At 41.6% G+C, this 71,900-nt stretch overlaps 1 protein-coding gene across 6 annotated transcripts; it reads left to right on the top strand.

Annotated features, from left to right (window-relative positions):
- The first annotated feature begins 2,393 nt into the window (after nucleotides 1–2,393).
- Nucleotides 2,394–41,023, top strand: CRY1 (cryptochrome circadian regulator 1). 6 transcript variants are annotated; one of them, XM_062602741.1, is made up of 14 exons: nucleotides 2,394–2,551; nucleotides 25,244–25,352; nucleotides 26,892–27,034; nucleotides 28,416–28,600; nucleotides 30,654–30,742; nucleotides 31,328–31,468; nucleotides 31,564–31,875; nucleotides 34,286–34,437; nucleotides 34,544–34,746; nucleotides 35,512–35,613; nucleotides 36,813–36,926; nucleotides 38,110–38,181; nucleotides 38,278–38,385; nucleotides 40,358–41,023. In XM_062602741.1, the coding sequence occupies exons 1-13, from the start codon at nucleotides 2,394–2,396 to the stop codon at nucleotides 38,379–38,381; spliced, it is 1,884 nt and encodes a 627-aa protein (XP_062458725.1). In that variant the 3' UTR covers nucleotides 38,382–38,385; nucleotides 40,358–41,023. The 6 variants fall into 6 exon arrangements, with proteins under 6 accessions (XP_062458725.1, XP_062458726.1, XP_062458729.1 ...); XM_062602742.1 differs by having other exon boundaries at nucleotides 36,831–36,926; XM_062602745.1 differs by lacking the exon at nucleotides 38,110–38,181.
- Nucleotides 41,024–71,900: the final 30,877 nt, after the last annotated feature.

Genomic DNA, 71,900 nt, shown 5'->3' on the forward strand with positions numbered 1-71,900 from the left:
CTGATTGATTGCAATCTGATCTATGATCTGTCACGTCTTGTGAGGGAGGGTTGCTTCCATCTCAGTATTCCCAAGAAGGCACATCCGTTGATATTGGACTTTATTCAGGGCCATCTTCAGTGTTGCAGCCTCATCAGGAGCTAGTAGAGAACATAAGGAGCTCGAAAAAGCAGTTTTTAAGTTTGAAATAGAAACTATATTGTGAGGTGACTTTCCTTGAAAGTGAGGAATCTGTCTTCTTCAATGTGCTGAGAAATTATAGAATTAATAGGAATTTGATGGGAAGTGGTCAGTAGCTACCAAGATTTCATTTCTGTTTTATCTCCTTGAAAATGATTCACCAAATATTCAGCATTTCTTAAGACTAAGACCAAAACAGGCAAGGAAGAATGCACTTTGTATTAATTGAGACAATTATGCTTAACTTCACAATGACCCAAATACTCCAGGTTTGAGTTACAGCAAGAGTGTATGAAAGGATCCTGTATATTATTCTTGGACCTGTGGAATATGATGATCCACGTATGACAAAGTAGTAACTGAAAAGCTTATAGTAATTTATGTTATTGTTAAAGTCGGGGCTTAAGAACAGTTTGGCCTTCACACTTTTTAGAAAGAAATTTTGTATGAAACCAAGTAGAAAGGGATTCTGAATCATGGCTGGGACCTTTGCTGCATTGATCATGCATGACTTTTTGTAAGTCATTCAAAGTGAGGAAAGAACAGTATAAAGGGAAACACGTGATTTCTCTTTTTGTTCACTTTACTTTTACTTTACGAGCATCCCAGCAGAAACAAATAATGCAGTAGAAAGAGTAACTACAGTTCTTAAAGTACTGTCCTACTCTGGAATTCTGGAAGTCTACCAGACTTCCAGACAAGACAAAGGTCAGACCCACTGATTTGTCCTCTGCCTTTTACTTGAGAGATGTTATTTCTAATGAGACGCCTCTCGCTGTTGCTACCCATCTGTGAACATTCTGGAGGTTGTAATTTGCACTGTAACCCGGAGGCAGAGGTTTACTTTCAGATCCGCATCTAGAGCTGCCCTGTTAGGACTCGAAATTGCTCTACTGAGTCCTGTCAGTGAGACGCCTCCTTCAGCTAACATGGGAGAAGGCATAGAGAAACCTACTGTTTTGTGTTTGAGCTCTGCAATTACGAGATGTTGAATGTACACCATTTACTAATGACTCTAGTAACGGTGCTAGAGGGACCATTTTAATTTATTCTACTGCTCAGAACCCGCTGTAAAGCATCTTTGCCTCCCGCAGCACTGCATGGCCGAGCTGCCCTCCCCTGCTTGGCAGCTCTTGCTCAGCTCTTAGCGGCACCTGAAGACTACAGCGGCAAACCCACAGCCCGTTTCGTAACCACCAGCGCGCATCTTAAACTAACACTGAAAGGGCGGGAGCGGCGAGCCCCACCTGACCCAGACGAGCCTCTGGGTTTACATAAGCTCCCCGAGGGCAGGGATGGGGAGAGACGGGATCAACCGTGCCACCGTTTCACCGCCCACCCGCCGGGCGCTGAGGGGAGCCCTGCTGCCACTGCCACCGCGCATGTGCAGCCCCCACGCACACCACGGGAGCGCGCAGGGCGCTATACATAACAGGTCAGCGGCCGCGCGCCCGCAGGATTTGCGCGTGCGCGTCCTGCTAGGACGCGGCGCCTCTGGGAGCCTCCTCGAAGCCCCGTGCTCATCCGGGCTCCTCCGACACGGGCGAGGGGAGGGGGCTACGTCTCCGCCCCCAGCGCCGCGTACCCGCCGCCTTGCACCGCCCCGGCAAGTGCGATTCTAGCCGACATCGCGGCCTGCCCCGGCTGCCCTCCGCCCCGCCGCGGGAGCGGGTCCGGTCGGGCCCCTCGGCTTCCCCGTGCCTGCGCCTCCTACCCCTTCACTCCTCAACGCCGGTAGTAAACACACTTCAGAAACGTGAGGGTCGGCGGTCACGTGGGGGTGAGCCTGGCCAATCGGCGGCGCGGGGCGGGGCGCGCGGCGGAGCCCCGGCGCCCGGCGCAGAGTCACAGGGCGAGCGGCGAGGCGGCGGTAGCCGGCTGGTACGAGGGTGTGCGGCCGCACTTACGGCCGCTTCTCGCGGGCAGGGGTGGAGGGGGGGGCTCGGAGCCGCCACCGGATCCCGCTCTCCGTCTCCGCTCTCCCCGGCGCGGGGGCTCCGCGGGGGTGATGCGTCCCCGCTGGGCGGCCGCCCCTGCTGTCTCCGCTGGGTCCTAGAGCCGCCTGAGGTGAGGGCCCGCGGGCCACCCGCCGTTGCTCGCCCGGGCGCCGAGCGGCGGCGCCGCGCCATGAGCGGCCCCGCGGGCGGCGGCGGTGGTGGTTCCCGCTGAGCGCCCGCGGCCCCGGCCCCGGCCCGGCCCGGTCCGGCGGCGACATGGGGGTGAACGCCGTGCACTGGTTCCGCAAGGGGCTGCGGCTCCACGACAACCCGGCGCTGCGGGAGTGCATCCACGGCGCTGATACGGTCCGCTGTGTCTACATTCTGGACCCCTGGTTCGCCGGCTCCTCCAACGTGGGCATCAACAGGTGGCGGTGAGTGTGGGGCGCCGGGAACGGGGGGATTCGATCCCCGCGTTACGTATGCGGTCACACCGCCTCCTCACCATCCGCCCCTCCGACCGGCTGGGCCGCCGCCAGCGCCGGCTTCCCTCGCCCGCTTGCCAGCTCTCCCCGCCTCTCGGGGGGCCGTGCTGCACACTCAGCCCCTGCACCGGCTCGGGTGAGAAAGGGGAAGAAGCTGGGAAGCTGGAGAAGGGGGGGATTGTTCCTGTTCCCCAGGGCGGCGAGTCGGTGCCCGAGCGCACCCCCGGAGCCGCCCGCGCTGGAGCTGAGAGTGGGGCTGCTGCGGGGTGGGAGCTCTGGGAGAGCAGCCCGAGGGGTGGCTTCCTTCCTTCATCTCAGGACTTCAAGGCAGGCAGAAACCCCCTTCTGTTCCAGGGTGATTCCATTTCTGGAAAAACCGGGAACCTGCTAGGTTAGTTGGGCAGGATTTTCTCAGCATAGCATTGCTATAGGGTATGTAGTGTCCTTTTCTGAAGCATGCACGTCTATTACTTACACCTTCAAGCCCGATGTGGTCTTACCTAGTATAAGAGTGAACTTTACTGTGGAGTTGTGGCTTGACACCTTCCATGATGAACGTGTGCTAGAGGTTAATGGGACTTGTCTTGTGTGTGCTTGTCTTGCGAGATAAGACATCACTAGGAATCTGAAAGTTCTACCCTTTTAAAAGGATAATCCGGTACAGTTCTTGTATCATCTATCCATCCAGTGTCAGGAACTTGAAATGCTCATGATCTTGGTCTGCCCAGACTGTGATGCTGAGAAGAGTTGCCTAATTATGGATCAAGCACAATGAAAGTTGGCTTAACACCGTGTCATAGAAGAATGACAGTTGAGATACTTTGGGTTTCAGTTCAGTTTGCTTCTCTTTAAGGATTGTTTCTTTCAGATTCAATAATTTCTATCCCAGGTCATTAAATACTTTACCAGCCAGGTAACTCACCTTTGGAGGTTAGTTAGTTTGTTTTTCTTATGCTTAAGTTTCTGATTTTCAGAAGATAGAAATATGTTAAAAATGCTTTCAGTGAACTTTAACTTGATGGCCATTCCATTTTTCACTGACAAAAGTAATGTTCAAACCACTTAATAACTGCTAGACACCTTATTTGAGGTTTATAATGGTAGGTTTATAGAAGCTTTTAAAATTCATTTGTTTTGAAGGGGCATAAGTTTTCTTTTGAATAACAAATTCTGATTTTATAAAGAAAACTCAGATTTCAGTTTTATGGGTGAAGCATGAACAACTACTTAAGTCTTAAAAGAATGTGGACAATTGGCACAAGTCTAAGTGTTAAGGAAATCACGTGTCTCAAGAATACTTCATAGGCTTCTAGTGTGTTTTGCAATTGAAATGCTAAGCCATTTTTGGTTATATTCTTTGAGCTGATGAATGGTAGACAAATGTGAACTTTGATTCTAGCAAAGGGAGATTCATGTCTTCAGTGCTACTGCTCTTGTTCTTCAATGACTATATAATAGGATCGTTAGCAAATACAGTCATTGAGTACATTTGTGTGTGATGTATAGAATCACAGAGTGGTTTGTGTTGGAAGGGACCTTAAAGATCATTTAGATCATCCCCCCTGTGATGGGAAGGGACACCTTGCACAAAACCAGATTGCTCAAAACCCTATCCAACCTGGCCTTGAACACTGTCGGGGATGGGACAGTCACAGCTTCTCTGGGCAATCTGTGCTAGTGTCTCACCACCCTCACAGGAAAAAATTTCTTCATAATATCTAAATCTCCCCTCTTTCAGTTTAAAGCCATTCCCCATTGTCATATCACTATTTGCTCCTATTATAAGTTCCCCTCCAGCTTTCTTGTAGGCCTTATCCAAAGCACTTCAGTCTCCTGGGACTCAGACCTCAAGGTACATTCTGCCCATGGGTTTAAGTAGGAAATCTTTCTGCCTGCATAGCTTGGTTTTGTGAGATCTTCAGTCTTTTTTTCAGGTTTGAAAGTATGATGACTTTATAGAATAACTGGCTGCTAAAGCTGTGTGTTTAATAGAGTGACCTCAATAAATTTTTATTTGAATTAACAGTTACTAGTTTGGAATGAATCCATTTTAGGTTCCAGGGGTTTTAATGAGCTACTTTGAACCACTGGAACATACATTCACGGTATGCATACACAAGACTTAAAAGTGCAGTGTTTTGGTTTGCCAGTCTCAGTTGACACTTGTAATTAATGATCAAGCATTTTGTCTCCTTGGTCATTTGATGACCATAAGCAAGATCCTTGCTTACATGCCTGTGGAGTGGGGTGTTGAATTAGTCAGAAACATTTTATTTGAGATTAGGAGCAGAAGCCTTTCAGCATTTGGAACATGAGTCAAATGTAATCTGGTGTGAGTTTACAGTGGTCCTTTCTTAGTTTAAGTTTATTGACAGCAAGAGTTTATGTTCTGGTGAGTTTATGGTTCCAGTGCCCTAGGCAAAACTCTTGTCTGTTAGAGTTCAAAGTATGACTAACACAATGGATATGAGGAAAAAGGATTCAAGGATACAAGAGATCAGGAGGTTTGCTTTCTTGGTAGAAGTAATACTGTCCGTCTGCAGAGTTGCCAGATAGAGTTCATTTTTAAAAATGTGTGTTGAATCTGGCAATAGCAGCCTTTAATACATGGGTGCTTTCTGGTTAACTTTGCTCTTTAAGCAGTCATGTAACACTCATGAACTAAGATTTTTGTGTAATTGTGCTATTGAGCAAGTCTAATTACTAAGCAGTCACATGGTCTTACTGACCTCCTTTCTCCTGGCATTCAGCCTACCTGTTCTAAATTCATGAATGCTACGTAACAAATGCCAGGGCCTTCCTCAGCTCACTTTGTCTTTTCTGATTCTCTTCTGTTTCTTCCTCTTGTTCCTTCTTTCAAGCTGTCAGATCAAGAAGTGCTTCCATTGAGACCTGCTTTTTCTATGTAATGAGTTTTCCAGGGTCATTGACAGATCGAGGCTTGTGAGAGGGGGGTTATTCAGTGCAGTAAAAGGTGATGAAGAAATGGTGGAGGGAGATGCTAAATGGACAAAACTGCTTTGATGCATGTCTTGTCAATTGTCCTCAAACTTTTGGCACCAGCATTAGCATGCATCTAATTATGTCAACAGAGTAGACAAAGAATGTAACTTACGTACTACAGCAAGTAACCATTACCTACTTGTGAAAAAATGTGTTTGCATATGCTCGCAGGCTTTTCCATATTAAGGAGAATGCGATCTCATGTTTAGCAATATTACTTTGGGAAGGTTTCATTTAGCCCTGGCTTTAGCAGAGTGGCAGTTGATCTCAATACCTAAAAAGAGAAATGCAAACATTGTTAGCTGCTGCAGAAGTATTTACTTTAGGTAATAATTTACTTCTTTAGTTTGTCTTTTTGAGTGTGCATGTATGTGTTTGATATGCTAGTTAAGACTGTCATGCAGCAATTGATTTTAAAAGGATGGATAGTCTAATCTTGACAATCCCTGTGTTATTTTTTTAATCATTCCTGAAGGGAACAACTTTCACTTTTAAAATAAGAATAATAAAATTTGTGTACCTGTTAGACTTTGTGAGAATATTTATGTGTTCAGCATCCTGCAAAGTGAGCTGCTGTTACGGCAAATGGTTGTGTTGATCTAGGAGAAAGAAACGATGGGTTGTTTTATTTATTTTTTTTTTTACACTTAGACCTCAAGGTGTAATAAAAATTAATAACCTGAGGGGGAAAAAAAACATTTCCTTTCCAGGGCTGTTGGTATAATTCATGGAAATGGGAACTTGTTTAAAAAAATTAATACTTGGACATCTTTCTGCGGCATCTGTAAAATCTTGCTATTCTGTACACTGGGTTTTGAAAATACAGCTTCAGGATATGTAAGTAATGATTTGTCCTTTAAGGAGCTGTTTGTTGGATGTGGGATTGGCGAAGAAAGGTCGTCAATAGAATTATTTTATGAGTGATTGCAGTTTTAAATGCTATTATATTTGTAGCTCAGGCAGGCAAAATTTGTGTGTTGTACTTTGTGTCGTTCTTCTATGTAAAGAGGAATGTACAAAATAATGGACTTCCCAGCTAAAAACATCCCTTTGTTGTCATGGTGTAGCACATAAGCTGAAAATCTGTTTGATTTATGAAGTATTTAACATCAAACCAATTATCTAAAATATGAATAGAGGTGAATAGCGGTAATAGTCTTGGCTTTTCATATACAAAGACAATACATCAGGTTTGGGAGAAACATTAGTTTTGTAGGTATACTATAGATTCTTTGGGGTTTCTTTTACCGGGTGGGTAGCCTGTGCTCAGCTCTGCTGCTGTAGCTAGAGCGTAGCAGGTCCACAAGGGAACTTCAGTATTCCTATGCTGTGTCCTAGGCACACTTGTGTGGTGCATTGACCCTGGCTGAATGCCAGGTGCCAACGGAAGCCACTCTAACACTCCCTCACCTGGATGGGGAGAGAAAATAGAATGAAAGCCTTGTGGGTTGAGGTAAGGACAGGGAGAACAGAGATCACTCAGCCAGCACAGGCGAAACAGACATGACTTGAAAAAAATAATTTATTGCCAATCAAATTGGAGTAGGATAATGAGAAATGAAACCAATCTTAAGACACCTTCACCCCACCCCTCCCTTCTTCCCAGCCTCAGCTTCACTCCTGATTTTCTCTGCCTCCTTCCCCCCAGCAGTGCAGGGGCATGGGGATTGCAATCAGTTCATACATGTTGTCTCTGCTGTTCCTTCCTCCTCATCAGGAGGACTCCTCACACTCTGCTCCAGCATGAGGTCCTTCCCATCTAGAGTCCTCCATGAACTTCTCCAACATGAGTCCTTGCCATGGGGTATAGTTCTTCATGAACTGCTCCAGTGTGGATCCTTTTCATAGGGATCCCTTCCATAGGGTGCATCCTTCAGACTACTCCAGCATGGGTCTCCCATGGGGTCACAAGTTCTGCAGCAAACCTGCTCACATGGGGGTTTCTCTCTCCCCAGGGCCACCTTGATGTCAAACACTTGCCATAGAAATCCAATACAACCCCATCATAACTTTTAATGAGTGGCTTCAACTCTAGTGCAGTCTGCAACCTGGAGCACTTTTGTCCAACCAGCCCAGTAAATTGAAGGTGATTAATCTGTAAATTTTCAAATCTGTTATTGAAGAGCGATAACTTGTTTTCAAAAGCCGTGTGTCTGGATGGGAGTTCTGTGGTACCAGTGGCTGGATTGCAGAAACCCTCCAGTGCCACATACCTGTGCTGCCCACCTGTCCTCTTGCACAGAAAGACCAGTTTACACCAAAAGTGCCCACACAGATCAGCAATTCCCTCTCTAATTCAGCACGGTACATGGTGATTTGCAAAGTACGTCACTGAACCACACTGACGTATGTCTTCATGGTTTTAATCCTGTGGTGTTGATGACAGGGCTGGTTCCACCCTTCTGTGATAACACACAGCCCTGTGGTAAACCAGGTGAGCTCATCAACCTGTCCAAAAGAGATTAGTTCCCATTGTGTTGGGATCAGCTGTGTGGTAGATTGTGCCAACAAAAAGGTCACAGTACTAATAGCAAAGAGATGAGAGTGGGGAAGGCAGGTGCTATTTCTTTCTGTAGCGGTATGAAGTTGAGTCAAATAAAAATGGCCATATCGCTGTGGCCTGTGTTGCTTGTGTGTGTAGTAACTACTGGGTGTTTTTTGGAAGGTGATTATTGGTTTATTCCATGGTTTGTGTTTCTTGACACCTTTTGAAGTTATATTGCTAAAAGTAAGTATTGGCCGCTTTACTGTGTTAGCAGGAAGGCCTGATTTATTTTCTGTCAAACTCTCAGAATGTTAGAAATAACCCTGCCAGTTGAGAAATCATACTATGCTTGTTTGCTTATTTTGGTGAATGATTTTGTATCACCAGATTCTGTAATGTAGCAATTATGAAACTGGACAAGAAGTCTGCACTGGTTGGTCTGGAGAGAGCAGGCGGTACTACAAATCCAGCTTTATACAGTGTTCAATGTGTTTTTTTTCCAAGTAGCAGTTGTTATAGGCCAGAAAAATACCAGTGATCATTTATACAATTTGCTTTTTGACTGCAAGATTGATTTTGAAGGAGTTATAATTCCTCAGAATAAGATTTTCTTTAGGGTTTTGGAGACCTGTTTTTACATTACTGGCTTCCAGGTTTGAGGATATCAAGAGAAGATCTGGGTACAGTGTTCTTGATACGGAAGTATAGTGTGTGTACTTTTGAGTATCAAAGAACAAATGCAGTCTTGTAGCAACTCTGCAGGATTATTTCAGTCTTCCTCCTCTTGGGCCCAGAAATCTAATTTTTTTTATTCTACCTAAGCATCAATAAATCTATGCTTTATTTGAGCTGGGGAAGGTAATCTGTGTGCAACTTGTTGTGTTACCTCCTCTGGTCATAAAAAGAGAGGATGATAACTCCCAAGAAACACCATCTATGGTGAACATTAAAACAACTTTTTTTTAGGCAGTCAAGAATACAGGTTTTTCCCCAGCGATCAGTATGTGGCGGTGTCAACAAATTCTGCATCGTTCTTCAAAGCAAGTTATTTTATATGTTATCATAGAATGGTTAGAGTTGGAAAGGACCTTAAAGATCATCCAGTTCCAACCCCTTCCACTAGAGCAGGTTGCTCACAGCCCTGTCCACCCTAGCCTTGAACACTGCCAGGGATGGGGCAGCCACAGCTTCTCTGGGCAACCTGTGCCAGTGCCTCACCACCCTCACAGGGAAGGACTTCTTCTTAAGAGCTAATCTAAGTCTCCCCATTCCCCCTTGTCCTGTCACTACATGCCCATGTAAAAGAACCTCTCCAGATTTCCTGTAGGCCCCCTTTAGGTACTGGAGGGCTGCTCTAAGGTCTCCCCTGAGCCTTCTCTTCTCCAGGCTGAACAAGATGAACTCTCTCATCCCATCTTCACAGGAGAGGTGGTTTGGTGCTCCAGCCATCTGATCATCATCTTTTGTCCATTTTTATGCAATAAGGTATTTTATGAAAATGTCTTCATCCTACCAATGGGAGCTAATTTAAAAACAAATTTCATTACTCAAATATTGCAGGAAAGTCTGCTTATCATTGTACCACCTGAACTTTATGGTTTCTGGCAGTTTATCTAGAGCATGGAAGCCTTTCGTTTCAAGGAAGGTGTTTCTTTTCCATAGTCTCTCAAAGCCTGGCAGGTTTTCAGGGTAATTGTATAACCCATGGCAGGAGAAAGGTCAGGCTGCCAGCAGAGTCAGCCATTTTTCCAGTGTGGAAGTTACACTGAAGTCTGTGATGTATTAATTGGTATATTGCAAGAAACTCTTTGCTATAGAGAATTCTGTGACCTTTCCTTAGTGACCTAAAAAGAGGCAGAAGTCAGCTTGAGCATGAGTCGGTTGTGTAAGTACTGTGGGAGTACACAGCTTTCTGTTTTATAGGATTAGCAATTTGCATATCACATTTTAACAGGTTTAATAACTGTGCCTTGAGTAACCTCTAGGAAAGGGCTGGATTTCATTACTGGGACAGGAAATTCATGGTATTTTTGTGCAATACATTTTCCTTCAATCTTTCAGAACCATAAATGTGGAGCACGGTTAGTTTGTATGCTTCTGTATACTTCTGGCTTTCAATTTCTTTGCAATCTGGGTCAACAGGTGAACTGTAATTGCAATGTTCTTCTAACACCAAAACCTCCATACGTTTTTCAGGTCACCATTAAGCATTTGCTTTCACTGCTTTGGAGTTCTGTGTGCATAAAGTTTGTTTATGCAGGAATAATGCTTTAGTGGTGGTGAAGGATAGATTGGAAGGAACTGGGGAAAACAGGTCAATATTGTAATGTTCTGTTTCAGGTGTGTAGATGGAGGCAGCTGTGTCAAAAGTCTATATATATATCTATACTTTTGGACCAGTTACAAATCTGAGAGCATGCCAATTACCAGTGGAGAGATAGTGAAAAAATAACACATGAGCTTTGTTAGCATTAGTTTAGACAGTACCTGAGCTGCAGTGAATAGAGCTTCCTAAGATACACTTTTTTTTTTTCTTGAGTTCTGTACTTTGTGATTTTTTTTTTTTTGTTTGTTTGTTTGTTTTTCGTTTTTTGATTGCAGTAGTATTTGAAAGGTCTGAAAGTCTCTATTGGTAAACCTGGGTAGGAAATAAGAATTTGATAATTCTTGCTCATAATCTCTTTGAAAAGTGCTAATACAAGAAGCTTCTTGAAATACGATGGAACCTTTTCTGGTTATCAGAGATAGAAGGGATTTCTTGCAGCTGAATGTTGGTCAAGATGTACCCTGCAAGTCTGATATCTGGGTTAACAGGCATGTGATGGCATGTGCACCTGAGCTTTTGTGTAATTCATTGCTTCCTCCTGCAACTAAACTAGATAAACTTTCTGGGCCTGGTTTTGAAACTTACTTTATCTCAGTGCTTCTTCATTTGTAGGAAACCATTTCCTTTCCTGTTTAGTCGTATGTGTTCCTTTTTTAACATCTGTTAGTATGTCTGTGACTCTTGCACTGCCGTGGAAAGGAAGGGGTGCAAATTTCTTGCATAGTAAGTTTGGTCGCTTTTGGAACACAAACTCTTATCCTTTCAAAATGAAAACTAGAAACACTGGGAAAAATCTGTTGAGCTCAAATTGGGTAAGTTGTGAAGTATGGATATTATGTTGTTACTCATTCTTCAGTGAGAGATGAAATATCTACAGTGTAAGTTACTTAGGAACAATTCCTGTAAGGAAAACTTGTTTTTTTCTGTTATCTGTCCAAAGCATGGAATCCATGACCTAGGAAATGTTTTACTTTTTATAGAAAGGAACACGTGTAGTTTACTGCTTGCATTTTCTTTTTTTTTCCCTTTTTGTAATGCCAATGTCAATTCTACTTATCTTGTAGGTGAAGGGCAAATTGTGCTGCAGTTGAGAGAGGGGCAAAATAATGCTCAAAAGGACAGAAATAGGATGTCAGCTTTCATCAGAAACATGACTGAATAGGTAACTCCTTCATGTAGGTTGCTTGTTACTTGATGCCTTGTGCATAACTCATAAAGCATGATCACGATGTGCATGGTTGCAATTTTGCTATGCACTAAATATATGGAACACCATGGCAAGCTTGATCTCAGTTTTGCAATCTGTTCAATTCTGAAGTACTGGAGAAGCATATGGAGAATTGTGAGACTCCATTTTACAGAGCAATGGGTATTAAAAATAGTTAATTATTTGATTCCCGATACATGGGATTAATTGAAGAATGGAGTGAATTTTTTCTTTCCTATGTTCTCTTGTGAGTTTCCTCAGAATTGAAAATTTTCTGTCTAAATACTGAGGCATGAAGTGATTATTTTTTTCCTTAATTTTGTTTTTCCTGTTCTTATTTCACATTCTTGAGAGTAAGCAAACTCATTTTTTTCTAGGGGCTTGAAGTAGAAAAGAGAACAATGCAGCTTTTAGAAGAGATTGCTTACTATTGTTTCCCTTATTCCCCTGTTATGGGAAAGGCATGACTCTAAGTCTGTGAAACTGGTATTTGCATTTAAAATAAAATAGTCTACACAGCATGTTTTGCCATCAAGGTTTCAGAAGGGTCTTTGGCTGGGGAGGAGGTTGCATTTTGGTTTTGTTCTTTGCTTTTGTAAGTCTTGCTGTTACTGAACTCAAGAAGTTGAAACTATCCAGGTCTTAATGATGGTGAGCGAACAAAGGCTGTCATTTGAATTGGTTTATTTAGATTACTTAGGGATGATTGCTGTGACTTTGGTTATTTTTCACATGACAGGCTTCGTAATACCAAATTTGCTGTGCTTAATCTGTGTTTTAGGTAGCGTAGCTGCTGTTTACTGCTATCATGCCAAATATTCTAAATCCTGTGAATGCTTCTTTAAATGACTTGTCACAAGTGACTTTTTCACTTTTTCTCCAGCCTGCTGTTTAACTGGTATGACCTGGAAACATCTTCTGATGTGTAGTTCTGTCATTTTAGGCAGAGGATAATGTTGTAAATTGCTGTGATATTGATTGTTCAGCTTCAGGTGTATTTTCCCCTTTTATTACAAGGCTTTCATAATTTCAGAAGATATGTGTGGAGATCATACAAACATCATACAGTGATGGTGGTTTTCACTGAGCAGGGTTTTTTCATTTTACTGAAATTTTCTTTCTGTAAGGTAGTTGCCACTAAACTTGCTGGTGAGAAGTACTTTGAGTGATAGTGTTTTTGTTCTAAACCATGAAGAATGTCATGGGTTTATGGGAGAGAATGTGGATCTTCCTATTTTTGTGTTTTAGATTTTGGCTTTCTTCATTCTTTCAAATATAGGTCCACCAACCTCTCTTTTTCAGTGCCAACTCTGAAACACAGTGTTTGCTGAAGGAAAGTTCTTCAATGCTGTGTTACTGGAAGTTTTACTCCAGTTCTTTACTACTTCCACATGACAGCGCACAATGTAACTTACATTTCTGGCACTGGAGGTCATGCTTTCAAACTGGAAAGTGTTACTTTTGTGATCAGATGTTGCTTTTGCAGCAGCAGCCTTGTTTTTTTTTCACAATTCTGATTTTTCTTCTAATCCATCTTTCTTCCAGAATTTGCCCTCTGCATTTGCTGCTCTGTGGCTTGTCAAGTGCAATGGTAAAGTACAAATAAATTTTACTTTGGTGGGTTTTTTTAATTATTTTTTTCCTGTTCCATTTGAAGAGTCTGAGATTTGCAGGAGTAATTGTCTCATTATAGAGGGTTTGTGCTCAGGTGGAAGCATGGGGGAAACTTTGGAACTTTTTTAAATTGCACTATCATATTGTCATTGATTCCAGTATTTTTTCCTGCTGAACTTAAAAGTTTTAGGTAAACTAAGCTTTGGAGAGCTTTGCTGTTTGTGTTTGTTTTTCTGCTTTCATAGTATGAGTTATATCTGTGAGAATCTTTCTGTTAACTGAAATTTTAAGATGTACTATACAGTAATGTCGGAATGAGTTGTCTTCTGCTTGGAATTGTTCGTCTCTTGTGCTTGCCTCTCAAATTTTACCTTGAATGCAAGCTTTTGAACTTGGGGTTTGCATAAGAGGATCAAAAAATACCTATGCACAAGTCAGCGTGATTAGTGTTTGAAGCCTTGTAGGGTTATTTCTACAGAGATAATCTTTTTCTTCATGAAGTTAAGGTATAGTTCAATGAAAAGTCACACTAGTGATCTTTGTTATACCGTTAATGGTCATTAACAGCAGCAGTAAACAGGAAACTAAGTAATTGTCAATGTTACTTCCTGGGTTAGTGTAGTACCTTTGTATGTCCCCACTCCCCAGTTCATGCAGTGTTAAATAGGGTTTAAAACCACGCTAATTTTACCTGTCATTCATGAGGGTTTTATGCAGATGGAATGTTTATTTTATATCTGTAGTAAAGGATTATGTCCATTAGCTTGTGCTTGGATGGTAGTACTGGAGCCTGCTTGTGCTGACAGTGGCAAGGAACACGTTGTTTGTGAGCTGCTGTTCATTTTGACACCTTCCACTTCTTTTTTTTTTTTTTTTTTTTTACCAGCTCCTTCAGGTTTGAACATTGCCTTGGTACTTTTTGAACTCTGAGCACATATTGAGTTTCACTTAACCTTTAGCAGCCAATGCTTCTAAATAAGACACCCAGGAGTAGAACTGACCGTGCTGCTTCTTCTTGCTTGAAGCCTCTCTTTGTCCCGGTTAGGAATAAAGTTCGTCTGCGGTACGGGAATCCTCTTGGAGCAGCTCTGAAGGGAACGAGAAATTCGGCTGCTACTACAGCGGTTACATATAACTGGAAAAGTAGGTCATTGTGGCAGGGAGTAGTCCAAACAGCCGCCTGGTTGCTGCAGCAACGACCTACTTTAGGAAACTATTCTTGTTGATTCATATTGAAATGCTCTTCTCACAAATGGTATAAGGAAATGATCAGGTTATGAGACATTTAGCAATGCAAGCTTCAGACTTTTTGTAGATATTCTTTTCTTCTCCCCTTTCCTCCTCGCCCCTTGATCTTTGCCCCTTGATGTTGGACATGTGGGGATTAAAACAAATAGAGTTTGTTTTTCTTCAGTTTTGACCTCTAGTGAGGAACATATCTTCTTGAAGGTTCTGCATAGCAGTAATACTTACCAATGGTGATTAAGTTTCCAGAGTTCAGAGCCTACAGATGTCTCCCTATGATTTTTGTCTATAGAAATAGCTTTGGAGGGTTGTTGCTTGGTTTTGTTTTGTTTTGTTTTTAATTTTTTTAGGAGTATTTCTCTTCTGAATTGCTAACAGTTTATCTTGATATTCAACTGGTCTTACTTTAACTGCCTTGTCTCCAACAAAGTTTATCCACCTTCAGAAAGGTGGACTTGGTGCCTCCCTCCCTTTGTTCATTAAATTGTTAGTATTCCTGTCTGCATCTTCTGTGTTGCTATTAATTCTGATCCTGGCACAAGCAAACTGGAAAAAAATAAAGTGACCCTGTGTACACTGGGAACCCAGGACAGTGATGATGCTTTCCAGTTGTCTTATCTTTATGCTTTCAACAGTCCTAGTAATAAAAACATCTGTGACTGGTGTTCAGGTAGCAAGTTTTGGTAGTTCAATCGCGTCTTCTGAAAGGAATGGGTAGACAGGGAAAATGAGGAAAATATAAAAGTACAGTTGTTCTAATTAATTATGATTAATTAAACCTTTATCTAAACTGCTGTCACTTCTGTGGAAGAAGATTAAATATCACTTTTTAGTTATCAATGTTTTACTGAGCTGTACTACATAAATTTTCAAGATTAGTTACTTTACTTCAAGTGAGGTGTTTTCTGTTGGCCCTGACCTTCAGTATTGCAGTGAACTGCTGCAGTTGAGGCAGAGGAAGATAACATACTTATCTAGAGGTTATCTGTATTTTTTTCATTTATTAAGTCTTGAACTATATTTCAGTTCTGTTTACCAGGGCTTACATTACTGAGCCCTATGTACCTTTTTCATCAGCTCTAGACTTTGAGATGGAAAGCCTCTGCAGCATGAAGCATACCATTACCTCTCTTAGTCTACTCATATGCTGAGAAAGTCTGGGGCAAAGTGGAGTTTCTTTTGGATTTATGCAGCTTAATAAAGCTGTGTTTGAGTTGTTGGTTGTGTTTTGTGGTTGTTTTTTTTTAATGTTGATTCTTTCTGTATTATTCAAATAATTGAATTATTTGAATTGGTTATTACTCAAAAATCTGAACACATTTTGTCCATGTTTACTTTGCATTCAGATGTAAATGAATAATCTCAGTTTTGAAAGACCAGTTCAGAAAACTTTGGCTGCCTTGAACTGTAAGAGTAGCAGTGGCAAGTTAGGATAATGCTGACTGTCTGACCATCATAAGGTGAGCACCACAGAGATGAAATCTAGTCATTGCTAACTAAGAGTTTTTTCAGGAATAGCTTCAGTTAGTTTTTTTTCTGTTTTCCAAACTTTCTACCAATTTCTGTGCTTGCTAGTAGATTTCAGGTCTAACCTTAATTCTCAATTAGTTTAACAGATTTTTCAGGTATGGAAAGCCAGAGATGATGGAATTATACCTTAAAGACTTGCAATTTCTTAACAGTGTAGCTGAAAAAGATACTCATTTTACACAGTGTTTCATTTCTGGGAGACTTGGAACTGTGCAAAATCCCATTAGCAGTAATTATAACCTTAAAAAAGTCACTTGGATGTAAGGAAAGTAAAAGGGTTTTATTAAAATAAATGAGGGGCAGTATAAAATTTGTCCTTCAGAATCAGGTTGCAAGGCTGTATCTTGTTATAGTGCTCTTATCAAGCTTGCTCTTTTGAAATGAGCCATAGCTCTTTCTTATGGACAGTTCAGATTGCCGAAAATAAAGTGGCTGAACTATTTTATAAAGCAGGCCAGCTCTGGTTTAATTACAGCAAGCTTTATGAGCTGCTTGTTTAAATAAGAGAACTTGGAACATGAGAATAAGGAGTTTTAAATTTATTTAAATATGAGCATGTCTGTACTCTCAGCTTAGTTTTGTAACTTGCTCCTAGGTCTTATATTCCCAGCTGTCCTCACTGCAAATAAATTTGTTTGGTCTTGGGTTTTCCTTTATGCATCCAGCTAGTTTCTACCTGGGAAGAGTGTAGGCATAAGGAATTGAAGTCAAATAGTAAGGACTTTAATATATCAGATTGGAATTAGAGGATTAGAGAAAAATAAACACAGAATATATGCATTGAAGAATGGAAGACCCTGGGGTAGACATTTAGGAAATTGTGAGCCTGTTAGTATCACCAGAAGGCTGACCTTTGTAACAAGCAAGTAATTTGAGATGTTTGTTGCTAGTTATATGGGAAGAGTTTAGATTAATAGTAGGTGCCCTTTGAATGTGAAGTTAAGTTCCAGATCTTTACAGAAGCTAAATACACTATTTGCTGTGACGTATGGCTCACAAGATAGGAACCAAATACAGATTGCTGTTTGGGAGGTTATGAATGTCTTTTGAATAGGACAAAAATGTTGTGTGTTTTCTTCCTTTGAGGAATACTAACCTTGCAAAGGTAGTTCAGTTGGAAAGAAATGAACGAGGAATGATAATTAAGAAGATGCTAGCTTTGTGTCCGATGTAAACTAGGTTAGATTAAAATGATTTTGTTGTTCTAATGGAGCAGTATTGATTGCTGTAGTTGGTATTCTAGTCCCACTACGTATGTGAAATGGTCGTTACTACTTAGCTTCAAAAAAGAATCACCCAAAAGGGCTCGTCTTGGAGAGATTAAATTTTAAACTCACTTTCTTTCAGTTGTTTGCAGCTCCTTCTTTCATCCTTTCTCAAAGAGTTAAATTTGGTTTTAAGAAGATTTTTTGCAGCAATTATGAATATTTCAGCTTTTTGCAGACTTGGATGTATCTTGCGTTCTTCCTCCATCACCTTCATCAAACTTTGGCTTGAAGATTATAACGGTAGTAAGTATTAGGAGGAGAAAAAGCAAAGTAATGCACTTCATGGTCTGTGTTTGGTTTTGGTTTTGCATGTGGATCAGATATTACTGAGTTATGAAAGATGCTGGAGTCCTGAATTGCACTCTAAAGAAGCTGTTTTTTTTTTTTCCACCGACTAGAGCAACCCTGCAGGAGATTAGTTAGCTCCCACAGCCACTTCACTTAAGTATCTGGCGTTGAATAACATGGAACTTTTCCTGCTCTTTTGTATAAGCTTAAAGGATATTACTTCTATGAAATGTATTATTGTATACCTGTTTCAGATGTGGAAGTTGTATGTGCCATTTGCTGAAACAATGTAATATAGTAAGGCATGCCGCTGTGACCTTGATTTGGTAATAGGAAAATATTACTGTGGCTTGCTGCCAAAGGATGCGGTGCAGTGTACATAACACTTAAATCCTGTCTGAGCTTAATCTTCTTAGAGTTTCATAAGCATATACTGCTTGCACTAAGACACATTGGTTGGTGGGAATCAAACAGGAAAATATACTTGTAAAATATTAAATATATATAGGTACATCTAATTTGAGACACTTCTTAGTGTCTCATACTCTGTTTTGGTATTAGGTGAGTTATACCTAATGATTCCTGTAGAAACTAGTATGAGGAATGTGTTTACCTAAATGGTGCTGGGCTTTCATAATGACCTAACAGAACATACGGCAAAATAGCTGATACGAAAGAGAGGAGCTCTCACCCCACTGCCCCCCCTTCCCATGAAGAGAAATAAATGTTGTGTAATTTATTAACAGAATCGGAGTCTAATGCTGCAAACTGTACTCAAACAAAACAATGTGGTTGATGTTATACAATATTCTTTGTTTTTATTGAATCCATTATTGTGGAAGATGGAGGACTATGTGATAGCAATGTTGGAAAAAAAAATTGAATGGGAAGATAAAACTAGCAGATGTTAGGCCACTTAAGATAATTCTGATAGACAAAGTCTGGGAGGCAATCAGATATCCATGATGACACGAGTCTCTTGTTTGAAAGTTCTATTCTTTCCCTGGAGAAATTGTAATCAATGGCTTGGCTTGAGGACTAGTGGGTAGATAGAAAGTATTTCAAAGGATTGGCTAAACAGAAGTTTTGGATGGATTGCTGGAAGTTGACCAGTCATAGGTCAAAATATTAAACCTAGGAATGAAACAAATTTTAGGGCTTTTCTTTTTCACTCAACATTTTAAATGTGCTCCTCAGAATAAGGAAGCTTAGGTTCCTTTTTCTTGTGTGGAAGTGGCTATGCAGTCTTAACACTCCTGCCTTGCCTAATGGTTAAGTTCAGAATCTGGATCGGTTCAGGAAAAAGCATGGAAGTGAAGTTTCTTGATTCTTTAATGGCTTAGCACCACCATTTTCAGATGTGAATGATGCCTGAAAGAGAAGGCATTGCACTTTAAGTCCCCTCAATTCCCAGCAACTATTCTCATTTCAGACTGACAAGAAGGATGGTTGTGTGTGATTGCAGTTTCTGGGTGTTTATTACTCCTAAAAGTAACCCCAAACTAGGCTTAATGGTACCCTTGAACAGTGTGTCTGTAAGTATCCTTCTTGCAAGTCTCCTAAATAAAAGTGCTGCATATTTCATAAACTGCTCCTGACTTACTCCCTGGAGAAAGTCTTTAATCACGTTAATAGTGCAGAGCCAGGAAGGCTGCATGTTGTAGTGCTTACTTTTGTTCACTTTGTTAATGGTTAACTGTGTTAACAATTAGTTATTTAACTTCTTGAATTTCTGCCTTGATGGTATCGGTTTATTTCAGATGCATATTAGCTAAAATTGTTATCTGTATTATGCAGACCATTTTTTGGCAGTCACTTTTAAAGTGCAGGGGGGCAGAACGTTTAGTTTAGCTTTTGGACCAAAGGCAGACTTTGCATGATTGGCAGCAGGGAGGATTCTAGGGTTTCTTGGAGTAAACAGCCAAGATTTTATATTCATATCTTTTAAAGAATGTGGACCTCAGAAGCTATCAAGAAAATTCTTAATGTCATAATTGGATGATCCTGAGCAAAATGTGTGCTATGCCTTCTAAGAATGTTGCTTAAGCACAGGTGTGCTTTGCATTGGCATCTTCACTTAGACTTACAGTAAATAAGTCTTTTCTGTCTCCTGCCATCATCTCAGTCAGGCATGTGCTTGTGGCAGTTTGCTACTGTGACATTAATGGTGAACTTTTCCTTCCTTTGGTTTGTCCAAGGGAAGTTGCAGACCATATACAGAAACCTGGGCTGATGCTCTAATCTGATAAAAATATCTGTTCATCCTTTTATGTCTTTTTTTAATGATGTCATGTAGTTTTTAATAGTCATTCGAAGTCAAAAAGTGCTTTCCCATTGACTCTTAGGTTGAGAAGGAAAAGTTGGTTTATATTTCAGACTTGGAAATATGACCTGTTACTCTATGGAGAGATTTAAATAGATCCTAATTGCCACAGTTTGGTGTAAAGTATAATAGAACTCAAGCCTGGTAGCTCCTAATTTCATAGCTGCTATGAAGAAACTGCCTCAAGAGCTCATATACTGAAAAAATTCCTGTTTATGAGGTGGAGGTTTTATATTTTGTTTCAGTTTACAGACAAATTTACCAATCCCAGAATGGGTTGGAAGGGACCTTAAAGCTCACCCAGTTCCAGCCCTCTCCCATGGACAGGGACACCTTCCACTAGACCAGGTTGATCCAAGCCCTTTCCAGCCTAGCCTTGAGCACTGCCAGGGATGGAGCAGCCACAGCTTCTCTGGGCGACCTCTGCCAGTGCCTCACCACCCTCATAGTGAGGAAGTTTTTCCTAATACCTAGTCTAATTTCTCCTCTTTCAGTTTAAAGCCATTCCACCTTGTCCTGTCACTACATGCCCTTGTAAAAAGTCTCTCTCCAGATTTCTTGTAGGCCCCCTTTTAGGTACTGAAAGGCTGCTCTGAGGTCTCCCTGGAATCTCTTCCAGGCTGAACCACCCCAGCTCTCTCAGCATGTTTTCACAGGAGTGATTCTCCAGCCCCCTGACCATCCTGATGGCCCGCCTCTGGGCTTGTTCCAACAGTTCCATGTCCTTTTTATGTTGAGGACACCAGAACTGCACACAGTACTCCAGGTGAGGTCTCACAAGAGCAGAGTAGAGGTCTGCTGGTCACGCTCCTTTTGATGCAGCCCAGGATACGGTTGGTCTTGAGAGCACACTGGAGCCGGCTCATGTTCATTTTCTCATCAACCAACACCCCCAGGCCCTTCTCTGCAGGGCTGCTCTGAACCACTTCTCTGCCCAACCTGTGCCTGGGATTGCCTCAACTCAGGAGACAAGGTGTAGGCCCTCTCACTTGGCTTTGTTGAACTTAGTGAGGTTTGCGTTGGGGCACCTCTTAGGCCTGTCAGGGTCCCTCTGGATGGCATCCCTTCCCTCCAGCGTGTCAACCACTACACTTGAATTTATGTTATACTATGAAAAGAACATGTTTATGAACATATTCGTGTGTCTCTTCAGAAAGAAAACTCAAATAATTTTGGCTTGTCTGTGCTAGAATACTGTTCTTACTATCCCTAAATGTTTGCACTGAGCAAAACACCTGTATATTTCTGTGCTGCAGCATGGCTCTAGTTGAGAACTAGATTCACTTGCAAACAAGTATTAGCAGTCAAAATGATTATGTTGGAAAACTAAAAACCCTTTTCTTCTAGGTCCTGTAATAGTTCACTGTGAGAATGTGTTGAATGCTGAGAATTATTAAGTGTGCTATGTAAGTGTGGGGGTTTGCATGTTGTGTATATGTTATTACTCCACCACAACATACCAGTGTGTGTTATAGATGAGACATGAATTTACTAGGACAGGAGATAAATGCATTGCATTGAAATGCCATACCGTGCCAAAATTGGAGAAAGTGCAGGAATTAGGAGTTGTCCCAGGGAGCTGGAATAATTAAAAATTTCCTTTCACGTGAGCCTATTCACACAGGCATGTGGTAACATGTTGGATGCATGCAGAAGTTCTGAAATGTAGAATTTTCCTTCCTTAAATTCGGAGTAATTTGTATCTGTGGAGGTACCTAGCATGTTAGTTAGCAAGCACAGTAAAGATGTTTTGCAAGTTTTGAAGGTGCTCATGAGAAAAAGAGGTGAAAACTTTGGTTATGGTAAGTAGTTGATTCAACTGTTAAGGTTCTTGATACGGGCTCTATCTAAACCCAATGATTTAAGAAGGTTCATTTTTAATTGAGCAAGGCTCATTGCAGGAGGGGTTGACCTTTAAAGGTCCCTTCCAGCCCAAACTATTGTATGATTCTATAAATCTGTGTAAAGGTTTTTTGTTAGACAACTTCTATTAGCATTTTAATGAGAAAATGCCTTTTGATGTGACATAGCATAAATAGAGTTGGTAAAAACAAAGTAGGTTATTAATTATTGGAAGCACATTTTGTTAAAACACATTTGGTCCAACTGAAGGATTTAGATACGCTTAATAAACTGTACATGTATTCAGTGTAACTACTTGTAAACTGAATGTGTGTTCTGAATGTCAGAAGTGGTATTCTTTTGCATTGGTATTACTATAGATATCATAGGGTTACTAGGGTTTAATTAGGTTCTTTATTTTATAACAGTGTGCTTTCAGCGAGTCTTGCAACACCATCTATGGTTTGGCTGTTTTTCATTTGTTCTCTTTTTGTTCAGGTGTCCCCTTGCCACTCTTCCACTCCATTCCTACATATATTTTATGAGTTTATACCATTATGTTTGTTAAGTACATGAAAGAGTTTTTATGGAGATTGAAATGCTGGAGTGTGATAAGCGATAGTTAAGAGAGATAATAAAGGGGATTTGAAGACCCAACAAAATAGAGATTAAACAGTATTAAGGGCAAGTTTAGGGATCTTAGATGTGAATTGGAGACTGGGTCAGTGCATGTAATCTTCTTGAATAGGATTTTGTGCCAAGTCTAGACTAGAAGTTGTCTGTTGTGGTCAGTCAGGTTAGGAAGAAAAGAAATTGAGAAAATAGAGGAAACTGAAATGCCAATAGGAACAAACCCTAAGTTTCCTGAAAGACAGACTGTTAGTTTGAATAGCTATAAGTGTTTTTTGTCACCAGTTTCTCTTCATGTTCTTTCCCTATATTCTGTTACACAAACTAAGAAAAAAAACCTCAAGCTCTCCTGGACTGTTCCAAAGGTATCTGGGACACTATTGCAGTTTTCATCGTAACAATTTGTGAAGTCTGTGAATGTATATGCTTCTTGAAAAATGAAAGATAAAATGAAGCTGTACTTTTCAGAGTCCAACTGGAGCTGACTTTGACCTGGGAACATGGGGCCTAAGTTCCCTCTGATAGAAGCATATGCAATTCTCGTCTGATTCTTAAAATTACTCCTGTGCGGTTTCTAATTAAATGAGTATGCAGAAGTTTTTTTACTTTTCATGCTTCATGGTCTCACTGCCCTGGAGTTTTTTCAAAACAAAACTTAATTTAGCCAAGTGAGAGGATTAGGCGGTTTTGGTTTGTTATGGTTATAAAACATATGAGCATAGTTGCCAACCAAGAAGCTGTGTTGTATTCTTGTACTCTGACTTCCTCTGAGACTTGCCTGCAGTTACCCTCTCAGATCAAGTCAGCCACACATATGTTAATAGGTTTACAACAGTCATGTGTGCTGCATCCCTCTTAGAAGGTACAGCATTTTCATTGTAACTGGCTATTTTTTAGGATTTACTCTTCAAAACCAAGGTGTTGCATGATCTCCTGATACCAGGAAACCTGTTTGGTCCGTGCCTTTGTCTTTGCAATGCTGTGGGCACTGGCAGTGGTGCAGCCTGCCCTTCACTGGTAGCTCCCTACTGTTCCACCCAGGCTGTAAGTGCAGTGTCTTCAGGGCCTTATGGCACTGCCCTCCCAGCGTTGTTCTTGGGCAGTTGCTCCTGTGATGTTATCCTTGTGGCCTGGCATCTGCACACAGTGTTGTTACAGCGGGCGCTCTCAGGAATAATGGCCTGCAGTGTGGGAATCTCCTCTTTCTTTGCCCTCTCCCTTTGGGTGTAGCTTTTGGTTTATGGCAGGGGAATCCAATAATGTGCGTGCACAGAGGTTAGTGACTGGCGGGCTCTGACTCAGTGGCTGCCCTGATGAGCAGCATGAACTTTGGTGAGTGCCTGCAGCATTTTAAGTTGGAATAGCTGACAGGGTTTGAGCAGCTCCTGGTGAAAAAGATTATTATTGCTATGAGGAAAAATATTGTGGTGGAGCCACTTGTTTCACTGGAGAGGAGTCCAGGGCAGGGCACTCATCTAGGGACCCCAGCATCTCTCTATCTGACTGGCCTCAAGGTAAAGTTTTCATTTCTCCTCTCCTTCCTCTTGCTTTCATTTCTTCCCTGAACAACTTTTACCATTGTAATTATTTTTAGTTACTGTACCCACTAATAAATCTTCGCACTTGTGAACCTGCCTCAACATCCTTTGTGCAAATACCTGTTTCTCTTGAACACTTGCAGATTTGCAGGACCTCATCTTCCTTCCTCCCCCCTCCCTCCCCCCCCTTATTTGCTGCTTTGCTCATTAAATAATTCGGGTGAGGTTACAGCCAAGATGCATGAAACTGTTTGTTCTATAGAGGGCTATTTTTATAAATGAAGGCCAAAGTGATAGTTTATGTTACTAAAAACAGCATACCAGAGGACGTTTAGTAGCAGTATGCCAAGAGCTGATTGGTTTCTGTTTGTGTTTGGTGGTAGTGTTTGTTTTGTTTTTGTTTTTTTTTTTTCCTGTTGTGTGCTTTAGAGTGACAAGATACTTCTAGTTTTAGTTAAGACTTGAGTATGCATTGTGGTTTAACCCCAGCTGGCAACTAAGCACTACACAGCTGTTCGCTCGCTTCCCCAGTGGCAGGATGGGAAAAAATCTGAGGATAAAGGCAAGAAAACTTGTGTATTGAGTTAAAGGCAGCTTAATACATAAAGCAAAAGCTACATGTACTGAAGCAAAGCAAAATAAGGAATTCATTCATGACTTCCCATTGATAGGCAGGTGTTCAGCCATCTCCAGGAAAGCAGTGCTCTGTCACATGGAACAGTTACTTGGGAAGACAAATGCCATCACTCCAAACATCCCTTTCCTTATTCTTCTGCCAGCTTTATATGCTGAGCACAGTGCCATATGGCATGGAATATCCCTTGGGTCAGTTGGGTCAGCTGTTCCCTCTGTGTCCCTTCCCAAATTCTTGAGCACCTCCAGCCTGCTCACTTGGTGGGGGGGGTGGGTGGGTGAGGAGCTGGAAGGACCTTTATCTGTGTAGGCATTGCTCAGTGGTAACTAAAACACTTCTGTATTACCAACACTGTTTCCAACACAAATCCAAACCATAGTCCTCTACCACCTACTGTGAAGAAAATGAGCTCTATCCTCGCCAAAACCAGCACAATATGTTTTAGTCCATTCCAGAGTTGAATAGTGTTAAGATGAAAACTTAAATGACAGTTTGGTTTTCCAAATTGTGTTGTTGAATAATTATATGGCATTGAACTACTGTAAGCTAAGTGTGATTATGATGTGAACATGCATGCTTCACCGAAGTACGTACCAAACACTGATGGTTTCATACTCTTTGTTGAGTTGCTCCTCTTTGTTCCTTTTTCTATTGTAAGATTGTCTGGTTTGTGTCAGAAAATAAATGCTTCTTCACTATTCCTTGCAGATTCCTGCTTCAGTGTCTTGAGGATCTTGATGCCAATCTACGGAAACTGAACTCACGTTTATTTGTTATTCGTGGACAGCCAGCAGATGTTTTCCCCAGACTTTTCAAGGTAAACGCCACCTTGCAGTTGTTTCTAACCATAAATACAACTAATTTAAACTAGGAATATTTCTTGTACTATATACCTCAGTGCAAGTTGTTATCCATGCAAATACTTAACTATCTTTGCAGTTTCCCTTTAAGGTTGTTTTTGTTAGATTTGGGGTTTTCTCCTCTCATGTGCTTATCACCAATTGAATTGAGTTGCTCTTTGACTTTACATTTTTTTTTTTGGTTGGTTTCTTTTCTTCCAGTAATGGAACAGATTTCTAATGATTTAGTATGTGTAGGTACTGTGTCCATACTTCTAAGTGCCTAGCTCATGCTGATGTGACCTTGGTGTATTCACATCACGTAACACTTGCTCGGAATTCCTTGGCTCCCCTGGGGACATGGCTCTGGCTCTTGGACACGTTTTTTATGGTTTTACATTATGAAATGAAAAATAAATAATACATGAGGGTGTGGGAGGTCGCTTGAGGACTCAGGGCCTGATTGGTTTGTCTTGGCAGGCGTAATGATGGAAGGAGCCAAACCTTCTTTCAAAGTGCAAGCACTCTTTGGAATTGCCTATAGTCAGGATTGTACTTGGGCTTCATCTAGGAAAGAGCTAGAGTTAGAAGTGAAAGAGCATACTAGGTGAAGAGCGTCGAGTGCCCCTTGTCTCTTTGTTGTAAATCCAGGTCTCTGAAATAGTCTGTCTGGTATATTTAAATCAACCGATTAAGATTCTGAGGGATTAGAAGGGTATTTTTTGAGTTTGATTGGCAGGATGGCTTTCTAGGATCTTTCTGTGCATACTTCACCTTTCCATTTTCCCTCCTCTGCAGAAGCCTTAGCCATTAGTTGATCCCTTTCTTAGCTTCTTTTCCCCCACCTGTTATTGTTGGCCTTGGAAACAGCATCTGTAACATAGAGGATATTAGGCTTCAAGGTGTCCTCTTTTTAGGAGACAGAGTTGTTCTTTTTTTTTTACTATTATTTATTTTAAATGGAGAATTTGAAGATTGCCTGTTCTGGTGGGTAAGGGGTAGGGGTTTGAAACAGGGAAGGAAATCTGTGTGATGTTTGGTTCCGGGGGAGCAGCTATTTTGCCTCACCAACCCATTCTTAAGTTCTGCTGTTAAAGTTGACAGACATAAGTGAAAAACTTCTGCAGAGCAAAATACAGCTGCTGATCAATGGACAGAAAACAACCTCTGTCATCTTTTCCTTTTGCTGTGTGTCTTCAGGTACATAAATCCCATAGTTAGAGCAGCTGAGTTTTCACAATGTACGCAGATGTTGTTCCATTATGATGTGCGCCCACAGTAATGGGACAGATAAAGGCTTTTCTTATGCCTGGTTCCTACTTGGATGCCAGAAGGCTAGACTTTATTTTTGTGAGTCTGGGTGTCTAATGTAATTTGGGCCTTTGTGTATCTCTGACAACTGTCCACAGGTACTAACTGGTGTTCCATCTTGTCCCTGTCCTTCTTGTTCTCGTTCATCTCGCCTTCCATCAAGCAGCTGAGTTGCTGAAGGACCAGATTTTTGTTTTGTGTTGCAGGAATGGAATATTGCGAAACTTTCTATTGAATATGATTCTGAACCATTTGGGAAGGAAAGAGATGCAGCAATCAAGAAGCTGGCTAGTGAAGCTGGAGTGGAGGTCATTGTTCGAATTTCCCATACATTATACGACTTAGACAAGTAAGTTACCATTAACTCTGATTTTAAAAGGGAAATACGAATTTTATGTAGTATTTGGTTAGATATTGTGTGCTGCTTTCTGTGGGGAACACCTCATAGTTAGGAAGACTACAGATTTGTTCTGTGTTTCTCTTTTATCCATGCATCTGTCTGTCTGTCCATGCATCCATCCAAATTTTATTACATATTGAGTAGGTCTTTGCAACTCCGAAAAAGATACATAACTGTATCTGAAATACAGTTTTGGTTTGGGGTTCTTATGAAAATAATGATCATGTTAATTATCTGTCTTTTTTAATGAAGTTACTCAAACATCCCTGTAACTTCTCCCAGATAAGATTACTGCTTGGTTGTTTTGTCAGATTGTTTTGTCCTTATTTCACTTGCTGTAAACCGTTAGCAGAAAGTCCTTTGTTTTTCAAGAAGTACTTAGTACCAGTTATGTATCCAGTAAGTAATCGGGGATTGTTGGATATCCCTGCATCTCCTTACTTAATATCTTGTTTATATTTTTCAACAGATCTATTTAAATGGATTAGTATTAGCTTCCTATTATAGAAACATAATCCTTGAAGTATTTGAAAGTATGACTTGGCTTCTCTTAAAATATTGAGTAACTTACTGTGATAGATGCCTGTTTTTTTTCTGTTACAAGACAATGTATGAGAAGCAGCTAGATGTATGGGAGGAAAGGGAGATATTTACTATTTTGAAACAAATACCTGGGTTTTTTTTTTAGTCCTAAATTGAAAATTCCTTTTCTTCTCTCCCTGCCCAAGCACAGTTGAATCAAATGAACAGTTGTTTCCATCTACCATTTTAGTAAATTATTTCTTTGAACTTTTCCTGTTTCTGGGATTTTAGACATACTTGAGGTGACAATGCAAAATATGTAAGCTCTGTGTTTTTACAACAGTTGTGTATAAAACTAAACCTTAATTGTTCCCTATATTGAGAGTTGTAACACTGACTACTGTTAATACCAGAACAGAAAAATAGGTATTTTTTTATGCAAATAGTAGTGTTGTATGTGACTTGGATGTATCTTTGGGTAGCTATAATCTCTTGTCTGCTTTGCTGATCTGCATTTTATTTTGCCTTGAGCTGTCCATATTCATTACTTATTTCCGAGGGACCTTCCTAAACCTGGGAATGAGAATAACTTACTTCCTTATAAACAGTTAATTTATGTGTCTCCCTAGTGGGTAAAAAAGGATGATAAAAAAAAAAGTCCACAGTCTGGATTATCATGTATATTTGCAATTTTATATAACATGCTACAGGCAGGTAAGAAGATATTTCTCTGTGTGTATTTATATATATATATATACTACTGTCTGACAAACTTTTTTATTTTTTCCCCTCTTTTTTGCCAATTCAGAATAATAGAATTAAATGGAGGACAGCCTCCTCTTACTTACAAGCGATTCCAGACCCTAATTAGTAGAATGGAACCACTGGAGATGCCAGTAGAGACTATAACCCCAGAAGTAATGGAAAAATGTACTACTCCACTTTCAGATGACCATGATGAGAAATACGGTGTCCCATCACTTGAAGAGCTAGGTATGTTCTAAAATTGCTTTGACATTTTGAAACACGTAAGATGTAATCTACTACTAAAAACATAGTACTTAAAATAAGCACAAGAGACTCTGCATATGGTTAATGGTTAAACTGATACCAGTTATGACATACAAAAGGAACAAAACCCAATAATCAATTCTGAATTTTAGTCATTTTCTTTTAAATGGAAGGTCAGAAGAAACTATACTAAGTACTGTTTGGCTTCGTATAATACAGCGTAGCCATTTTCCCATGGTACCAAATAATCATTAAGCTACTAATAGTCTTTGATACTTCATTTTGTATTAAATGCATTTGGTATCTTTGTGCTTCAGGTCATTAATCTGTCATTTTACAAATTAATTTAAAAACCCCTTTTGTATTGCAATGCCAAAAAGAAAAGAGAAAAAGATCATAATAAGGCAAATAATGTTTTTTGAGACTTCTTGGCAGGGGGAGGATGGGAAGTCTTATGTTTCTCTAGATTTAATTTTAAGAAAAATAGGAACCAATTATCCTGTGAATCCCCCTCCTTCTCTTTCTTGTTCTTGCCCACCTGGAAATACAAACAAATGTGGCATGACCTCCAAATTGATAATAAAGGGGTCTGGATAGATTTTAGCTAGTCTATAGCTGCTCTGTCTAGTCTGTTTGACCTCTCATAAAACAGACCTTTCTTTTAAAGCTATTTTAAGAAAAGAACTCTCTAGAGAGTGGTTAAACTATAGGCAGATGTGTCATCTAATGCACTTGGTGAACAATCCTGGGGGAGTTGTGGGGGTGTGGAAGAAATTCTGTACCTTCTTTTTGTCTTTCTTTTGCATCTCAAGTATGTGTTTATCATCAATCTGACAATAATCCTCATGTGTTATTTAAGTTAAGGTCAATGAAACCTGTGATTTTCTGAAGATACCACTTGTGCTTTCAATTTGGTGGAAGAAGATTTTAGACATCCTGTAAATTACAATAGCAATTGTTGATTCTTAGTAGTAATTTAAACCAAAAGAAAAAAAGTTATTTTGGGGATAGCTGCAGAGCTGAGAACTTGAAAATAATTTGAAAAATGATAAGGTCACTTTTTGCAAAAATAACAAAAAAACCTAGAAAGTGGAACTGAAGTAAAACCATTCAGCATGTAATACTTGTGAGTTAATGTAAATGTAAAAGCAAAAATTGGATTTTGCTGCAGAAATTGAATGTGTTGTTGAATGGGCTTTGACCAGACTTAGAATAGAATCATAGAATAGATAGAGTTGGAAAGGACCTTAAGATCATCTCGTTCCAACCCCTCTGCCATGGGCAGGGACACCACACACTAAACCATGTCACCCAAGGCTCTGTCCAGCCTGGCTTTGAGCGCTGCCAGTGGTGGAGCATTCACAACTTCTTTGGGCAGCCTTTTCCAGTGCCTCACCACCCTCACAGTAAAAGGATTTCCTTAGATCTAACCTGAGCTTCCCCTGTTTAAGTTTTAACCCGTTACCCCTTGTCCTATCACTACAGTCCCTAATGAAGAGTCCCTCTCCAGCATCCCTATAGTCCCTCTTCAGATACTGGAAGGCTGCTATGAGGTCTCCACGCAGCCTTCTGTTCTCCAGGCTGAACAGCCCCAACTTTCTCAGCTTATCTTCATACAGGAGGTGCTCCTGTCCCCTGATCATCCTCGTGGCCCTCCTCTGGACTTGTTCCAACAGTTCCATGTCCTTTTTATGTTGAGGACAGCAGAACTGCACACAATACTCCAATTGAGGTCCCATGAGAGCAGAGTAGAGGGGCAGGATCACCTGCTGCTCATGCTCATTTTAATGCAGCCCAAGATACAGCTGGCTTTCTGGGCTGCGAGCACACACTGGAGCTGGCTCATGTTCACCTTCTCATTGACCAGCACTGCCAAGTCCTTCTCTTCCCAACCTGTAGCTTGATTGCACAGTATTTTATAACTTTGCCACGTGTCCAGCTTAGGGTTGGTCTTAAGGTGCAGTAAGATGTACTGGGTTTTTTGAGCTACATTATAAGCAACCAAGGAATTTTCTTGTTTCAACTTGCTTTTCAGGTTTTGACACAGATGGTCTGCCTTCTGCAGTATGGCCAGGGGGAGAAACAGAGGCTCTCACACGATTGGAAAGACATTTAGAACGAAAGGTATGTTGCAAATCACTGAAAGTGCAACATATCTGGGAAACATTGCTACTTTTTGGAAAAGAGGAATTCCGGAAGTTGCTTTAGAACAAAATCAAACCCAGACTTGAACTCTAGGCCTCAATGTAATTACATAAATCAAGGTGCTGTTTCTCAGTTTTAAAAGCTGGTAGCAGGCTGTCTTTAATTTGAATTTTAGAGGAAGTCTACTGTACAGTTTTCCACTCAGAAATAAAATTATTTGTTCTTGGGAGGTAATTTTACTTGAACATCCTTTTTATAACTTTGAAGGGGAATTTTTCTAAAAGCTAACATATTGCTAGTTATTTAGGTTTCCTCTGTATTTAAAAGAAAAGGATAGGTAGTTCTGGGAGAAGGGATAAATGACCTTCTAGAGACTCTGCTGGTTCAAAAGGAACACCTAGATATAGTAGGTAAGGTGATCATTTGTCCAGTGCCTGAGGTCAGTTACAGACAGTGCAAAATTTCTCACTTTATAAGCTGGTACCTAGCCTGTAGTTTGATACTGCTGTGTGGTTTTTGTTCTGTGTTTGGTTTTGTGTGTTGTTGTTTTTTTGTTTTTTAAAGGCTTGGGTAGCAAACTTTGAAAGACCACGAATGAATGCAAATTCCCTCCTGGCAAGCCCTACAGGGCTTAGCCCCTACCTCCGCTTTGGCTGTTTGTCCTGTCGTCTCTTTTATTTCAAGTTAACGGATCTGTACAAAAAGGTATGATTTCTACATGGTCAGCTACACAGTCTTGGATGCCATGGTTTTTCCCTACTTCTCCTAATGAAATGTTTTCCTTTAATGATGATCTTTAGGTAAAAAAGAACAGTTCCCCTCCCCTCTCCCTCTATGGCCAGCTGTTATGGCGTGAATTTTTCTACACAGCGGCGACTAACAATCCACGGTTTGATAAAATGGAGGGGAATCCTATCTGTGTTCAAATCCCATGGGATAAGAATCCTGAGGCTTTGGCCAAATGGGCAGAAGGCAGATCAGGTTTTCCTTGGATTGATGCTATTATGACACAGCTTCGCCAAGAAGGTTGGATTCACCATTTAGCCCGGCATGCCGTAGCATGCTTTTTAACTCGAGGTGATCTCTGGATTAGCTGGGAAGAAGGAATGAAGGTATTGTTTCTTATTCTTGAATTTCTTAAAGTACCTATGAAAGTTGCAGATAGTCATTCTATAATTGTTGTCACTGTGTGCTGTAAGTTGAATTTTAAACCTTAAACTGCGGCCAAAATTTAATCGGTTCTGATCAACAGACAAAACTTCACAGCACCACTGATTTAATGCTCCCTTTCATTGGAATATTACAGTGTTTCTTGCAGTCAAAATAGGTCTGCAGTTCTTTCTTCCTAAATCTTGGCAAATAAACGTGGATTATTCTTGTAACTGAAATTTCTTTCTAGTCGTACTGTGTGAACAGTTCCTGTTCTCACATCTTGCATCTGCCTTCCTGTGAAGGGAGAGCACCACAGGAATTAAAGGGGGAAGACTAAATGCTTGAGAATGTCCTTTCAGCAATTTCTGTCCCTTTGCCCAAAGTTAGAAGTGTGAGTATGTACAACATGATGTGGCTGGAGTTTCAGTGCAGTTAATTTATTTGCAAGTATCCAAGAGATGCTGAAGTTCAAATTACAAATGTCAGTCTTTCGAAGAAAAAAATGGAATAATGTTGTCTCAGCCTTTGAATCAGTTTTATATTTTTAGAAGGGTAACACATCTTGTACTAAGCAATGATAATCAGCTGGAAATAGTTTTTATGTTTGAAATCTAAAGAAGAGTTTATTTGCCGTCAGGATTGTGACCTCATATATGTTTAATCTTAGGAAATTTCAACTTTCTTCACAAATTAGTTGTAAGCCAAAATCTTTAATTAAAAAAAACAAACCAACTGTCTTGGTTACACAACACCATAAGCTGCTTTAGGAATTTTCCTTCTGCAGTTCATCGATAAAGACTTCAAAGATGCACATACACAGGTAATACAGCCAAACAACAAAGCTCTCTATTACAGAAAAACACTTAACTTGTGCTTACTTTTGAAATAATAGATATATGGAGGGCTCAGACTTGTGCACTGAAGCACATTTAATTCATATGTCCATAGCTCGCAAGAGTTAATCTGGCCTTCCCCGGTGATCTTGTTTTCAAAGTCTTATTACATGGCAACATCTAGTGGAGCAGTTGTGTGCTAACACTTAATCTTCATCTGAAGATCTTGTTACATTATGAGTCACTTTCTATTTAAAAAGTTTTTTAAAAGTGTTTTAAGATAAATCTTGTTTAAAAAAAAAAACGAACACCAACACACACAAAAAAACCAAAACCACACACACTGGTTTTTTTCTTTTTTTTTTTCCAAACAGTTGCATCTATTTAGACAAAGATGCTTTTCTAACACTTATTCAGTGAATACTCTAGACTGAATGCCTTATCAAATATATGTTGAGAGGGATATCCTTGTTCGACAGTATTTATTTTAGAATACTATTAGTTGAAGGTGGGTGCCAGTAGTAAAGTGTTACATTTTAGTGGCTTAGTGTGAAAAAGATGATTGTTTCTTTGAAACATTTGGAGACGATGCAAGTTTGAAAGGAATATAAGAACTTGCAAAAATATGTATTAAATAAGTATCTGTTTTGAAAATTACTTCTCAGTGCACTGTTTTTATAAAAGGTACTTGAATATTCTTCAAAGAATAAGGCTTCTCTTTATTTCTTGTGAGCCTGAGCTGCTGGTGATCTTGACTAAGCAGACTAACTTATACAAGTTAGTAATGTCTGTGTTAGCAATTAAAATACAATTGGTGCTGGAAACTTGAATGTTTCACAGCTATTGAGCTCCTGATTTAAAGTAAAACCCTCATAAATCTTCAACAGCCTCATAGGTTATTTTTAATATAATAAGGATAGCAGTTACCAGAGAAGATTTTTTTTGTTGTTGTTGTCTTCAGACCAGAGTTCATTATCTGTCCCACCATTCTACAGCATGTTTGGTTCATATGCCTCCTGGAATTTATGTGGGTAACCTCAAAACTGTCATTTACTAGATTAACTATTGGCCTTCAAGAATACAACTTCTGAGTGTTTGTGCCAACCAGAAACTCTTGAATTCTGCTGTTGGGACTCCTTGCATAGTGAAAGGTGCTGCACAGGCTGAGGTATTCAGACTGACAATCTGAGCTTGAAATGTGCTTTGTGTGTTCCCTGTTCTCTGAAAGTTTGCAAAGCTTACTCTGTTCCAATGTGACGAAGCAACTCTTCTGAAATCAACAAATGCCACTTGCAAGCAGTCATGCTCCAGCCATCCTTTGGGGATTTAATTTTATAAGGCTGTGTTAATGCAAGAATGCATAACTTTTTTTGGTTATAGCTTTGACATGTTTACTAAGAGCCAAGGCAGTCACATTTTGTTCTTGAGTTTGGCATTTAGGTACTGAGCATTCCATGAGTATTGCCAGGTAAGAAAGAGTGTAGGTGTCTCAAAGCTGTGCCATGTTCAGGCTAACTTGTTGCTCTCATTTCTCAAGGTCTTTGAAGAGCTCTTACTTGATGCAGATTGGAGTGTGAATGCTGGGAGCTGGATGTGGCTATCCTGTAGTTCCTTCTTTCAGCAGTTTTTTCACTGCTACTGTCCTGTGGGTTTTGGCAGAAGAACTGATCCAAATGGGGATTATATCAGGTAATTCACAACCAGAAATTGCAGTGATTTGTGGATGTCAGTTTAAACTTAAACTGACAAGTGGCCTTATACTTAAAATGACCTTTTTTATTATTATTATTTTAAGACGTTATTTGCCAGTACTTAGAGGTTTCCCTGCAAAATACATCTATGATCCTTGGAATGCCCCTGAAAGCATCCAGAAGGCTGCAAAATGCATTATAGGAGTCAATTATCCCAAACCAATGGTAAATCATGCAGAAGCAAGCCGTCTGAATATTGAGAGGATGAAACAAATCTACCAGCAGCTTTCACGATACAGAGGACTGGGTATGGCTGTACAATATTTGCTTTATTTATTTCAAAACTTCTCTCATCTTCTATCAGTTATTTTGTCCCCTACCAATGGTAATCAGGTATGAGCTGAGTGTGGTGACCAGGGTTGTGTATCATATAAATGAAAATATGAAGATGTAATAAAGGAAAGGGAAGAAAGACTGAGGGGAGTGCCTCTTTCCAAGTCTTACCCAGAATTTTTTATTCTGTGGGCTTTTGGAAGTTCTTTGGTTAAACTGGGTCTTCTGTGCATCCTGGTACTCTTGTACAGACAGGTTTTAATACCAGTGATTAGAGAATTAGTGTGGTTGATAACTTCAACCATACTGTATTTGCATTTGTAAATACTGTTGCTCAAATAGAGTCAAATGCAATTGCTGGTAGCATTCTTCCTAGTTAGGAAAGACTATCCTCTTTGCTCTGAGAGGTAAAGCTTGTATTGCTCAGGAAGGTGTAAGCAGGCAGTGTGTTTAAGTATTGGATATTGAATCAGGATGCATTGCACTTCAACACAACAAATATGTATAACTAATGAATATGGGAAAAGTTATGTGGAATATTATGTAGAAAATGCCTATTAAGTAATTTTGAGGTAAAATTACTTGGCGAGATCCCAGAAGTAGACAAGATAAATGTTCGTAAACCACTCAGGGTGAGGGTGGAGAATTGGCTATCATTAGAAAAAAAAACATGCTACGCTTCATCTTTTCTTTTCTTCCAGTCTGTCTTCACGGTTGTATGTTTTATTTCATTGCGTAGGTCTTCTTGCAACAGTGCCTTCTAATCCAAATGGAAATGGAAATGGTGGCCTCATGGGCTATTCACCAGGAGAAAGCATTTCTGGTTGTAGCAGTGCAGGAGGTCAGTCAAATTCTTTTAATACATAAAATTATTGGAACTGAACAGCACAAACTTATTTTTTAAATGTCCTTGGCATTATGTATTGTAGGAAAGAACTGAACTGTATTCGCAAGGCAGTTCTCAGTGTAAGTCACAAACATTTTCAAATTTATTCACCGAGTTTGGTAGTATTTATGTATAGATGGAATCTATACATAAACACAATAATATATGAATACAAACTCTAGATTTTTTTATTTCAAACATGTAAGAATTTTTAATCTGTTTTCTTCCCCCTGAAACTACTTATAAACATGTATCAAACACTTTGATTTCAAAAGCATTTGAATGTGATTTTCTTCTAGAAGTCTACAAGCATCCTGGTACTTGTAATAAGGAGCGATTTATGAGTTTTCAACTCAGAATTATTAATTCATAAAATTTTCTAAGCATCAGGTTGCTTTGTGGAATTTAGTTCTACCATAATACAGTAGAATATGGTGAACAGCGGTTTGAGAAAACTGAATATAGAATCTGTCATATAGTTCTCATGAAAATTAGACAAATATTGTGCTTACTGTAACGTACAAAGACTAGCATTAAGTAGTTACTAATTAAAAAGTAAACCAGTATTAACATTGTATAAATCCACGGTGCATCAACATCTTGAATATTAGGTACACCTTGGACTTCTTATGAAAGGATACAGCAGAACTGGAAATTTACTGGGTTTGGGTTTATGTTCTTATTAGGCTTCAGTGAAGGTTAGAAGTAGATTGCAGAGAAAGATGGACCTTGTTCTCAGCCAGTACAGTTTCTGAAAGCATTGAAGTCTAGGCTCGTTAAAACTGGGTTCTTGAGCTTTAATTTCATAAGTTCAAAGAATTAAAAGACAGGAAAGGCTTAGTTTAAAAAAAGTAGTGTTTAATAAATTAATATTATGTGCACTTTTCTCTTGAAATATATATACTAAATGTGTACATGTATTTTCACTTTTTACATCAGAAATGTATCAGTTTTCTAGGAGCTTACTGTGTATTCATTTGAACTTGCAAGTGTGAATTTGGAAAGATGAAAGTGTTAGAGCTTTAGACCTGTTCTGAGGTGGTTTGTGGCAGGGGAAAAAAGACTCAATCAAAGTCTACCTCTTGAAGAGCAGAAACAAAATCCCCAACATTTTCAATTTCGAAACTGGAATTGTATTTTCTGTTATGTTTAAGTCTTTACTGTCTCTCCAGGAGCTCAGCTGGGAACTGGTGATGGTCATGCAGTTGTTCAGCCATGTGCTCTGGGGGACTCTCATACAGCAGGAGCCAGTGGAATTCAGCAGCAAGGTATTATGGCAGTGCCTGTCTATAGAGGATCTTGAAATCCTTGCAACTGTGGAAAAACAGACAAAACATCAGAATAACATGGATAGATTTTTTTGGTGACAGCTGCTGTCTACAACTTTGAACTGGCCTTATTTCTGTTCTTGAAACATAAAAATGATTTCTTACAGTGAACTTCCTTGTCTCATCACTTTTATCTCTAAAATGCTCATACAGAACAATATTTGCATGTTTTGATTTAGAGGGATCACAAGCGTGACTAAAAAAAAAAAATAAACAGTCTAAATTAGATTATTCTAAATGAAAGATATTGAAAGAAAGAAGTCCAGTTTGTGTATCTGATAGCAAAAATTTGCATGGTACCTTTTAGCTGATTTCTCTACCACTCTTCTCACATATAATCAATTTCTACAGTTTTCTGTGGATATTCCCATATTATGGGGGCAAATTTTTGTTACTTTAACTATACAGAAACTTAACCTGTGATTTGTGATAGATCAAAGTTGCAGTCAAGTTTAGCACAAGTGTTTTTCTTTGCAGCCTTAACAGAGGTTGTGTTTACCGATCATGAAAGATTGTAATCAGTGTTTTATTTAAGCATCCAGAACATCACCAGAACACCGCAACTGTTCAGAATAAGAAACCTTGCAACTGCTTTTGCTCATTTGCACTGTTCATGCAGAGCAATTGGTGTCAAGGTCACCAGCAGATAGTTTGTGAACCAGAAAATAGTTTGCATCTTCCTTTAAATTACTTACATATGTTGTTTTTTTCCTTCACAGATTAGTTATGCTAAGGATTCATTAGCATTGCTATAACAGAATAACAAAAAGGATGAGGATACTTGGAAGAGAAAAAAAATCTTAAAATTGATAACAAATTAGGGTTATTTGCATATGTACATACTCTTCTTGTCGCAAAATTAATGCGTAAATGTGTAGGCACTTAATATTGTTCACTGTTTGTATATAAGTGCCTATATATTTAACTGCTCTAGACTCCAATGAGGCTTTTTTTTAATCATAAAAACTCTTCTGCATTCAGGATGTTTTCTTGCAGGATTTTTCTTGCTAATGGAAAATAAATCAATTGGCTCCTTTTTTGTTGTTGTAAAGAATGTAATTGTCCACTTGCTTGCAGTTCTAAATTTGATTTATTATAATAAATATGTACTGTATCTGAACAGGTTACTGTCAAGCAAGTAGTATCTTACATTATGCTCATGGAGACAATCAGCAATCACACTTATTGCAAGCAGGTAATTTAAAGAACAACAAAAAAAAAAAACCAACACTTTTCCTGAATATATAAAGGTGCAACAGTCTTAATATAAATACTGGTTTTAAATTATCAGGAAGAACGGCTCTTGGTACTGGCATTAGTGCAGGGAAACGCCCAAATCCAGAAGAAGAAACTCAGAGCGTTGGACCAAAAGTCCAGCGACAGAGCACAAATTAAACTGGTAAGATCTGAGACACCTGAAAGTTATCCTGATAATGAGTAAATTCCTGTATGGATTTTGTCTATAATAATATTCATATCACTGCAATGCAAAGAATCCCAATTTATTGCTGTAAATATTTCAGTTCCAGGTACTGTACCAACAAGCAGTATAGAATCCTGGCTTTAGAGAGTTTACGAAGTATGAGGTAGGAAGTAATTATAAAACTAGAACTAGGCCAGCGATAATCAGACACAGATTGAGGTGATAATGAAAGGGAAATGGATAAACTGTGGCTTCACATTCATTAGCAAAGCTACTCACTGCTTCTGCATCTCACATGAAGTTCTGCCAGCCCAACTGTGTGAATGTATGGTAACCTGAAATTGGGAGACTAATACAACTAAAGGCTCAGGGACTGGATTAGAGTTTCAGACATATAAGTGGACTAAGCAGAACATGTTTTAGAGAGACAGACTGCAGAAAACCTGCAAAATGGTAGTGTAGTCACTGCATGGAAAGATGTAGGGACAAGGAAGATTTGAAGACTTGAGCATTTGTCATTGATCTGTAACCTAAGTAGGATGCTTAGATTGCCAAAGATTGTCCAGAGCAGCTGTGGTGAAAAGTACTTGGGTTTGGAGAAGGAGCACTGCTAAATAGATCTATGTGTGAAAATGTGTAGAGAGAAGCAGTAGATTGGAGGAGGGAAGGAGTTTGGTAGGTGTGAAAGCATCAACATAGAGAAGATAAGTGGATTTTGTGTTTTGGATATGTTACTTATGAACAGAATAGAGAAAAGAGAAGGCCAAGGGTGTTACACTCTTTCCCTCACTGAGCTTGATTTAAGAGGAATAAGGAAGATGACCTGAAAGACAAGTTAGAGTAATTACTTAGGAGGAAAGCCAAAGAATGGAGGGCTATCTGAAACAAGAAGGGACAAAATATCAAGACTTGGAGTGTGGCTTTGTAGATTAAGGGTGATTGAGATGTCATTCTGCCCCTGTGTTTTATAAAGAATAAGTTAAGAGTTGATCATTATGGAGTTTGAAGAATAAATAAAAATAGGTGAGATAATAGCACATGGAGGGTCCTTAGTGGAATTGGAAGGTAGGGATTCTATACAGCAAGTATAGAAGCTGCATTCAGCATCTGTAGAGTTAAAAAGAGAAATTCTGTCTACTTCGTTTGGATTTGGTAGCAAGATCTATTTCTATTTTTGCTTGTTATGTGGTGTCAGCACTTTGACAAAGTTATTGTGGTGATTATGAACAATTGTGTTGTACTGATTTGATTCAGTGAAGAGCCACAGCATTGTTTCCATGATGCCTGTCACTTGAAGTGAGCTGAGACCTGCTATTTTCTCACATACTAGAAGCACTGTAAACTGTGCTTCTGTGTTCTCAAACTGATTTCTGGTACTTGGATGGGCCTGAGCGGAACCTAGTTTCAAAAGAGTCCGTGTTTCAGTAGCTGTCTTATCAGTAGTATGTGTAGATTCATTCAGCATCCATGTTTTGTATTGCAGAATTCCTTAGGTGCTCGTGTCTATAGAAGAAGTGCCTGCAGAGCGAACGTCTGGTTCCTGTCTAAGCTCTTTTTCAATTGAGAGGTTGGAGGGGTTTCTAGTTTGGCAGAGAAGGCTGACTTTGTTAGGGGTGTTCAACACATGCTGTGAAAGCATGGTAGTCAAATTCAAGTATCAGCCAAGAACATACCTAGAACCGCTGCTGGTGAAAGGATATGTGCCTTCTGAATAGCACTGAAGTACAGAGGATGTTGGGTTTCTCTTGCTTTCTTTTTTTTCCCTCCTTCCCCTTTTAGCCTCTAAGGAGTAAGAAGTGAGAATTGAGTATTTGGGCCAGTACAAATGGGGATAGGGCTTCCTGCACTGAGAAGGGGGGAAAGAGTATTGGTCCCTTGAATTATTTCTGCCTTATTCAATGACTCACAACAAACTGTTTAAGAGTAATTTTTCTCTTTTTCCTTGCAGCATTACTGGAAGAGACCTTACCACTCAAAGAACACACAGGACAAAATTCCTGCTACTCTGTATCGGAACTAAAGTGTTGTGAGAGTACATGTACTAAAATGGCATAATTTTTCATAAATTATTTTCAATTGTTCTGAGTTGTTGTAAACAAGTCCAATTTTTGGAACGTGTTATTTCTAACTGGCATTTCTATGGTTTTTAACTTTTTAATGACTTTCACAAAGGACAAATTGAGTTTTGTATATAGAGTATTTGGTGAAGAATTTGCTAACTTAATGTAAATATAAGCATTCATGATTAGCGATAGACCCATCAATATATTTTTGATAATCTTTCATGTATATGGTAGTAGGGAAAAGCTGTAGTGATGTTCTGTAAAATGGATGGACATAGAAGGTTTCGAAGTTTTTAAATTGTTCTTATTTTTAGATTCCAGAGCTTGACCTCTGTATGATCAGCTTCATATTTTCATAATGTAAGTGCTTAGGACTGTGTTTAATCAAAATCAGGAGAGTCGTAACCTTTATTAATCACATCTGTATATAAGTCATATGCCAACTTTTTGTCGAGTTGTAAAATTTTCATGTGTATGTCTAGTCCTTGTATTTCCCAGTTGCCTTGTTCAGTAATGACAGATCTTGTTAATAAAAGAAAATTGTATCTGTAGATACATATGTCTTTTGTGCACTCTGTTGCTTCAGTACGTGTCACCAAACAAAACTGGTTCAAGAAAGAAGGAAAATGTAATTTTTAGACTTAAGCTGGAAGCCGCTATCAGTGAACTTCAAGTTTTGTGATACTGAAGGAAAGCGCTATCCAAATTATTCAGGTTTGCATGTGTGTGTTCTTACCACTAAATGTTTTCCACCAATGTATTAAGAGTTTCTTCAAAATGTAGTTCAGTTTGTTTGGGGTATTTTTTAACTATAACTGCAGTTTGCTTGATAGCTGCAGCTAATTTGCTGCTCTTTGAGGATGTTGATGTCTAAAAACGTATCAGGTTTGCTGACTATTCAGTCAATACTGTTTCAAATAGAAATGTCTTCTTAGACTGTTAAGATCTGTGAAGCAGTGGAGCAGTCTGAATTACTAAATCTTACATATTACTAGGTCAGGTACCTACTTGAGTGAGTGCACAAATTATTTCTCATGTTGGGGGGAGTTAATTATCTCATTCTTAGTATCATGTGGGTGACTTCCAGTCATGGGGCACTTCTGTGCTTCAGTTTAAAATTCAGACCAGATTTATGGGTTGACAAGGTATGCAGCACAGTATTTGCTGCAGAATAAACTGCCATGGTTCTGCCTGTTCATAGATTTTTGGATGATAATACTTATGTAAGCATCTCTGCATAGTGATTTGGATATAATAGCAAAATCAAAAGTACCCCGAAGAAAATACAGGCATGCTTATTGTTGTGAGGCAGGGGATCTTTGGCTTATCTTGAAGAAAAAGAATATCTCAACAGTGACAATGGAAAAGCAGATGCTAAGTATTTTCCACAGATCAGTCCAAGTAGAATAGGGAGGTTTCCTAGGAACGTGCATAATCAGTAGAATAAATAATTCTTCTGTTCAAGTAGTCTGGAAGAAAAACCAACCCAGCCCAACCTTTATAGGCTTACACTGTCTTAGGAAGTATTTTATTCTGTCAATATAAGATCATACTGGATTTTTTCTGCTGACTTGTATTAAGAAGAAATCATACCATCTATATTCAATATTCCACCAGCTTTTCTGAATGAATAGGCTGTGAAACTCCCACAGAGAAGCTTCATCAAGGTAAGAACACATGCTTTCCCCCAACTACTCTTGAAAGCTCAATAGATGAAAGAAGAAATTTCCCAAGGAGTTAATTTCTATGGTAAGTTAATTCCCTGCTCCTTAAATGCTGAAAGGAGGATTTCTTTTCTTGATGTAGGCAGGCCCTTAGATTAGCAAAGGAAAATCTGTGATGGAGGTGCTGTTTCTTGTATGTGCTAGCTTGAATGAGCTCTGGTGTCAGGGCTGTGGTGGAACAGTCTGTAAGTAGGTTAGTGTGGGAGGGGGGAGAATTTGCCTTCTGAGCAGCAGTAGCTTCATAAAAGCCCCTTGCTTCATATTCTTCCCTCCTACTAATCCTTGCTGTGGCCATAAAAATAAATAACAAAAGGCTGAGGCTTTGGCTACACAGGAAAATTGACCAAAACTATTGTAATGTGGAGGTTTTCTTCCCCTGCCCCCACTACCCCTTGTGATTTTCAAGTTGGACATGTGTTACAAACCCAGTATGGATAAGGGCCAGGATATTGTTTCTTGTTTGAACACTCTTCCAGCAACAGAGCTTGAAGTATTCCTCAAGAAAGCTCTGTTCCCAAGGGTTTTAGCTAGCCTTTCTCAGCTTCTAGGAAATGCAGAGAAGAGTGTTGCAAACTGATGCGTTTTGGAAACTAAGCCCCAGGAAAATGTATTCTGGAAACACGGAGGGATCACTGTATTTGGTATTCCTGATGGAAAAAAAATGGTTTTGAATGTCTTTAAGCCTTTGGAAACTGTTTCCAAAGGAACTTGTGTGGTCTGTCTTACACCGATGCTACCTCCTTAGAGAGGTTTCTGAAAGGAGGAGGGGAAGGAGTTAAACTGAGAGCAAACCTGCAAAGGCCCTCAGCTGATCTGGAATGAGAAGTACCTGTTAGTTAGAAATCAGAAACTACCTTTATGCTGGTCTTAGCAACATAGTTGTCACTTTTCTTCAACAGAGACTAGCCATTTACATTAACCTTCCTGTAACTTACCAGTTCTGCCTGTACTTGGCAGGAGCATGGGGCAACAGTGAGCTATGATACATGTCTTTCCCAGTTTCCTACCTTGTCAGGAAAAGGCAATTTGCAAACAAAGCTGGGTGCCTGCATTGTTCCCATCAGTGATGGCTTGAAGCCTGGCTTCCCACCATGGCAGAGCTTGCTGTAGCTACCCACAAACCCCCAGAGAGCTGTACCACAGGAGGCCTTTGCTGTGTGGGCAAAAGACTGACCATTGGAATAAGTTGCCCAGAGAGGTGGTGGAGTCTCCTTTACTGGAGATAATCGAGAGCCATATGGACACAATCCTGAGCATTGTGCTTTCGGTGAAGTGGACTAGAAGAACACCAATGATTCCATGATCACTGTATTTACACGTATTTTTGGCTACTGAAAGTGATGCTCAGTGGTAAAACCATCAAGAACTTGCAGGGTGTTTGATATGTTTGAAGCAAAACTGTTATTGCCTATTCATTAAGCTCTGTGAGCTTTATTACTTTAAAATTAGACTTTAAAGTCGGAGCAGCTCCATCATTGGTTTGAGATGGAAGGTAAAACATACATCACTTAGGTACGCTACCTACATGCGTCCGGCCGCCGCTGCTGCCCACCGCTGGGTCTCTCGGCGGAGTGTTTCCCGTCCCCGGCCCGCTGCTCCGCCGCTGTTTCGCGCGGGGTCTGTAGGTGGCGCTGTGGTTGCTCGGAGCGCTGCTGCACAGACGGTGGTTGCAGCCTCCCCTGTCGCCGATAGGGGCTTCCCACCGGCTCGGGTAGCAGCGGCCACCGTGGGGCCCGACCCGCGGGGGGAGCGCCCGAGGAACCTACTTATGAGGGCTGAGAGGGAGAGCTTCGGTTTTGAGAAGGGAAAAAACCAGTTCAGTCAGCCAAAGCGTTCTGCTGACAGCTGGGCAAGGGGGAATCCGTAGAAGCGACAGAATTGCTGTGCAGGTGTAATAAGAGTTACCCTGTGTTTCCAAATCGGAAACCACATCTCTCCCCTTACTCTGAAAGTTGCTTTTCAGGAGCGCTGTCCTGTGTGCTTGCCTGCTTAAATCTAAGAAGGACTCGGGCTAGCCCAGAGGAGGGCTGCACAGCTGGTCAGGGGGCTGGAGCACCTCTGCTCTGGAGACAGGCTGAGAGAGCTGGGCTGGTTCAGCCTGGAGAAGAGAAGGCTCCTTAAGGGGAGACCTTAGAGCAGCTTCCAGTGCCTAAAGGGGCTGACAAGAAACCTGGAGAGGGATTTTTTGTAAGAGCATGTAGTGACAGGACAAAGAATGGTTTTAAACTGAAATAAGGTATTTTTAGATTAGTCATTAGGAAGAAGTTCTTCACTATGAGGGTGCTGAGGCACTGGCACAGGTTGCCCAGAGAAGCTGTGGCTGCCCCATCCCTGGCAGTGTTCAAGGCCAGGTTGGACGGGGCTTGGAGCAACCTGCTCTAGTGGAAGGTGTCCCTGCCTATGCCAGGGGGTTGGACCTGGATGAGCTTTAAGGTGCCTTCCAACCCAAACCAGTCTGTGATTTTATGATATATTATCTTTTTTTTAAATACGCTCTGCCTAAAGATTACTTAAAAACTAGGTCTGAAAATGAAGTCAAGCTTTTACCTTGGTGACACGTTCACTGAGCTGTCTCTGACCCTTGGGGACCCATGATCAGAGCATGGGGCCAGGATGCCTAAGATTCTGATTCTTGTTTCTGCCCTATTACCACCTAAGAAGCCTCAGGTATGTCTCTGCCCATTCCCGAGGCCTTCATGCACAAACTCTTGACAGTAGCCATGTAGTTCTGCTTTGTATTAGATTAAATTAGATTATAAGAAGGAGGACAGAGAGAAAGAGACAACCTCCTCCATTGTTTGTGCTCTTTATTTCCAATAGAAAAGTATTTGAACAAGAATTCCCACCCTTAAAGGACCAAGCAAACAAAATTCTCATACTTCAGCCATTAGCTCAGCTTTAACTTGATTGTTTATTGCAATCTCTTTTGCCCTCCCTCAGAAATTCAAGATTTCAAGGGTGGTGAAAATTTCTGTGTAGAGGGGAAATGTACATCGATCCAAAAAGCACAAGGAAATCTTAAGCAGATTTAACTTTAATGTTGTTTTCAAGGGATCTAAGACCCTGGTTTTGAATTGTGTGCACTGCAAATGAAAAATTAATTCAATATTAAATTAAAAAATGCAAATAGAGTTGATTTCCATGTTTTTTTTAATTACAAAATCTCCTGTAGAACAGAGAGATGGAAGATGCGGAAAAGAAAATAGAAGAGATACCCAGAAGGAGCTTCTCCCTTCAGGATGCTGTTGCTTTGCTTGCTTGCAAGAGGTCCTAGTGCAAATTTCACAACACAAAACTCTTACAAAAGAGCTGCAAAATGCTGAAATGCAGCCAGTGTGCAGGATCCCATGTGAGTACCTATGGTTAGTGGAAGCTTGTGCACGTCATGCCAGGTAGATCATACTTCCCTTATCTTTGCTAATTGCACTTAGCACAAGAAGATAATCTCGTTAACTGTGATTAGTCTGGCTGGGAGTAGCCAGTAAGCACATAAACAATTAATAAACGAGCAATTTATAGGCAGCAATTGCATAGAGGGAGGATTTTCTTCAAGTCTGTTTGCCTATGTAGAGCTTCTGACCATGTGGTCATCGCAAGGTCTTTAATTACCTGGGTTATATGTGTTTCTCAAGTGCCTTTTACCCTATTCCAAACTTTTAAGCGAAGTCATCCTTACCTAGTGGTAGATAGAGCACTGCTCTGAGGAACAGCTTGTACCAGCAAACATCAATAATGTTGCATTCAGACCTGAGGGTGAATGCATTCACACCTCAGGTGCTATGCACACAACAGCAGGGGATTTCAGGTAAGGTTGGTGAATAGATGGACGAAAGATGGTGAAAGTAGGGAGGGATTTTACAAAAACCTTAGAGGGAAGAAGGAAAATTAAAGGAATGGTGTAAGGAAAGAAGCTAGCAGAAGGAAAGAAGCAAAATGTCATGTAAGCAATGGAAGTGCGTTGGCAGATGAGGGTGCGTGGATAAAATTTAGCATCTGTTGTGTCTTGACTAACTGGATAATTAGTCCTTTTATAACATAAACAGTTTCTGACCAGGCAAGAAGGGGAAGAAATGATCCTTCGCAGGTATATTAGGTATTACATGACAATAGGGTTTTCTGAAGTATGTATAGTGCACATGGCTTTGGTTTCCAAGTACTCTGGGATTCTGGTGATTTTGTTCCCTCTTCTGCTATCAGCCCCTCCTTATGGGGTAGCATACCTGGCTTCTCCCCCTTCTGCAGGGCAGCTGAGCTGCTGCCCTGTGGGGTGTTTCAGCATCCCCCTTGCGCTCTCAGCCATGCAGCAAAACATGGGTGGGCACTTCAGAAAGCAGCTCACCTCGTGCAAAGTGTTTGCATATGTGTATTTTTTTGTAATTAGCACCGTCAGGCCTTGATTTTATTTGTGACATCAATTGCTGCTAATTACAGTGCTTACTGATGAGCAGACCCTTCATCTCCCATGGTTCCTGTTGCTAGACTTCTGCCTGAGCAGCTGGAGCTCTTAAGAGGCGCTTTCTCTGTGCCACACGTGTTGAGGCTGAACAAGCTGTGATTTTAGGTGCTTATTGGGTGTTTTGGCAAAGTTTGGTAGCTACACCATCCGGCTCGGCTTGGGGGTAGCATTGAGCTGTTGAGGGGCTGTGCAACAAAAGTCATTTGCAGGGCAGCACACACCTTGCAGTCAAGCGAAGTAGCCTGGCCTGCCCCACTATGTCCAAGTGACCATGGGGAAATTGACTATTCCCTAATTCCTTGTAGCTGCCTGAGCTTGAGGAAACCAACTGTCTCTCTGGGAGACAACTGCCATTAACAGGGCCCTTTGCAGGCTCCAGACAAGCCTTAGAATGTGTAAATGGACACACTTTGGAAAGGTGTTTAATCGTCCAGTTTAAGGATGAAAGTGTTGGGTGGATGTGTAAAAAAAGTCAGCTCACAACTGGTAAAGGAAATACTACCTTAGTGCATGTTTGAAGGTAGTGTCTGAAAGATTTATTACGGTTTTATGCTCCATACCATAAAACTTCACCCAAAGCAATGAAGTCAGTAGACAGAAGAAAAATTATTGAAGTGTTATCTATGACTGTGCAGCATTTGTCCTGCCAAGGCATTTTGTCTTGTGCTTACAGCCCTACTCAAACATGTGTTTGTGGGTCCAGATAAAGAATAATGCGATTTTAAAACCACAACAGCACTGCCTGATGAACTCTCATTTAATTTGCACTTTACTACAGCCAGCAGAATATCCTGGGCTGATTCTCAGGCTCTCTGCGCACAGGCCTAGGGATTGGTGGATGCATAGAGTATGCCCTGGTGAGAGAAGTTGCCTTCTCTCTATTCTTGTTAATGTATGTGGACAATCATGACAAAAAATGAAGCAATGGGGGACATTTTATATGCCAAGACTTTCAAATTTGCATACCCAACCTTGGGATCTAAATCCAGATTTAGATGGTTTCTAAATAATTAATGACAGCAAAATGTAGTCAGAGTCTCTGTTCTGAGCAAATTATTTCTCATCTGAAACTGACAGGTACGTAACCTCTTTCATACAGGTACCACAGGTCTGTAGTTCATGCCTAGATTCACACTAGTCCTCTTTTACCTGGGCCTTGGCTGTTAGACATGCTGAGCACCTATAATCTCCCCACAAGCAAGCTAGCAACAAAGCACACATGCGTGTGGATTTATCTGTGTAGGCTGCATCCCAGGTTGAAGTCTTCCTCCCCACAATGTAAGCAGAGCCTTGAGTGCCACCTCCAGATGCCCTTGCAAGTGCTCCAAGTTTAGAGACACTTCTCTGCATGTAAGGCCAAGCCTCAGTTTCTAGCCATTTTGCATTGTTTGGTGGGTCCTGTTACTAGTTAGGGTGATTTATGTTTTACTATCTGTCAGGCAAGGGCTGGCATCGTCATCTGGAGCGTATTTAGAATGGAAAGGGATTCCTGCGGCTTCACTGAGGAGGTGGTAGATTCCATTCCCCATGTATCTTAGCTATTTTTATCAGATGATTTGGGGTGGGTTTCTGTCTCTACAGCTATCATGACATGATGCATTTTAACACGATAACGTTATAATCCATCAGTTTCTTTCAGTCTCCAGTGCCTTCAAAAGGAAACCCAGATCCCACCCCCACCCAAAGAAATCTTTCTTGTATGTAAGGGCACTCATTTCCAAACCCATCTCTTCTCCCAGGACAAGTATGGATGAATGGCTCCCTTTTTCTCTGATGATAACTGCAGTCTGACAATTGTGGCGTCTCCACTGGCTGCTGGAGGCAGGCAGGGGTGGGATCTCTTCCCACTGGAATCCCTGCCACGCCGTGCCTTGCGATGAGAATCCGCTGGCGGAGTTTCCCTCCAACCTCCCTCTCTAATTCCTGTGCGTAGCTCTTGTGCCCATCTGCACAAGTAGGCTGCGCTGCTTCTAATTAAGCAAGTGATTTTGAAACAGCTCTTGAACCCTTGACCTCCAGGATTCCCTCAGCCGACATCCCCTCGGCTCATGATCCCGGGAGAGCTCTTCCACTGGTTGCCACTCTTCATGTGAAAATAGGTAGGGTGTAATTTGCAAATATTTATAAAGGTCTGTTCTGGGTAATTGAAACTGCTGTTAATTGCTCATGATTTCAGTCCAGACAGCTGGTTTGTTTTTCTGCTCTTCTCCCACAGGAGAAGTTGCATTGCTTCATGCCTCAAGCCCCCAGAGGTCTGCTGGTTTGCATAGCATATTGTCTATCTCCTGCATTTTCAGTAACATTTGACTGAGTAGTAAAGGCGACCGTGGCTTGTTCCAGGCCTTGAGACAGAGAACAGACAATATGTAAAGCTTTCTGGCTTGAAAATTTGGGAATGATTGCACTGGGAGCTGAATGAGCACGAAGAGGAGAGGGAGCAGAGCTGTCTGCCAGGGCTCTGAGCAACATGGCAGACCTTGTTAGGAGGGTGGATGTTATAAAGCCTCTTAAACAGTAATCTGAGGTTGGTAAGAATTCAGCTTTGATTCAGACTGGCTCTCCAAAGGTCAGGTTGGATATACTTCAGTGCTGCAGAGCTCTTTGCACCAGAAAACTCTGCATGAGTGGGTAGATCCCACTGGACAGCTAGCTAGCAGGAACAGCATGAGAAGAGGAATTACTGGAAAAATGGTTAATACTCTTCCTGAGAGACATCTATGACAAGAGAGGGTGTTAGGAGCAACCAGGACAATTCAAGTAACGGCAACAGAATAGGAGATCACTCAGGGCTAAATAAATCAATAAGGTAATCAACAGCCAATTAATCACAAGAATGTTACAAACAACTTAAACACAACAAAGAACAAAGACAGAAAAAAGGAATCTGCTGTGTACACTCACATATATATGTGTGTGTGTGTATAGCCTTGTATATAATAAAAGGAATAGAAGATCAATAAAAGCAGCAGGGCTCTTGAAGGGGAAAGATTGATGAGTTGGATATTGCTGTGGAACTGAATGTCTCATTAAAGACAGTGAATGAAAAATGGTCTCTGAAAATAGGAAAAAAAAATAATAGGAGGAACTGAAGTGAAATCCAGGCAGCAGGAACTTCAAAGCACCTGCATATAAGTGAGGACGCTAGCTCAGCTGCATCTGTGGGACTATCTCATAGCGTCAAAAGGATTTGTGCAGTTGCCTTCAGCTCACACCATCAGGCAGTTGCCTCCTCCAGCTCCATGACCCTCCCTGCAAGAGCAGCCTCATCCACACCACTGCAGCTTGGGCCTGGGAGGGATAGCTGCATTAGGCTACAACATAGGTAAAGATATGCTGTGGCATTCAACAGGCAGGGCCTTGAAACCACAGAGCTGCTGGTTCTGTTGCTTTCCAGGGGTTTCACTCCCGGTCCTTCATTGCTGACAGGCTGGATGAAGCCGAAGGCAGAGCCTGATGGAATCTCATGTGGTTGATCTGATGAGTGAGCTTTGTTGGGCTTTTTATGCTAGGGCTTTGTTTTGCAGGCAAGGTGGGCCAGAAGGACTCAGAGTCCTCTCTTCACACCAGGGCTTTACCAGCCCTGTCTGGCTAGCAAGCTTGGCAGCTCCCAGCCCTCACCAGCTGCAAGGGTGCTCAGCTGTGTCTGGGGAACCAGGGCATGAGGAATAATTAGTTCAGACCAAGAAAAAACTAAGTGCTTTACATCAGGAGCTAGCAGTGTGGAACCTCTTGGTCAGCTCATGAGTGAAGGAATGAGTGTAGGTCAGACCCAAAGCCCCCTGATGGCAAAAGAAGGTGCCTGGTGATTTAGACTTTTAGCTGTGCAGTCCTCATGTCTGCACAAGCTTCAATGTTTTGGGGTGTCTTAAGCATATACTAAATGTGACATCTGTGATTTAACCTACTTTTTATTTCTCCTGGGACTGTAAGTTTTGAGGTGCTTTTAGAAGAAACTCAGTAGGTTAAACTGATAAAAAATAGGCTGTACCAGAAGGGGGGCTGAAGCTAAAGGAAGCTGGGAAAAAACAAACAGATCAACAGAAATGCTGATAAGTTTTAATTGTAACACGTAGAAAAATAATGGAATGAAAACAGGTAGAAAACAGATGATAGCTTTAGATATAAAATAGGTTTATTTGGATAATTCTTACTAATATCTACCCTATGCCTTTATATATATATAATACATTATACAGGATGAAATGTACTCATTTAATTTTTTTTACTATGACCTCTTGCACGTGAATTGTTGGTGAATTGTACCATCCACATGCTTTTGTAGCTAGCATTAGTATTAATCTGTGAAAGCTGGTGGGAGTTAGAAGAGGCAAACTGCATACATCTGCTATGTATGAAGATCATTGTATTGTCCGTTCCTTATTTATTACCATCTAACACTGTCTTTAATAGCAAATGCTAATGACTGCACAACTACAGAAAATACGAAGGAGCTGGAATACACCCAGTAAGACCCTCCAGCCAAACTGAAACTCCCCATAAGATTTCCATTAATTAAAATCTCTACAGATGGGTTCCTTTAATTGGAGGAAATGGAACACGATCCCTGTAATTAACTCTTCACTCAGAGGCTTCTCCCCTCTCCAGCATCTGGAAAGAGCAGCAGCGATTGTTTGGCACCTCATTGCTGGAGGCTGCAGCTGACTCTCCGAAGCGACACGCTGCCCAGGGCCCCACACCAAAACCGCTCTCATCTTTTCATTCAGACTCCTCCAGTAACCCTACCACACTGCACTGAGAGTTTTCTCTCTGTTTCTCTTTGCCATGAAGGGAAATGTTTGTTCTTCTCTAAGGTCTTCCCTGCCTGGGCTGGAAGGTGAGCATCTCTTTTCCACTGCAGTGCAGGGAGCAATGCCAAGCTCTCAAGCAAGTGATACTGAGAGATAGCCAAAGAAAACTTGCTGTCCCCCTTGAAGCAGCAGGTGATCTTTGGAGCAGACTTTGCCTTATGATGAGAGCCTTGCCTTATGTGGAGTATCTAGCAGTGTGGCACCAGCAGTCCACACAGACTGCCCAGCCAGTTCCATGGGAATATATCCACCTCTGTCTCTAGAGCACACAGTTTCTTCCATCACAGGTCTGACAGGTCGCCTTTCCCCCTGTTCCTGTAATTAAAAGCTTTTGTCCAATCCCACAGCACTTTATGTCATCTTCCATCCCACTATTTCCCTTTTGTTACCACTTTTCTGTGAACATTCCGAGTCCTATAATTGTCTCAGCCTTTCTTGTTCAGAGAGTCATTTTCCCTCCAATAGCCATATCTGCTGTGTGGCGCTGAACCCCATCTGCTGTTCTGCCTCCTCTTTCTCCATCTCATCAAGCTGGCATACCAGAGCAGAGCACAGTGAAGAATAAAATTTCCCCTCCCTGTGGCATCTGTAAAGCCATGGGTCTTTGTTACCTGTTTTCTTGTCTGCTGCAGTGTGAGGCTCCATGAACAGTTAAGAAAACTTCCCAAGAAGTGTGAGGCAGTGCCAGGCAAACTGGCAATTGCTGAGGAAAGCCGCTTGCTCCAGGATGCCCAACATCTCAGGTCTTCTGGAACATCTTATGTGTGCTGCTGGTGGTAATGCAAACTACCAATGCATTGGGTATGGACAAGCCCTGATCCTGAGGGTATGGTAACTATTTACGACTGGGAGCAGCTGCTACAGAGAGCACTTACACACACTCCTTAGCTAAGGGTTAAGTCATCATCGCTGGTGTTAAATGTCCTTGGGCTCTGCCACAGGTGAGCCAGAGGGATGGAAGAAGCAGTGGCACTTTGCACACAGTGAATTTCAGCACTGAATCCTGAAGCAATGGATTTGTGACTACACACCAACTGGTCCAAGGAGATTTGCCACTTTTGGGGAAAGCCAGGAGACATCATCTGGAGAGAAGTAGAAGGGTTTCAGGGGAACTCACGGGCCTGGAAGCAAAGTGGATACCTGGGGTCACTCTGCAGATCTCAGCCTTTCCTAATCAGTGTGGACCTTGCAGGATCCACAGCTCTCCATGTCTCCTGAGCACAGGGCAGCTCTTCAGAGGTCATCTTCTTCTTACACCTACTTGCCATTCACTATGACCAACATGGATCTTGGTATCTTGGCTTGGAGGAGCTTCCATGGAAATCCATGTTCTCAGCGCTCACAGGTATGTTGGAGCTGTTCTCCAGGGACCCATGGGAGCAGTTGCAACTGCATGTGTGGCAGACAAACGGACTCAAGAGAAGACATGCTTGGACACAAACCAACCTGAGGTAGGGGCTGCAAAGCCACATGGGGTCTTGTGCGTGGACTTCACTAAGAAATATATCTCATGCAACAAGGGCTCTTTCTCAGCTGGCCCTGACCAGGAGCAGCACATTCAAAAGGGAATAATATGTACAGGGTGGTGGGTAATACAGACAGAAATTGTTAGCTTTCTCTTTCTCATAATTTCTTTTACTTCAGTACATGGGTACACACTCAGTACAGATCACTGCACACTTCTGCTGAAGGCACTTCCAAGTTGTGCAGCACAGCACTCTATGAGGCAGATGTTTTACTGCTGCTTTCCATGCTTATCAGGAAAGAAAGCCAGAAACAGAAATAATGATCATTTAATTGCTCATACACTCTCGCTTTGTTCTGTGACAGCAGTGTCTGAGTTTTCTATCTATGGCAGTTGGGTTTCTTCCTGTTTTTTAGGATGAGTTAGTTTTAGGAACACAAGTCTGCTTTTAATCAGTGCTTTAAAAAATAGTTTTTTTTTTCTTGGAAATAACTCAAACATTGGTATCACTGGAGTCCTTTGGTCCCTGAGGCAAGCTCTCCGCTGCTGTGGTCTGCTGGCTACTCTGCAAACAGCTTCAGGCATTAAAGAATTGCACATTTTGCTCACTGTAGCGAAGCCAGACACCCTTCAAATTGCAAGGATCCACTTTTGGGGTGGGCAACACCTTTCTGAGTGGAGAGCAGGACTGCTGTGCTTGTGCCCACATAAGGCACTAGCCTGCATCTCAGAGAGGCTGTGTCCAGTTTCCCACATTCACATAACTCAAGAGCAATTCAGTCCACATAAAATAGCCAGAAATGATGGTGGCCTCAGACTACACCCTTAAAAGTTACATAGCTACTGCACTGTAAGTCAATTTTGAAGATGGTACCTGCCTTAGCAAATCAGGAAAGGTAAGCATATTTGTGCCTTGTGAGGCCAAGGGACATTATACAGTGGTGCCACGCAGGGCCCCAGGATGCCCCTTTGTCACGCTTCTTGAAGAAGGTGCATAATCCCTTCTGCTTGGCTTCTCTGAAGTCTTTCTCTGAGGACTCCTCCTGGTCCTTCTCTCTGAGAGCCTACAGGAATAACAGCCCAGTCCAAACAATTGCTTCTGAATCCAGTGCTCCTTACAAATAGGAGCTTATTCACCTGGCAGAGGGATTGGTAAAGAAATGCAAAATGGCACTTACGGTTCAGCAGAACACTTGGATGTATGATTGCTAGAGAGAAACCTAAGTGTGTGTTTCAGTGCACTGCTGGGTCCCTGCTCCAACTCCTCAGTCACCAGCAGACATGCACTAAAGAGGCACCAGTCTTAGTTGCACAGAATATAGGACAAATAAGATGAGTTCCCCCCGTTTTTGACTCGCTAGCACTGGATTGGCTGTAAGCAGAGTTCCACACCACTTCCCACAGCCTGCAACAGTTCAGGCGTGCCATTGCCTCCTATCCTCCACATCGAGCCAGAAGTGATGTGGAGAGCCACGTTACTTCCCTCCATAGGACAAACCCAGGTGTCACGAAAGCCTTGTTCTCTGATGGGTTTCAACTGCTCAAAGGGGAGGACTTGGGTCAGGCTTGCTTCTCACTGACGTAGAGCTTCTGCATATGCTTGAAGTTGGGGATGTGGCTAGAGAGGATTTTTCCTCATTCACTGCTTGCAAGAAGACTGATTCAAATTCTTGAAATGCTTCACCCTCTACCAGGGTTATTTAATCTGCAGGGATACACCCAGCAAAGTGGTTTGTCTTTATAAAGTTTTGCTAAATATTTCAAGAGACTGCTTTGTGCAAATTGCTACCTCAGTGAATGTGCCTTGCAAACCTGTATGATGATCTAATTAATATTGCTAAGGACACTTCAGTAGATGCATTTCCTACCTAAAGGCAAGCTGCCCACTGTCACCCAATGAATTTTTAAATGCCTATTTTTTTCCTTTTTTTCCGTCATGGTTTTTGTTGTTGATACCTCCGCTATTATGGTCAGAATACAAATTCTCTCTATATAAGTATCGATTCAATTGTACATTCAGCTTGCAAGAGGCTGTCTAGTAGCCATAGTAGTGTCCTGCTTTTCTACTGCTTACTGAGTGAAAAGCAATTCTACTTAGCTCTTCCTGCAAGAAAGCATCCTGCTGGCTTTTCACACCACAGGCTGGTTCCCATGCCTCCAGAGTCAATAGGGGTTTCATCACTGATTTTATTATTTTTTTTAAACTCTGTGTCTTGTAAGGTAGATTACAGGCAGTGAGATGATGTACAGTCTGGTCCTGTCTGTACTGAAGTCAATACACAGTGCTTGTGGATTTTGGTAGCAAGTTGTAACTACATTTACGAGGAGGTGATGATCGTGAAACATCCCTAGCTTATACGTGCCCTGGCATAGACACAGAATCTGGTTTGACATCATTAGCCCTAATCATGTGGGAAATCAGTAGATACTGACTTACCAACTCCATGAAAACAAAGCACAGCCTGGCAGCTCTCATGATATTGGTCTTTCTAGGAGTGACCTGTATACACCCAAGCGTCTCCACCAAGGGTGATTTCTTAGGTGTAAGCCTGTGGGCTAAAGCCATCCAAAAGAAAATATTGTGTGTCAAAATATGTCAATCTTTGGGTATCTGATTTATCAGTTAATGGGTGGATACCTGCCCTCTCCACTGATCTCTCAAAAGAAAGGAAACTATTGTGTTGAAGTTTTTTTCCCAGCTCTGGCCTTATGCAGTGCTGTAGTTAAAGTTATCTGAATATATTCACTTCTCATTTGAGCAATATCAACTTTAACTGCTTTTCATATGCCAAACTCATTTTATATAGTTAAACCTGCTTCCTATTTTGCTTTCTACCATTGATATGTTGTAGTAGGTATGAACATAACTTGAAAATACAAGAAAAAATAGTCTCAAAGGGGCTGGTGCTTCTGGCTAATTTTATTTGTTATTGTTGTTTTTTGTCTTGATGGTAGTGACTTGCCCTGCCCCTGACTGTACCCAATGTCTCTCATATGATACTTGCTCCTTTTTGTGCTCCTGTTGGGGAGAATTGTGTGCAATAGTGTTTTGCTTTTTTTTCTTTAGGAGGGCATGTTTATAAATGTTCATGTGCACTACATAATCCTTTCTCAAACACAGGGTATTTGGTCTGTAAGAGGAGTCAGAGTTTGGGAAGAAGCAATGGGACCAGAAACATTGGAGGGCAGCAGTACTTGCCACTAGCTAAATGTAGCTCAAAGAGAAAATGATCTCATGGAAATAATTCCACTGTTCTTACCTTTTTTTCCAAAACTTTTTGGGGCCAAATGTGACCAAGTAATATTTTTAATTTTGTGAACTTCCAATAGAAATATTGATGCAGGGGGAAGGCACAGACTGACAGTCAGTGACTCATCAGTTGTATTTTATGGACTGCCTCTGCCTTTCAGCTCTAGTAATTAAACAGTCATTGCTTGGAAATGCCCTCCCAGTGCGTCCTTGCTGGTTAATTATAATCCCCTCACGTTGACTCTGAAATGTCTCCTGCAGACGGAATGCAGCAAACTGCTGCTCCTTACCCAGGCAAGTCTTCCACCAGCTCCCCAGATAGTGGAGGGTGACTCTGTGCCCATGAGGTGCCAGCCTCCAGGCCCTTCTCTGGTCTGCTGGACCTGCTGTCAGCCACAGGGAAGCCATTGCAGCTTCTGCTTGGAGAAGACCCTCTGTCTTTACCAGTGCTCAGCCTCTCAACCTGCGAACTCAGGGAACGCTGTTGAAATCAGAGGAGGACTAATCTCCTGTTGGTGTGAACTAGAGCAATGGCATTTAATTAAATAAAAACCAAAACAAAACTAAAAACAAACACAAGCCAACAACAAACAGAAACAAAAAACACCCCACATGGCTTCTCCAGCTCCACTGATAGCTTTAAATATGGGTCTAGGCCAAATGAACCAAAGTCCACGTAGATTACATCTAGCACTTTTCTCTGATCAAGACAAGCAGATACCCAAACAAATTCAGTCTGATGTGATTGATCTGCCTCTCCTATAATCATGTTGCGTTTTTGCCTCCTTTCATTTCTGCATCTTGACTATTGCTTCCTCCAATATCTCTTTTAAGAAGCTGTATGATAGAGGTCAGACTAATCAACTGTACTTTCTGAATTACTCTTTTTCCTAGTTCAAGATCTATCCCCAAGTCTTTAAAACTCTTTCAGCCGTTTAAGTGCCTGCACAATCTCCACTACTTCTCGTATATTAACAACATTGCAGTACTCATGGAAGAGATGCATAACCTTGAACTGTCAGTATACACAGGTTCTCCGGCTGTTCAACATCACCGTAAGTTTTCAAAGAAGTGGAATATAATGCAGGTTAAGACTTTCTCTATTTCCAGCCTTAAATTTGTACATATTGTGAAATAACCTCTGTTAAGTACTGCCATTGTATCAATAGTTAACGAATGTAGGCAGAAATGTCAGATCAATAGAAAGAGTGTCTCTTTTTTTTTTTTTTTTACTTTCCCATGCAAAAATGTCATCAATTATTAATCAAAGCAGACTAAGATTTCAGTGAAGATCTGACTTCCTGCAGCAAGATACAGTATCCTTAAATGTTGAAGGTACATTCTTTCTTAAAATGCATGCTAGAGTAGGTTTTAATTGCAATATGAAATGGATTCAGTGCCAAAGCTTGAGTAAGGATGAGCATGAAGTGTGGGCTGCAATGTTTTAACATGCAAAGAGCTTTAATATGAGTACTGTAAGTGTACAGAAAAGCATGCTACACAAATGGTCCTGAGGACTTCAGGAGAAAGCTGTCAGTTTCCCCATCCCTAAAGATTTTTCTAAACCTCGGGGCAGGGCAACAGTGGGGACATTCCCCTCTGTGCAAAGGGCAAATAGGGCCCAAATCAAGATTGTCTTTAGACAGAAGAAGAAGTTGGGCATGCCAAAAGCTGAATTTCAAGGCTAGGGGTTTCTTTCATGCAATGGTTTCTGGTGTCCTTCACACTCACTGGCAAAGAGGTTCTGGGAATCCTCAGCCTGCTGGGGCCATGCAAGGACCAGGGCTGTTGAGGCAGAGAGGGCTGTTTGCTGGATTGACACTTAGACCTTGCATCAACTTTCAGCAAGCAGCTTCCAGTATCTATTTTAAAGCTCTGTTGGCTCAGTTTAAGCCATGCCTGTCATGAGCATTATGTTCAAATGCAAGCTAAAATGACTTAAAGACACGTTTAGAAGGACCGTGAACCCTGTCAGAATTGATAACCAAGGCCTCGCTTGCTTGATTATTTTCACTTGCTCAATTTATTGAATATGTACAGAGAATTAATTGAAAACAAAGTGCATTTGCATGACATATTTAAATTATGTAACAGTAGCCTGAGACACTGTGGTTAGCCATTAAATAAATCACTGTAGAAAGACCAGTTCAGAATGATGTATTTCTGAATACATTTGTGGCAAAGAGAGGAAATGGAAGCTTTTCAGGGAGGAAACAAAAAATCCATCCATCATGGGATTCTCCAACTAAAGTAGCCAGGGCTAGTAAAAATGTTTTAAAACATAGGTTTTAAATAGGTTTCCAGCTTCTCCTAGGAGTGGGATGCAGTCAGGTTTCTTTGTGTTACTCTTTTTTGGGTTTTGTATGATACATGTATTCATTTTGAGAGAAATATAAGAGCAGTTTGTTGGCTGGGCTTTTGGCTTTTTGCTGTCCTTATAAGAAAATAGTTTGCCATTAATTAAATTGGAATTCATCCCTTTGAAACTCACCTGCCACAGAGCTCAGCAGGTAGGAAAAGGCAGTCCTGCTGTCCCTGGAAACAGTAGTAATGCTTCAATTAATTGCAGTTGGACCAGAAAAAATGGCACTTCTCACAATGGCCTCACAGATTCAATGTGTGCTCAAGTGCTTGTGCTTTTCTTTTTATGGCTGCAGCTCCTGGAGTCATGAGATTCCTGTTACATTTCATTTGTCCTTTTCAGGATAAAAAAAAAGAGAGGAAAAGTTTCAACCTCTAATTGTGGACGATTCTGAAAATGAGATAGGACTCAGGCATGAGAAGGCATCTCAGGTTAGCAGTCATCTCATGACTGCTTTTTTGAGTCCTTGCCTCATGATTTTGAGAGACCAGAGACTGGTTATGCTGCAGCAGCATCAGGCCTTGTTGTTCAGAGCCATAAGGTCAATTATGCAGGAGGCTGGCACCGGTGATCAGGGTTAAATGCACACCTGAAACATATCACCCTCAACCACGTGGCTGATGTGGGCTTCTGACATCCTTGGAGCATCCTCCCCCAGGGTCGGTGTGTGCAAAACGTAAAGTCTGCTAGAACATCTTAACGTAAGTTAGCAAAGCTGAGGCAATTTCTGGGATCCTGCTCTGCTTTTTGCTAATTGTATTATTTATCAAATTTATGTCTTAGTTGGGTTGAGAAAAGTAAACCTCAAGTTTCACTTTCTTCTGAGGAGCTTCTGTTTAAGATTCCCATTCAAATTCTTTAGTGCAGTATCGTAATAGCAGCAGCAAGTGTTCTGAGGGAGTCCTTGGCTTTGGGGCTACTTTTCTATGGAAATATGCACATAGAAGGAACATTTTTGTTGCTTGAAGAAAAGGATCTTAACCTGCTGACTTTCCTCCAATTCTATGTGCTGACCTCACTGTGTTTGATTTACACTAGTGCCTAACTGGAGGCAGTGTACCTCCTAGTCTTCAGGAGCTCAGTGGCCTCGTTTGGCATTCCTGATAAACCCCTTGATAACCACAGATAGATACCATGTAAAGTGTGAGTACTCAGAGATGCTATCTTCCTATGATTGTGCATCTTTAAGCGAAGAACAAGAAAAAGCTTCCTGCATTTATGTCCTGCTGTCACAAAAAAAGCCCAGCCACAAAGGCACTGAAAATCAACACTAAAAAACCACCCCAAGCTTACTTTTCCCTTTGTATAAATATGCTGACTTACATCAGCTGAGATCTGACCCCGTGTGGGAAACCTGAGAAGCAGTATCTAAGCATTAGGAGTAGGTCCTCCTGTATTAATACTTTGTAGAAAAGGGAACAAGCTGTTCTTTAGAAGGAAGAAAAATTGCACAGCTCTGTGAATGATGGATCTGTTACACTTGTACAATTTCACCAAAGACTCTCCTGGCAAGAAAAATGCTTTGGAAAAGCATCCCTAAAAAAATCCAATACTGCCAATAGTTTTAGCCATGCAAACACCACCTCTGTGTATGTCACTGTACGTAAACCCTGTGAGCTAAATGTTTAGCTGGCTGTTTCTGCTATTACTCTCTCACCCTGAGAGCTGTTTGCATTACCAAACAAAGTCTAATGTTTACGTACGCAGTCACCCACTCTGTTTCCCTCCCTCACTTAGCTTTTATTCTGGAGAGTTGTTCTCTCCAATGATGCAAGCCTGCTGTAATAGCTCTGCCAAGGGATCCTGCCTCTCAAAAGAGAGCTATACTGGTGGGGCCAGAGGATAAAAGCTGGGTTGGTGCACTTTAATTGATACCAAGATTTCTTTTAATCAAGAGCAAAAGGCACTGTTACAGTCTGTGACATGAAGAGACACAGATGAGGACAGAAAGCATTTCTTTTACTCCCTCTGAAAATATCCCCCCTAGAATGGTAATTTCCTTTACAGAAGAAGGAAAAAGACCTGCAATTAAGCGCTCAGCATGCAGACAGCGCTGTTAGGTGGGGAAGTCCACAGTCACTCATGCAGGTGGGTACTGTATTTGCTCCTGGGGGTGAAGCCGTGGCACGGAGTCAAAGGGTTTCTTCAAGGATAGAGAGATTCTGGGATAGAAATGGAGAGAGCAAGAATTTTTTGTGGTGCTATGCTTGCAGCTCTGTCCACTGGAGCCCTGTGCATGGTACTGAGGAAGCTGCGATATACTGGTTGAAGGAAGACCCAGCATTTTTTTTCCCTCTCTTGCTGGTGATTGCTGTTGTTAAAACAGTCTTTCCAGGCATCCTTCTCATTGCTCCTACAAACTACAGTAGTAAAAGTGGCAGGAATTGCTTTCCTCTGCCTTTAGATCAGGAATTCTTATCTATTCCCTTGAATTCCTGTCCAGTCTTTTGTGGCCTGTTATTTTCCTCAACACCAAAAGGGGACTTTTTCCTGGGGCTTCAGGAGCACATGCAGTCTCATGCTTGGATGTTATAGTGATGGACAATATTTAAAGACTCAGTGGCTAGAAGGAGCAAACTGTATATATGTGTGTATGTGTAAGAAAACCTGCAGAATATGTCTGCTGTTCTAGCTGAGGTGGGGCCATTTGCAGGGCAGTGCTTCCCTGATGTGGGATAATAGGGCATGGGTGGGGGGTGATTCATTTCCTAGGAAATTTCCTAGGAAAGCCTCACCTTTGTGTGGCTGGCCATGAATGGATGATGAGCCTTCTACAGAGACCGTCATGCAACTATCAGCAGGCAAGCCATGAGGAGAGTTCTTCAGCAGTCATTTGAAAGTGGTGCCCAACACAGGTGGGTGTCCACACAGCCTTTGGCCCTGCCTCCCTCCAGTCTGGTTCTGGGGATGCTGCAGGTGATGGGGACCAGCCCAACGGCAGCTCAGGCTGTGGCAAGAGTGGTCTCATCCATAGGTGAGAAACCACCTTGGCAAAGTTTCTGTGGGCACAGGTATGACTGGGGTTATGTGATGGGGGCCCTGTGGGGTGGCAGGATGCTGGGGAAGGCAGCAAGGTGACCGCACGTGCCTGGCAATGGAAAGTCAGCTCTGTTGGAGAGGGCAGTCTTGCCACCAATTCCGGCACAGCTTGGATTTCAGCACTGGTAGTGCCACACAAAGGAGGACCCTCCCACCCTACACAAGCTCAGTCGGTCTCAGAGATGGGTGTCCTGTCCTGGTCTGGAGTAAAAATTTGGGGACTGGAGATAGCAGACAAAGCACAGAGCCATGGTGAAACAGAGCTCCTTTTTTCCATCTTTACACAAACAAAAGTCCCATTGAAAGCAGTAAGACATTGAGTCCTCTGACTGAAATATATATATATATATATAAATACACATAAATTTTTGATGTATTACAGTTCCAGCTCTACTCTTTCCCTTGATTTTAATTTTCTCTATGGAGTTCAAATACAGAGTGTTCCTTCACAGCTTATTTTCAAAGCCTTTTCTTTACTTTCATGTTTAAACTTACTTAAGGCCCCCAGATTTTTCTCCCAGCTGTGGAAGGCAAAGGCAGAGAAAAATAGAAAAGTCAAACACTCTTACAGTACTGGAATATTTAAAGACCATTCTTGACATACAGAGAAAAACCACAATAAATAATACTTCCATTTTTTTAAAGGAAATTATCTTTTTGACTGAAGCCTTTACCCGTTTTAAAGAGTATGAACAAATTAAAGTGTGTGTGTGCCTAATGATGCTTTGTTTCCACACCTGTAAGTGTTGTGGGGAGTTTTACCCCCACTTTTGCTCCTGTTTTCTCTCTCTTATATTACCAATCAGGCCCTGCTTCCCAGGCAGGAGCCCTTGGAAAGGAGAAATGCCTGAGCTTATGCCAGAATCACTGCCCTGGTTCTTCGGCAAAACCAGGCTTCCAACATGTGCTGTGTGCAGCACATGCCCTGCCCAGGCAGGCGACCATCTCAAGGCTCCCATCCAGCAAGGGTGGGTGTTGCTTTCTGGGGTTTTGTTGCCATCCTTCCCTGTAGCTGGTGTGTCTGCTTCAAGGTTTCTTTGCTTGTTGTTGGGAGAAAACAGCCAGGTTTGTGCATTCAGGCAGATCTGTATAGAAACAAGCAGTCTGTGTTCAGGTTCCTCTCGGACATCCAAGCATACTTGCATGACTGAAGTTCATTTTAATGGGGCTGCAGTCCTGGTCTCAGCCCATCCCTTTGCAGGTTTGAGGAGCCCATGGTCCCTGGATCCACTTACTGAGCGCAGCTAGCAAAGGCAGCTTGCAGATACAGCAGGTTTGGGGCTCTACTTTGAGATCTGAGACTGGGAGGAAGCTCCTGGGAGCTCTTTGAGGACTGTGAGGTGTGGGGTGCAACCAGGGGCCATGACCACTAGTGAGCCCTGGCAGCCTGGAGTTCATTTCCCTTCTGTCACCTATATTGCTGCAAAATGCAGATTCACTGAAACTCCTCAGACTTTTGCCTGTTTCAGTAACCATTTGCTTCTGAGGGACCAGTGGCATTGTGCAGACCATGATTTCACCCTGCGGAGGCCATGTTTCCCCCAGGATGGACACAAAGCAGGCTGGTGCTGGGGTAGACTTTCTCCTGGTATGCTTTTCAAATGCTGGCAGGTTTGTGCACTAGCAGGGGCAGCTGGGTTGGCTTTTTCAAGAGTAGAGCAGGCTATTAGCGTCCCTGGGAGGTGTCTCAAATAGTGAGGTGCAGGGGTATAGACCAGACAACCTAGGGAGCATGGAGGTCAACCTGGCTGGCCGGCTCCGATGCCAGTTGTTCATAGTCCTCCCCTCCACCCTGGATAACAGAAAGATTTTCTTTCCATGGAGGGAGCTGAAGCTTTCTGCATAGAAAGCTTGGGGCATCCCAAGGGGATACTTGGGGCCTCCTGCCAGCAGCTGTGTAGCCTCCAGGTCATACATAAAGGGTGACTTCATTGAGTATCTCTCGCGAAACTTGGGGACATTGCCAAGGATGCTGTGTTTGTAAAGCAGCCTGGTAATACAGCCAGGGAGGGTGATAGTTAATCTCTTTCTCCTTTATTTTCTCTGGATGAAGCATTTATTTGCGCAGCATAGCTGGTGGGGGTGAGCGCAGGTGTCTGCCATCTGGAGCACACAGAATTAGGAGACTAAAACTTGGGCTGGGAGGCTCACAGAGAGCATGGGAAGGATGTGCATGCTGCCTGGGAATAGCACCCCAAGAAAGATCCTCAGGGAAAAGGGATGCAGGGATGTAACTCATCCTCGCCCAGAGTCTTTCTCACCTGACAGAAGCATGCCATGGCAGCAGAAGCTTAACCCACTGCATGGGGAGAAGTAGTGCAAGGAAATGAAGGATGGTGGGCACTTCAGAAGAGCAGATGAGTTTACCCCTGCTCATGGCTTTTCCAGCCCCCTGTGTCAGGGCAATGGGACTTTGCTGCTTGTCAACACCATTAAATTTTGATCCCACTGGCCAAATCCAGCAGAGTTTGAGAGACACTCAGGAGCCTCAAAGTTAATTATAGACTCTCAGCAGATTCACGAAGAGGATCATTAAATCAAGGAGGTGGGTACAGATGGGGCTCACTAAGGGGACAATGCTCCTAGCTTGGTCTAGCTGATCTGGTGAAGCATCTTGCCCATGCGTGTATCACCAGAAGCAGAGGGTAGGAGCTTGCTATTGCTGGGATGATGAAGAGTGATGAGGAATAGAAGATGCAAATCTGCAGAAACACAGGCTCCATTAATTTCACTGCTTTGTAAATGAGGGTAGGGGGTAAGAGCGGTCATTACTAGGATGGTTGTGATTATTAGGACAAATCCACTAGAGCTATGAAATTAATATGCTGAAGTGTGCTAAGTCTCTGGATGCTCTTATTCAGAAGTCACTTTTTTTTACTATCAGGTCTTTTGCTAGATTGTTAAGAAATAATTAGTGGGGCTGAGCTCAGTGTGGCCACATGTGAATGGGACTGTGCATGAACAGAAGGCTTGTCAGATAAAAGCTCAAGGAGTAGAAGAAAAATCTCAGGTCAAAAGAAAGCATTTGCAGAGCCCGGGAAGGGAGAGAATCTGAATAATCTGCCTGTATATAAAATACATCTCTCCAGCTAGACTTTTCAGATGGATTACTCTGAAGGGACTGTTGTGACTTTATTTCTTAAGCATGTCAGAGAGGCTTTTCTAAGACAGTACTTACATTTCCACTCCCTTACGTGCCAGTTGCAGATTCTCAGCAATGCTTGTTATGAAGTCTTGTTCTCAAGTGCATTTAACCCCCCCCCCAAACCAGAGCTACGCTTAGCCGTCTTTTCTATGGAGACTTGATAGACTTTCTGCATGTGTTCCACAACTCACAGTATCTCAGGAGGAACTCCAGTATTTTCTGTTTAAAAATGGCACAAATCCACTTCCTAAATCTGAGTTTGAGATATGCAATTGAAGGGGTCAATAAAATGTTAATTCTTTTTAGAAAAAAACAAAGAAAGGTGTCCTGCTCCTGCAAATGAAGGATATTCAGCTATGCCATGACTGCATGTTGCAGGACAGGATAAGGAATCCATTTGGCTCTTTGGGATAGGTATCAAGCTGCTCAATTACAGGAGAGTGATGGTCCCAGCAGAATAAATGAGAAGCTGCTGGGCTCTGTGTTCCCATGGGAAGGCTGTTGCAGGCTCTCCAGCTAGCTCAATTATAGCTGCAGGCTGCAATGTGTACTATCAAACATACAGTGGCTTCAAAATAGAGATCTGAGCTGTAATTTTCCACCAGGATGCAGGTCTTTTCCCACATCACTTTAAGTTGGGATTATTCATAATAGTTTGTGTTAGCAGCGCATGGGGGCTCCATTTGAAATTGAGCTCCCTTGGATGCACTATTGCACAGCCTCATATTAAAGGCACTCTCTGCGTTGAGAAACATCTCCCATAAATATATAAGGTGAAGGATGAGGTGGGGGAAGAAAGTGCCCATTGTGTAACTGGTGAGCCTGAGCACCGGAGGCACAGACAGCAGCAGGGATTCCCTGGTTCCCAGCCCAACATCTCTGCTAGTGCTGCTGCAGAGGCCCCCTCTCACTGTGGTTCTGCCAGTGATGGCAGATGCAGGAGCTCTTGCTCAGCCCCTTGCTGGTTGAAAGCTGTTCTTTCTGCAGCTCTTCAGTGCTTGGACAGAAGGGGCTGACTTGCTAATGGAAGAGTGTTGCCTTCACTGAGGAACACGCTTCAGGAGGTGCTCAGCACTTGCAACTCTGTCAGTCCAGAACAACATAAAATACCATGACAAAGTCCGCCAAAACATTGCACGTCTGCCAGGCATTATAATTAGAAGCAATAGGGCCCTGGAGGGGCTTTGCTGCCTGTAGCACAGCACGCTGCAGAAGACACTGGTATCCACGCCAGCTGCACATTTGGGGCACTGCTCTGCTGCCAGTACAGTTGAAGTTAATCCTTGAGCATAATATTGTCCATACAGTGACACTGCTGCAGGGCTGCACAGGCAGGGCAAGCAGGCAGTGAGTCCAGTGAGTTGTGTAAGTGCTGCCCATGCTGCACTGGATTTGATAGCTTGCCATAAGGCTGTGTGAGACTCTGCGGGCACCTTTTGGTGTGTGTGGAGGAAGCATCATGGTAAATCCCAAAGGACTGAAAGCAAAAGCCTATGGAGGGCAGAGCAAACATGTCATGTTGGGAAAAGCGGTTTTGATGTAAGATGCTTTGTTGTTTGGTGCTTCTGGTTCCATATGCAGCAAGCCTGTGGCTCCTATTCTACTACTTCTGTAGTCTCATTTGCTGGATGAGCACCTGCTGGCTTCATTACGTGCACCATTGTGACTGATGGTAGAACTCATGTTGACTTTGATAAATGACATACTGAAACCTGACTGCCATTCTTCCATGTGCTTTCATGGTAAAAAGGTGTGATTTTTAATTCTTGGACATCAAAGCAGGTACAAAAAAACCTGGGAGCTGATTGTCCACAACTCCTGAAACTGCACAAAGTGTAGGAAACCCCTTGATCCTTACTTGGCAAGTGGTGGGCTGGCTACAGACCCCCCCCCGAGCCATCTACTGCCTTTTGGAATAGGAAGAGGGATTTAAAGGAGGCTCATTAAAATGTTTCCTTTACACATTCAGTTCCAAGCTGGTGCTTCTTGCTGTGCCATCTCAACCTCCTTACGTATTTGTTCCTATTTTCCTTCATACCTATATCTCTGAAATTAATTTGAGAAGTAGCTATTTTTCACCTTTTGTCCTTTTGCTTAAAATTAGGAATGTTAGATACTTGTAAGTACTCATCTTCTTGTCTTCTCCTCACTCTGATGGCATTTCCTAGGTCTGTCTCACACTTAGACCTATCTCCTTTGTAATACTGAAATACACCTAATAAGCAGTATGATTTTTATCCAAACTATTGTAAGCCAATATTATTTATTTTTACCATTCCTACTATAATTTTTGAGCTAATAGTCATGATGCTGCAGTTATAATTGAGTTCTAGTTTGTACATAAGGCTGGGGTTCATAATCTTTTTGTATGAAAAATGCGATTTGTCCTCTACAAACTTTGCAACACCTACTCAGAGAGTAGAAACAGGACTCCTTTTGTAGAATTTGCAAATATATCTTTTAATTAGCTTGGCGTTCAAACCAGTTATAGGTTCGTCCCTTTAAAAGTTAGTACTTGTGTCAAATCTTTCACTATGAGTACTCTTGATATCAGAGTAGCACAGATACTTCATACTCGGTAAATAGTAAAAATGAAATCTTGGGCCCAGGTAACACTGAAAAAATATTAGGTTGTAAATATCCTAATTATTAACAAGTGCCTTTAATTACTATAATTACAGCAGGCTAAATACAGTAAAGTCAGCAGCTTAGATAAGCCTTGGGTGAGGCCATTTGAGATGTCAAAACTAAAGTCTCCTTACACCATCCTGCCTGTACAGCTAATTGGAGCGACATGATTCAAACATCTGTAACAAGGAAAATATATGCACAAGCAGGGCAGACTATGTGAGGCAGCCCTGTTGCCCTGGGAAGCTTGGTGGCTGCATGCTGGCATGGGGGCTTGCCTGGAGACCTGCTCATGCATCAGGTGAGCTACCATTCATCTCAAATCATAATAATGTTAACAGCAATAGCTGAGATACTGGTTTATGTGATAAAGAGTGCATAACTCAATAATCCTTGTGTATGTTATCATCTGATCCAACAATAGGTCTTGATGTGTAAATTGATCTATCAGTCTCATAGCTGTAGGCGCTGCATTCTAAGATTCATCCTTGAGAAATGTCCCAGTCCTGCAACATGAGGGGTTGCCCAACACAGCTGTGTGCAGCAGTTACCTTGGCTTTTGGAGCAGGGATGCTGACCTTGCTGTGGCCAGGGAGGGAGAGGACCTCTGCTGTAGGCAGCACTAGAAACACAGCACAGTGGCCTTCTTTGCCCTACGCTGTGTTTAGTGACTGTGAACTCAAACTGTTTTCCCATTTAAACTGAAAACTAAGGATTAATATCAATAACACTATTAACTTAGAAGCATGGCAATCTCTTCTGCTCTTCCTGGAAGTTAGGAGTCTTGCCAGCCATGTCTACCTCAAAGCATTCAGATTTCTTCTTTGCTCCCTATTAAAGTGCTCAGACAACCATGTCTCTCTCCTGGTGTGACAATGCAATGAGAAAATTGTATCTTTAAATACCAACCTAATCTAATCTGGGACAAAAACAATAAAAGGCTTTAATCATAATTGCACAGTGCCTACAGGCGGCTGTCACCAGAGGGCAGAGACAAGGTTGTTCATTGCCACGTGTGGAGAGTTTAGAAATTAAATCCCCTTTTCACAAAGGCAATAAATTCTGCTCTCGCTTGTGTCTTTTCCAAATATTTCAGCTCTATAACCAGATAGCTCATTTCATCAGCATCTGTCAGAGACTCTTTTGCTTCTGTCAAGCTACGTACAAAGGGGCAAGGAGAAATGTCTTTTAATACTACACACACCTGACTCTATAACATCACAGTTTACATGAAATACTAGCTCTAGATATAAACAGGAGACTAACTTTTCCTTCACAGGAATTTTTCCACTGCTTTGTACTTGTGGTGTGCACGATCTGTGGATGCATCCCACCCTGGTACCCACAGCAAGGACAGGGAGAGAGGGTCTAGTGGGAGCGCATCTTTGATCAAGAACTGCTCTCATATGGTACATGTGCAAAACTGTGCTGTGGTTTCAACTTAGAATAGAGGTTTTAAAGCCCAAACCAGTAAGTTACAATTTGTCCACTGCCTACCCTGAGTAGGGAAGGCAGATTCTGACAACTCTATTTTCCATTTCTTAAGTTGGAAAGACAGTGAGGGTTTTAAGGGCATCAGTGGCAGCCTATGAATTCATTTTTGTTCTGGTGATTGCCATGAAGTTCTCAGCAGCAGGAAACCAGCTCAGCCTCAGACACTGAAGCAAGGCACATCAACCTGGAGAAGCTCCACCATGGCAGCAACTGGTAGTTATTGACTCAAAATAACTCTCTTAGTGTTTTGTCTTCAGGACCAGTGCATGCAAAATCCTAGTACAGGGGGAATGGGCACAAGGGCCACCAGCTGTTTTTAAAACAGAAAAATGCCTTCTGCCAAGGAACAGGCACTCTGGAGCAAGAGGCAGACATAGGAGACCGGGAATCCCTGGTTTTCCTGCAAATACCAGGGACCTGCTGGCAGCATGGGTACCTGGTGGGGGAGATGTGCTCAGGGTTCTGCTTTTCCATGGCTGTGTACCTTCTTGCTACAATCTACTAGGTAGCTTGGTTTTGTTTAGGAAGAGGGTTTTAAAGTTCTTGCAGTCGTCACTGTTTGATTTCTGGATAGTTAAACTGCATATACGAGCATCTGAGGACCTTGCCCCTTGAGGAGGCTGAACGTCCTGCATCAGATGATGCCAGGCAGAAAACATGTACAAGAGACCAGGATTACATGCAGGATCTGAATGGTGCTCATAGCCTTGGAAGGAACAAGGCAGAATGACTCTTAAGGACAGAATAAGAGTAAAGAGGAATGCATGAATCCTTGAGCACAGATTAAGTGAATATAATTTATTGTACTTTCTGTCTTAGAATGTACTGAAACACTCAGCTCTGTGTGTTTCCCTGTCTGAAGAGGGAAAAGCAATTGGAGAAATCCATGGGTTGGGAAGGATTTGTCTTATGTCTGAACTCCAAGGATACATTGATACAGAAAGATGCTGGACAGTGTTTGCAGTATTTCCAATTAAAATCCACTGTTCTGCACAATGAAAAGAAAGTTATGCCGAAATGGGACAGTGTTCTAAATGTGACACAGAGGTCTCATAGAAGGCTAAGTGGGTATACAGCAAGCCTATCCAGCATCACTGACGTCAACCATGTTGTTACAGCTGTGTGATCAGAGTTTTTTGCCGTCGAGTTCCTTCTTACTCCCATCTTCAACAGGTATGATTATGAACAAATACATCAGGAGGGAAGCTCAGTGCATGCAGAAGCTCAGTGCATATAGTTTAGCTAGAAGGCACTGCAGCAAAAAGAGCAAGGGAGCTGTGGCTGTTTTGGCATGCCTGGTTTTAAGAAGCTACAGCTGCTGGATGCACTGAGGACTTGAGAAGAAACTGCATTCTATATACTATTGCAATTAAGATACCAATGTTTCCCTCTCCTTCCTCTTTCTACACTGCTAATGACTGTGGGACTAACACTGAAGCCAGGGGATGTATTTTGCCATAGACACCTCTTTGCTACCAAATCCCAGACAACTCCATGAAGGGGAGTTGCTCCTGAAGTAAGATGCAGAGGCTTGGTCTTGCTCACTGCTTTCCACCTATCATGTTGTTTAGATAACTAATATGATGAGGGATTGGATACTTATAAGTTTCTGATGTTAAAATTGTCATCAAGAATAAAATAGATTATATAGGGAAACTCTTTCAAACATCCCCGTTTCTAGTCCCCAAAGGACTTAATCAGAATCCAATCTCTCTACAGCTTGCACCAGGATATCTTACTCTTCAATTTGAAAAATGTTTATACACTAGCTCAGGCAATAGAACAAGGGCAGGAGGAGGGGGCTGGTGACAGCATGTTACAAATATAGTGTAGGATAATGTTATTTTGCCCTACTGGCTAATGTTCAGACCCTGCATTTATCATTAACCCTTAAATTTTTGTAAAATAATCAGACTATAACACTTTGATCATACTTACATATCTGTAGTTTTAGTTTAGTTTCATGGTCATGATATTGAATCATCTTAAAACAGAGGCAAGACGGTTTGACTGCGGTAACTATTTGCTTCCATGCTCAGCTGGGCTTGTGTGCATCTTTCGTGCTGAACGTTTAATGCTTAGATTTTGGGTTATCGCAATGTCTGTGGTGTTTTACGACAAAATGCTGGTTTAGACTGTCAACTGTACCTTAGCACAGCTTTGGTTTGGGAAAAGCTACATTACACAGAACACTGCTGCCAGGCTGCATAATGAGCTGCAAGAAGACTGAAAAAGACTGCTTGTTTTCCTCTGGGGTTGCTGCTTTGTTGTTTGATTTAGTAGAACTGAGCCCAGTTTGTCACCTCATGATTATGGGGGCTGAATTTCTGACATGGCTCACTGCTCCCACACTCCTGGGACACCCAAAATGTCTCTCTCTGTCTTCAAAGGTAGATCCAGAGAGGTGAGCAACAGACGGCTACTGCCAGTGAAGTTGATTTGTAGCATGTACCACTAAACGACCTGGTTTGGTGTCTGTGATTGACCTGTTGGGTCTGCTGTTCATCACTTCAGTGCAATGGCTGAACTGGAGTTAAGCCTTCACTCAGCAAGTGAAGAAGGAAACACTTTTAATCAGAAGCAGGAATCGCTGGGCCAGCCTGCCAAATCAGATTAGAAGCAGTTTACATGATTTATAAGGATTTATCATAAGGTGCCGAGACGTGGGAGACATAAGTACATAAATAAGATATCCCTTGAGTTTTTTAATTATTTTGGCCTGCAACAGTGAAAAGCATTTGAAAGGCCAGACCCTTTGTCGTGCTTAATATCCTCAGCTCCAGCTGCAGTCCATGATATCCAGCATGCCTGGTGCCTCCCCAAGAGGTTCATCTGGTGCTGGCCCCACGCTGCCCTCCCTCCCAGTGAGCAGCCGCTACCACCCCAAAGATGGATATTAAAAGAGCAACCTGACTCCACTGAGGACCGCAAGACATTCCTTCTATGTGAAATTAATTCGTATTCAAGATTCTTCATAGCTCTGCTGCCACTTATATGTTTTCACAGCTTAAATGTATTAACGCCTACGAGACCTCAGATCTCTATATAGGATTTGAC

The sequence above is a fragment of the Pezoporus occidentalis genome, unplaced genomic scaffold, assembly GCF_034315485.1.
Source record: "Pezoporus occidentalis ecotype Australia unplaced genomic scaffold, CSIRO_AGI_Poc_V1 ctg78, whole genome shotgun sequence".
Lineage (NCBI taxonomy): Eukaryota > Metazoa > Chordata > Aves > Psittaciformes > Psittacidae > Pezoporus > Pezoporus occidentalis.

Coding starts and splice junctions, on each gene's coding strand:
- CRY1 (XM_062602741.1), top strand. CDS start 2,394: ATGGGGGTGAACGCCGTGCACTGGTTCCGCAAGGGGCTGCGGCTCCAC. Junction 2,552..25,243: donor GTGGGCATCAACAGGTGGCG/GTGAGTGTGGGG, acceptor TATTCCTTGCAG/ATTCCTGCTTCAGTGTCTTG. Junction 34,747..35,511: donor TTCACGATACAGAGGACTGG/GTATGGCTGTAC, acceptor TTCATTGCGTAG/GTCTTCTTGCAACAGTGCCT.